At 34.0% G+C, this 72,089-nt stretch overlaps 1 protein-coding gene and 3 long non-coding RNA genes across 7 annotated transcripts in view; 1 reads left to right on the top strand and 3 right to left on the bottom strand.

Annotated features, from left to right (window-relative positions):
• LOC115988694 overlaps positions 1-6,193 on the bottom strand; it is an 8,053-nt gene extending 1,860 nt beyond the window's left edge. Inside the window, exons 1-3 of one of the 2 annotated variants that reach the window (XR_004091627.1) lie at positions 6,085-6,193; positions 5,940-5,995; positions 5,551-5,561 (exon numbers count right to left, since the gene is read on the bottom strand). This is a non-coding gene — a long non-coding RNA (uncharacterized LOC115988694). Of the gene's footprint in view, positions 1-5,550; positions 5,562-5,939; positions 5,996-6,084 lie in introns of those variants that run through there. The other variant, XR_004091628.1, reaches the window with a different exon arrangement.
• Positions 6,194-16,252: 10,059 nt separating this feature from the next.
• LOC115992545 lies at positions 16,253-20,951 on the bottom strand. 2 transcript variants are annotated; one of them, XR_004092550.1, is made up of 3 exons: positions 20,276-20,951; positions 19,080-19,188; positions 16,253-16,551 (listed from the first exon to the last, which is right to left on the bottom strand). It is a non-coding gene; the product is annotated as an uncharacterized LOC115992545 (long non-coding RNA). The 2 variants fall into 2 exon arrangements; XR_004092551.1 differs by lacking the exon at positions 16,253-16,551 and adding an exon at positions 17,818-17,895.
• Positions 20,952-48,834: 27,883 nt separating this feature from the next.
• On the top strand, positions 48,835-50,865 carry LOC115992630. Its single transcript, XR_004092579.1, has 3 exons — positions 48,835-49,125; positions 49,377-49,546; positions 50,529-50,865. It is a non-coding gene; the product is annotated as an uncharacterized LOC115992630 (long non-coding RNA).
• A 907-nt stretch (positions 50,866-51,772) lies between these two features.
• On the bottom strand, positions 51,773-56,168 carry LOC115989288 (protein FAR1-RELATED SEQUENCE 4-like). 2 transcript variants are annotated; one of them, XM_031112960.1, is made up of 6 exons: positions 55,784-56,168; positions 54,759-54,818; positions 52,598-54,660; positions 52,274-52,452; positions 52,075-52,161; positions 51,773-51,983 (listed from the first exon to the last, which is right to left on the bottom strand). In XM_031112960.1, the coding sequence occupies exons 3-6, from the start codon at positions 54,654-54,656 to the stop codon at positions 51,840-51,842; spliced, it is 2,469 nt and encodes an 822-aa protein (XP_030968820.1). In that variant the 5' UTR covers positions 54,657-54,660; positions 54,759-54,818; positions 55,784-56,168; the 3' UTR covers positions 51,773-51,839. The 2 variants fall into 2 exon arrangements, with proteins under 2 accessions (XP_030968820.1, XP_030968821.1); XM_031112961.1 differs by lacking the exon at positions 52,075-52,161.
• Positions 56,169-72,089: the final 15,921 nt, after the last annotated feature.

The raw sequence follows: 72,089 nt of genomic DNA on the forward strand, positions 1-72,089 counted from the left end.
GAGTCTTGCTTTCTCATGAATCTGCTTCGCAAAATCAGCTTTCTTTTTGCCATCTAAATTGACGTGCTCTGTCAAAGGTAAAGGAGATAAATCCAATGGAGTTAAAGGATTAAACCCATACGCAATTTCAAATGGCGAAAATTTGGTAGCAGAATGAACAGCTCTATTATACGCAAACTCAACATGTGGTAAACATTCTTCCTATGTTTTGATGTTCTTTCTAATGATTGCCCTCAATGGAATAGACAAAGTCCTATTTACTATTTCAGTTTGATCATTAGTTTGTGGATGACAAGTAGTGGAAAACAATAGCTTAGTACCTAGCTTACACCACAAAGTCTTCCAAAAATAGCTCAAGAACTTAGCATCTATCCAAAACAATTGTCCTAGGCATGCCATGTAATCTCACAATCTCTTTAAAGAACAAATCAGCAACATGTGAAGCGTCATCCGTTTTGTAACATGGAATAAAATGTGCCATTTTAGAAAATCTATCCATGACCACAAAAGTTGAATCTCTTTCACGTTTAGTCCTAGACAATCCTAACACAAAATCCATTGAAATATCAATCCAAGGCTCACTAGGAATTGGTAAAGTAGTATACAAACCGTTGGGCTACACTTTGGATTTAGCTTGCCTACATGTGACACATCTACCACAAATCCGATCGACATCCTGTTTCAAGTGAGGCTAATAGAAGTGTTCCTGCAAAATAGCTAAAGTCTTTGCAATTCCAAAATGTCCCATTAATCCCCCACCATGTGATTCCTGCACTAATAACTCCCTCATAGAACAAGTGAGGCACGCATAGCTTATTTTCTCGAAAAAGGAATCAATCAAGCTTAAAGAACTTACCAGAGGCGAGTTTCTCACAAGCTTGATATTCCTCACAAAATTCATGGTCTTCAGCATATAATTCTTTAATGTGTTCAAAACCAAGCAATTTTGCATCAAGTGTGGAGAGTAAGGCATACCTGCGAGAAAGTGCATCGGCGACTATATTCTCCTTACCTTGCTTGTACCGAATGACATATGGAAACGTCTCTATGAACTCCGCCCATCACGCATGCCTTTTGTTTAGCTTGTGTTGGCCCTTCAAGTGTTTCAAGGACTCATGATCGGTGTGAATCACGAACTCCATAGGCCATAGGTAGTGCTGCCACGTCTCTAAAGCCTGAACCAATGCATACAACTCCTTGTCATAAGTTGGGTAGTTTAAGTCTGCCCCGTTGAGTTTCTCGCTGAAGTAAGCAATTGGTCATCCTTTTTGCATAAGGACGGCTCCTATACCAATACTTGAAGCATCACATTCAATTTCAAACGTTTTAGAAAAGTTGGGCAAAGACAACAAAGGTGCATTAGTCAGCTTCTCTTTGATTAATTGAAATGTCTTCTCTTGTTCTTCTTCCCACCGAAATCCAACGTTCTTCTTGATAACTTCGGTAAGCGGTGCGGCTAAGCTATTGAAGTCCTTCACGAACCACCGGTAGAAACTAGCAAGTCCATGAAAACTACGAACATTACCTACACTTGTGGGGCTCGGCCAATCTTGGATTGCATGTACCTTCTCTTCATCAACCTGTATACCTTGTGCACTAACAACAAATCCCAAAAATACAAGCTTATCGGTGAAAAAAATGCACTTCTTTAAATTAGCAAACAACCTTTCTTTCCTTAGCACATCTAAAATGGATTTCAAACGTACTACATGATCGTTTATGTTTTTTCTATAAATGAGTATATCATCAAAATAGACAACAACAAATCTGCCTATAAATGCAAGCAAAACATGATTCATATGTCTCATAAAGGTGCTCAGAGTATTAGTCAAACCAAAAGGCATAACTAACCATTCATACAAACCATATTTTGTTTTAAAGGCGGTTTTCCATTCATCTCCTTCTTTTATCCTAATTATGATAACCACTTTTTAAATCAATCTTAGAAAATATACAAGAACCATGCAGCTCATCTAACATATCATCTAAGCATGGGATAGGATGACGATACTTTACCGTTATGTTGTTTAAGGCTCGACAATCTACGTACATTCTCTACGTCCCATCCTTCTTAGGTACAAGTAAGACCGGAACTGCACATGGGCTCATGCTCTCCCTCACGTGCTCTTTCTCCAACAATTCACTTACCTACCGTTGAAGCTCATTTGTCTCCTCGAGATTGCTCCTATAAGCTAGTCGGTTTGGAATGGTTGCATCAAGAACAAAAGCAATTTGATGTTCAATCCCTCGGCTTGGAGGTAACCCATGTGGTGTTTCCTTAGGGAAGACATCCTTGTACTCCTGCAAAAGAGAAAAAATAGAACTAGGCAAAGCAAGGTCAAGTTCGTTAGTGTTTAAAAGTGCCTCTTTGTACAAAAGTACAATCATTGGCTTATTTAAAAACATTGCTCGCTTGATCTCACTCACTTTTGCATAGAAATTCTTTTGTTTTCTCTCTGATTTTCTCTCAAGGGCCGAACTTTGATTTTCTTTTTCTCCCTCATTTTTCTCATCCTCTCTCTAATTTTCACTCTTTTTCTTTTGCTCACTCTCTTTCTTTTGATCACTCTCCTTTTGTAATCTTATTTGATCCTCGTATACTTGTTGCGGTGTCAATGGTACAAGAGTGATTGATCGTTGATTAAGTACAAAAGAGTACTTGTTCGTAAAGCCATCATGCTTCACTTGCCTATCGAACTACCATGGAAGCCCTAGCAATAAGTGTCCCGCTTGCATCGGTACTACATCACACAACACTTCATCTTCGTATTTACCGATTCGAAATACAACTAACACTTGCTTGTTCACCCTAATCTCACCATTATCATTTAGCCATTGCAACTTGTACGGTCTAGGGTGCTTTACCATGGGCAATCCCAATTTCTCCACCATAATTGTGCTTGCAACATTAGTACAACTACCACCATCAATAATCACACTACATACCTTGTCTTTAACGTAGCGTCTAGTGTGAAAGATGTTCTTCCGTTGTATTTCATCAACTCCTTTTGCTTGCAAGCTCAATGCTCTCCTCACCACCAATGTCAATGTGCCAGGGGCTAAATACTCCTCCTTGGAAACATCCTCTAATGGTGGCATGTCGTCGATGTCGGAATCTTCATCATTGGTCACAATTTCACCATTGGCTTGCAACACCATGACTTGCTTACTTGGACATTGACTTGCTATGTGGCCCCTGCCTTGACATCTAAAACATTTAATATCACGATTCCTAGAGGTAGAGGCTTCGGTTTTATCTTAAGGAACGTGATTGGTGGTCGCGGACTTGAGCTCGGGTTTGGGCATTTGTGACTTGTCCAGTAGCTTAGCATGACTCGATTTCCAAGAGGTAGAACTAGAGTTATGGCCTGCACGTGTCCCATTCCCTCTCTTGAGTTGTTGTTCCACTTTGATAGCCATATGCACCATATCTTCCAATTCCACATAATGCTGCATCTCTACCTTATCATGGATCTCCTGATTTAAGCCAAGCAAAAATCTAGCCATTGTAGCCTCCTGATCCTCCTCTACATTAGCGCGGATCATAACAATCTCCATCTCCTTGTAGTAGTCCTCTACGCTTCGACTCCCTTGTCTAAGACCTTGTAGCTTTTTGTACAACTCTCAATAGTAGTAACTTAGAACGAATCGCTTTCTCATCACTACTTTCATCTCCTCCCATGTGTGTATTTGGTGTTCTCTATTTCGCCTCCTGTTTATCACAAGCTGATCCCATCAAGTAATAGCATATTCAGAAAATTCAATCACGGCTAATTTTACCTTCTTTGTCTCGGAGTAATTGTGGCAATCAAACACGAACTCCATCTTCTTCTCCCACTCAAGATATGCCTCAAGATCAGACCTATCTTGAAAGGATGAAATCTTCATCTTAATACCACCTAAGTTGTTATCTTCGTGATTCCTAACTTCTCTAAATCTTCCTCCAGGTCTCCTATTGCTAACAATGGAATCCCAATCTTCTTCTTCATCAAAACCAGACCCATAACGCTCTTCATCCTCCTCCCTTGGTGGAACTCTTTCCCTTCGATGCAAATTACGATCGTTTTGTGGTTGCTTCTCACGTCTATTCTCCATTTGATCTATCCGTTCGTGAACCTGTGCCATCTCCATCTTCATCACATGCCTCATCTCACTCATCATGGCCTCCAAAAACACTTTCGGATCAGCCAATTTTGTATCATCTTCAGCAATGCTCTTACCACTATCGTGAGACATGATTGCTGCAAAACAAAGGTTAGAAGAAAAAAAAAAAAAAAAGGAACCTCACGAATCACTCCCTTACGTGTTTACACTCAAGAATGTGGATCACTCTCCACTCGTGTTTCACTCAAAATAATATAGCTTTTACCCTCTGATGTTCTCACCACTCTTGCCTTTTTCTACTCGATAATTCTTTTTCAGTTCTTTTGAAACTAAACAAACAACTCAAAATTTCCAGCAACAATTCACCAAGAACTAATCAAGGAATCTCATATTTGAACGTAAGGAATATGAAAATTTTCAGATTAGAATTAAAAGGAATATGGCAGTTTTGGAATTTTGGAAGCACAGAATAGTGATTTTTTTTTGTTCGGACTCCTTTCTGTCTTCTTCTTCAAGTCTCTCTCTCTCTTTCCTTTTCTTTATTTATTTATTTATTTTTAATGATCAGCAACTAGCTTTTGAGAATAATGAAATAAGATTTCGAAATAATTAAGAGATGTGAGACCAGACCAATAGTTTAGACATCAACAAAACAAACTAAGATTGAACAGATGGGGTAAAGGAAATTCGGCTAAGAAGAGATAAATATATTAAAGGATAGGCAAACCTGAACTAGAAACATGCTCTGATACCAAATGATGTGAACCCCGTCAAAACTAACGAGACCCAACAACGAAAGGGAACCCAAGATCGTTCTATGGATAGATTCAAATGGGAGACCTCGACCCGTTGTTTATGACAAACAAGAACCTCGGTATAAGGAAGACACCATAAACGGTGGTGGAAACTCCGTTTGATTAGTCGAGATGAACGCCATGGGAATTCCCGATAAGTTCGAGTAGTTCTTCAAAGAACCAAAGAGAATAAACCTCACAAGTTTTATCAATAATAATCTGAAAAACGTTTACAGACTTAGATGACTATTTAACGGTTCCTTAAAACTTGACAGGCAAGAAAATATATTCTAAAATAACTCCTGATTGATACCTAACCATATTAGGAATAAAGTTTGACCTAAAAAGCATTAAATGCACCTAAAAACAAGGAAATAAATCACCTAAACCTAGAATAATATTTTTTACATAGACCCAAAATATTTCATGCCAATTCTTAGCCTTGACCGGATCCTTCTAGAACTTGAATCAAGGTGACGATTTTTTTTTGCTCACGTGGATCATGCTCAATGGGCCTCCACGAGTTTGCTTGAGCCCATGACTCTTGGATGAGTCCGTTGAGTACATCCTTGAACTTCTTTGCTCGTGCTCTTGTAACCGGCCCAATTGGTACTTGAATGAGATCCTTCGAAGCGGTGCCTTGATCTCCATCACCTGTGATACCTGGAGAAGACAAAAAGTATTAGGAATTTTCCTTTCATATGCAAGCAAGGCCTAGTTCACAAACATAAGTACACAAAATAGTTATTCCATTCCAAGGTCATATTCCATGCACCAAACTTGCGACACTAATGATAAAAAAGGAAATGACACAATTTAATTATTATTGTTATGAGAACATCCAACTTATATTAATGATAGTAACTTCCAGAAACATGCTAGAAATCCATTGTCTAAATTAAATTGAAAATAAGTTTCCTTTCACCCCTAGGGTTTCAAAAAATTGAACACAATACGTAACAAAGTTCCAAAAGAAGAATTAAAATGAATGGTTGCAATAGAATTCCCATATGTACATATTTCAGATGTGAAAATTTAAACCTGAATACAGAAAGTCTTTGCCGTTGTAGCTAAAGCCTTTGTTCACAAGAATTTCACTGTCACAGAGCAAGGAAGCATGGTAAAAAAAATTAAATATGGAAAAATGCATAATAATCAGATGTCATAGTAAAGATGCAGAAAGCACCTCATAGCTTCAACTGTGTCTGCATGACCGCTTGGTTCCCCAAAGGCACTGCCATAATGAAACCTACCACATGAAACTCCAGCTTTACCCCCAAGAAGCTCTATCATCTTCCCCATTGTCATTCGACTGATGGTAACAGAATATCAAAACATTAAGTTACATCTTGGGTGCTTGCACTGCTAGCAACTATAGATTATAACACAAAACATGGATGATTATGACATGGCACGAGGCCAATCAAGCATAAGGGCTAAATTTCACGTTCTATATGATTATTGCAGTTGTGTCCACATGTGCCAAGTTTGTAGAAAATTGGAGGGAAAATTAATTAGTGGCACATGCACATGTTAGATTTTAGAAAGTTTTTAGAAGCAAAAGCCATGTGCTTTATTAAATCTAGCTTGTAATTAGTATGTTACAATTGTACTCAAGCATGTGATAAATGTGAGTTAGTTATGGACGATGTCATCAACAATAACCAACTCCCAAGCTATAAATATCCATGTACATGCATTGTAAAGATAGATAGATTGATAGTGAATTTTAGAATCTCATATTTGAGTTTAGATTGAGGTCTGAGTTCCCTCTCTTTCTTTTCTTCCTCTCTCTCTCTCTCTCTCTCTCTCTCTCTCTTTAGAATCTTTCTGTACTGAAAATTCAGTATTAATCTTCTTGCCGCACTTGCTTGTTAAGTTTTCCACTATTCCAAACTTTTAACTTATTTACCTAGGAAACCCATGAGGATTCATAATCAAATCAAGGCAAATGCCACGTTCAGAAAATGGGAAGTCTTCCTGCTGGATAATGGTACCACAAACTCCTTTCTGCCCATGTCTGCTACTAAATTTGTCACCAACTTGAAGGGGCAAGAAATACAAGAAAGAAAGTCAACCTAAAATATAAGATTCGTATAGCATATAAACTGAGGCCAGATTAGAAATCTTTACCTCTGGCCTCCGAGTATGGCGAATTAAGAATTTGATCGATAAATTTTTATGCCTATCATTATAAAGAGACACTCGATCCACTACACAAGACTCCCCTTGGGGACCCTTAAATGTTTGTTTACTGCTCTTATATCCTCTGCATTTAAAAACAAGCATAAGCAATCTTGTTGTTAAAGGAATCTATCAAGAATTTTTGCCAGAAAGTGAAACTAACATATTTGGTAATTCTGATGGTGGTACTCTCGTCCCCCTTGTAACAGCAGGGGACTATTTATTTATATTCTGATGGTGGGCTAATAATTTCCCCTGGTGAAGCAATCCCATCATCATCCAGTATCTACACATGTTAGAACATATCCGAATTAAAGAATATACAGGAAACATTTGCAATTCAAAGAAACAAATAACCAGTAAACAAAAGGAAAATGATGAAGAATGGGATCCTTGGGATTGGCAGAGTCAATTTGGCTTCCATAAAAAATAAAAACTCATAATAATATCCAAATGTACTTTCAGCATTCTCAGAGTATGGGAAAAAAATTAACAGGGATATTTTGGTAACTTTCAATTGGGTAGTTTGCTTTCATTTTTTTTATATAGGTAATAAAAGTTTTATTGAAAAAAGTACATCGTGTTCACGATAGTGAACAAAATGTACTTGAAACAGTTACAAACAAATCAAGAAGAGGAAATTACATATTGTAGGAAATTAAAAATGGAAAATCATTTTGTAAAGCCCCAAATCCTAGACCACTCAAAAAAAGTCCTAACTAGCAAAGATTTCAAAAGATCAACATTGGGTAGTTTGCTTTCATATTTGGAACTTTTTTTGGTTATGCTTCAAGCTTTAGTTTGTTCTTGTATATGTATATGTTAGGTTCTAAAGACTTAGGATTTTATGTATTTAGAATTCTAATTTGTATTGTTGGCAAACCATGATCAAAACAATGTGTTTAGAAGTGTTTTAGTCTTGCTCAAAGTTGTGTATTTATGTAAAGTTGGAATCAAGCTAATGCAGGAAAGCATTATGCATTTCGGCCTGGCTCGATCGATCGAAGCTCGGGTAGAATGTTTTTTCTGCAGAATTTCCAACTCAGCCCTAGTTATTTTAAAATGTTTTTAGGGTTTCTAATTTGTCCTAAGTATAAAAGGCAAACCCTAGCCACGTTTTAGTGTTGCTCATATTGCGGTTTGTGTAAATCTCTTGTGAGATCTAGAGGAGCTTTACACAAACTTAGGGTTTTCAAGGAGAAGATTTATCTACACCTTAATGATCAACTCAATTGCTGCCATTGAAGCTTAAAGAAAACATAAGCGGGTGTGCTTGTATCTGGTGGTGAATCCAAGAAAGAAGGAGTCCGTGGATTTGGAGCTTGCACGTAGTCGTGTCAATAAGTTCTACTGGTTGGTAGCAATAAGAAGTTGAGCGTGGGGGCTTGTAAGTCTTATTGTATGAACTTCGATTCTTTCAAGATAGTGGATTCAAGTTTACCTTAAGGATAGTTAGGTCAAATCCTCCCCAGGTTTTTACCGGTTTGGTTTCCTAGGTGATCATATCTTGTGTTATTTATTTTTCCGCTGCTTTGCATGATATGATCTTTGTTATTGTGATAACCTAGATTTGTTAAATTGGACTAAATAACAATTTGGCTAATTACCTAAGTTAAATCAATTGTTTTAAGGGGTCTAAAAACTATCTAATGGTATCAGAGCGGGTTGCTCTTTTGTTGTTGATCTTTTGATCACTGAGCTGATCCTTGACCCCTGTTGTTATGGATTCTTGGAAATTCTTTTTGCTTATTCATCAACTTGCTTACTTTGTGTATTTGTCACTTGTTGAGTTTGTTAAATCTTTCCTTGGACGTCTTGGTCTTATCATATGTGATAATAATTTTTTATGTTATACTGCCTTAACAGCCTTAAAGGCACGTGATTCTTGTCTTTGGTATTTGGATAGTGGTTGTTCCAGGCATATGACAAGAAACAAAGGATTATTCAAGACCCTCTTTGAAGGAAAGATTGGGACAGTCACTTTTGGAGATGGAAGCAAATCTGTAATCAGAGGCATTGGAACCGTGGACATTCCAAGGTTACCAGTCTTTGAAGATGTTTGGTATGTTGATAGACTGAAGGCAAATTTACTTAGCATTAGTCAGATTTGCGACAATGGACTGAATGTTCTCTTCACTAAGTATGAATGTGAGATACTTAATGGAGGAGGTGACTGTATGTGTGTTGGTGTAAGGACAGCGGACAACTGTTATGGATTGACACCTAGCATAAATAACAAGTGTTTTAGTGCAAAGATTGATCAAGTTGATTTGTGGCATCAACAGTTGGGGCATGCAAGTCATAAGTAGTTAGAAAAGATTTCCAAATGTTATGCTATTGTTGGTTGACCTAAGTTTGAGAAGATAGATAAGTGCATATGTGGACCATGTCAGATAGGTAAACAGATAAAGTCTAAACATCCGTCTGTGGCTAGTGTTCAAACTTCAAGACCTATGTAGTTACTGCACATTGATCTTATGGGTCCTGCTCGAGTTCAGAGTTTTGGAGGAAAGAAGTATATTCTAGTGGTTGTGGATGACTTTACCAGATATACTTGGGTTGTGCTCTTAAAAGATAAAGCTGAGGCTCCTATGAAGATGATACATCTGTTAAGAAATTGCAGGTTGAAAAAGATACTGTGATAGCCAAGATCAGAAGTGACCATGGAAGAGAATTTGAGAATACCAAGCTGGCTACCTTCTGCAATGAACAAGGCACACATCAAGAGTTCTCTTCACCCAAGACACCACAACAAAATGGAATAGTTAAACGGAAAAATAAGGTCGTTCAGGAGATGGCACATGTCATGCAACACAATAAAAAATTGCCAAAATCTTTCTGGGGAGAAGCAGTTAACACTGCTTGTCATACACTCAACCGGGTGTATTTCAGACCTGATTCCAAGAAGACTCCTTATGAACTCTGGAGAGGAAATAAGCCGGTCGTTAAGTATTTCAGGATATTTGGTAGTGATTATTACATTCTACGTGATAGAGAGAACCTAGATAAATTTGATGCAAAGAGTGACAAGGGATATTTTCTAGAGTACTCCTCTACTAGTAGAACATATAGAGTGTATAATCTGAGAACCAAAACTGTCATGGAATTATCAAATGTTGTGATCAATGATGAAGTATGTTCAGAAGCACATTCAGAAAGTACTACTCTGGTTCAAGATAAGTCTATGGAGGTTAATGACTCACTTCTTGTTGATTATGTTGGGAAACATAGTGATAAGGAGCTAATGGTGTTGAATGATGCAATTTCTGTGCCATCAAGTCCTGAACCATCCACTCCGGTTCATGAGACTCAACAGGCTCAATATGAGTTTAGTCTTTCATTAGAACAGAAAGGTACATCCACATCTCTAGTTAAAGGTCCTTTCTCTAGAGTAAGGCTTAATCATCCCTCAAATATATTGGGAAGTCTGAATGATAACATGAGATTAAGGTCAAAAGCCTTAAGTGTAATTACACACTCATGCTATCTGTCCCAATTTGAACCAAAAAAGGTAGATGAGGCACTTCAAGATGTTGATTGGGTAAACTCTATGCATGAAGAACTTCATCAATTTTTTCGGAATGATGTGTGGGAATTAGTTCCTAGACCAAAGGGTGTAAATGTAATTGGAACTAAATGGATCTTTAAGAACAAGTCAGATGAACATGGCACTGTTATCAGAAATAAATCAAGACTTGTTGCTCAAGGCTACACACAAGTGGAAGGGATTGACTTTGATGAGACCTTTGCTTCGGTAGCAAGATTGGAATCCATTAGGATACTGTTGGCTAAAGCTAGTCATTTGAACTTCAAGCTATATCAAATGGATGTCAAAAGTGCTTTCTTGAATGGAATGCTGCAAGAAGAAGTATATGTTGAACAACCAAAAGGCTTTGTTGATCCTCACAGACTGGATGATGTGTATAAATTGAAGAGAGCTCTGTATGGTTTGAAACAAGCTCCACGGGTTTGGTATAATAGATTAATTGCATATCTCATTGAGCATGGCTTCAAAAGGGGATCTGTAGACACTACTCTCTTCATAAGAAAGAATAAGAACAGTTTTATTGTAGCTCAAATTTATGTTGATGATATTGTTTTTGGTGCTACTAATGACTCTCTTACTCATTCTTTTGCAGATGAAATGAAGGCTATGTTTGAAATGAGTATGGTTGGTGAACTAACTTATTTCTTAGGATTGCAGGTGAAGTAAACGGATTCAGGGATCTACATTAACCAAGCAAAATATGCAAAGAATCTAGTTAAGAGATTTGGACTGGACAATGCTGCACATGCCAGAACACCAATGGCCGCCAATGCAAAATTAACAAATGATCCATCAGGTGAGTCGGTTGATGTTACATTATACAGAAGTATGATTGGATGTCTTTTATATTTGACTGCTAGTTGGCCTGATATTGCATTTAGTGTTGGTGTTTATTATAGATTTCAATCTAATCCTAAAGTTTCACACTTAAATGCTGTCAAAAGAATAATTAAATATGCTGCTAGAACTAGTGATTATGGATTATTTTATAGTAAAGAGCCTAATCTGTCTCTTACTGGTTTCTCTGATTCTGATTGGGCTAGTAATGCTGATGATAGAAAAAGCACCACTGGTAGGTATTTTTATATTGGGGCTAATTTTGTTGCTTGGATGAGTAAAAAGCAAAATTTTGTGTCCTTGTCTACTGCCGAGGTAGAATATATTGTTGCTGGAAGTTGTTGCTCACGGATTGCCAAAGGGGGAGTTTGTTAGGTTCTAAAGACTTAGGATTTTATGTATTTAGAACTCTAATTTGTATTGTTGGCAAACCATGATCAAAACAATGTGTTTAGAAGTGTTTTAGTCTTGCTCAAAGTTGTGCATTTATGTAAAGTTGGAATCGAGCTAATGCAGGAAAGCATTATGCATTTCGGCCTAGCTCGATCAATCGAAGCTCGGGCAGAATGTTTTTTCTGCAGAATTTCCAACTCAACCCTAGTTGTTTTAAAACGTTTTTAAGGTTTCTAATTTTTCCTAAGTATAAAAGGCAAACCCTAGTCACGTTTTAGTGTTGCTCATATTGCGGTTTGTATAAATCTCTTGTGAGATCTAGAGGAGCTTTCCTTTACACAAACTTAAGGTTTTCAAGGAGAAGATTTATCTACACCTTGATGATCAACTCAGTTGCTGCCATTGAAGTTTAAAGAAAACACAAGCGGGTGTGCTTGTATCTGGTGGTGAATCCAAGAAAGAAGGAGTCCGTGGATTCGGAGCTTGCACGTGGTCGTGTCAGTAAGTTCTACTAGTTGGTAGCAATAAGAAGTCGAGCGTGGGTGCTTGTAAGTCTTCTTATATGAACTTCGATTCTTTCAAGATAGTGTATTCAAGTTTACCTTGAGGATAGCTAGGTCAAATCATCCCCAGGTTTTTACCGGTTTGGTTTCCTGGGTGATCATATCTTGTATTATTTATTTTTCCGCTGCTTTGCATGATATGATCTTTGTTATTGTGATAACCTAGATTTGTTAAATTGGACTAAGTAACAACTTGGCTAATTACCTAGGTTAAATCAATTGTTTTAAGGGGTTTAAAAACTATCAGTATAGTTTGAGTCTCCCTTTGTTATTAGAATCGTTTCCTTTTCAAATAAAGTTTGTGTTTGGTTGAAGCAATTGATATTTGCAAACAAAATTTCAATTAAAACCCAAACGAATGCTAATTTACTTTTTGAACATTATGTCCAGAGACCAAGAAATCCCATTCATTAAAACCCATAAAAATATACATTGGTCCTAACTGATAGGTGAAACCCAACCATGGCCATTATAACCATTCAAATCACATATGTCCATAACAATGCAATCCACACTTGCCCAATATTATTAATTTATTATTATTAGTTTTTTTTATAAGTAAGTTTTGGCCCCGGGGGAAGGGGAATCAATAATAATAATAATAATAGTATCCATTTGCTCATCACTAGAAGTTTTTAGTGCTCATCAATCTTCATGGCATACAAGCTTCATGGTCAACATGTCAATTGTGTTTGCTCATCCCTAGCATCCATTTCCACATCATGCTGAATGATGGATTGTGACCTCATGAAGCTCCCAGTGGAGACACCTTTGTTGATGTTTGAGCAAGGCCAATTGCTGATGGAAGTTTGGCAGCAGTACTAATTAAGGATCAATTACTAGAGGATTTAGGTTCCAGATGTGCTGGCAACCTCAAGATTATGATGCACTGCATGTTCTTGTCACATGTACATCTTGCTGCTGCCACATGAAATCAGATCCTCTATTCAAGGAGGATCAAGCAGAATGGATCTTATGGTTGCAGAACGGACGGCTAATGGAGTTTGTGATGCTTTGGATTGAAATGGGAGTTGAGTTAAAAATTGGTGAAAATGAGAGCTATTTGGGAAAGCTAAGTTGCTTAAAGAAAAGAAAGAATAAACTATCTCCTCAAGAGACCCACTCTTGGAATACTACCTCATAGGTAAGGGGATTTTTGGATTCAATTCCAACTGCTGCATGTCAAGAATTTTGGACTTGAATGCTAATATGAGAACAACTAAATTATCGAAATCTTTAGTGGTTTTGCTTTATATTTAATGATGAGACTCCATTAAAATTCTTCTAGGTGAGAATCCTTGAGGCACTTGGTGAGAGTTGTATTTTTCCTAGACACTATGCTCTGATACCAATTATTGCCATTGCAAGGTGTTGGTTTTTAGACCCCTTAAAACAATTGATTAAACCTAGGTAATTAGCCAAGTTGTTACTTAGTCTAATTAAACAAGTCTAGGTTATCACAATATAAAAGATCAAATCATACAAAGCAGCGGAAAATAAATAACACAACGATATGATAACCCAGGAAAACCAAACCGATAAAAAACCTGGGAATGATTTAACCTAGCTATCCTCAAGGTAAAAAGCAAATTCACTAGAAAGAATCGAAATTCATACAATAAGACTTACAAGCCCCCACGCTCGACTTCTTATTGCTACCCACCAGTAGAACTTACTGACACGACCACATGCAAACTCCGAATCCACGGATTCCTTCTTTCTTGGATTCTCCACCAGCTACAAGCACACCCGCTTGTGTTTTCTTTAAGCTTCAATGGCAGCAACTGAATTGATCATCAAGGTGTAGGTAAATCTTCTCCTTGAAAACCCTAAGTTTGTGTAAAGGAAAGCTCCTCTAGATCTCACAAGAGATTTAGACAAACCGCAAATATGAGCAACATTAAAACGTGGCTAGGGTTTGCCTTTTATACTTAGGACAAATAAGAAACCCTAAAAACGTTTTAAAACACTTAGGGCTGAGTTGGACGAATCTGCAGAAAAACATTCTGCTCGAGCTTCGATCGATCGAGCCTATCTTTCGATCGATCGAGCCAGGCCGAAAGGCACAATCCTTTCTTGCTTTAACTCGATTCCAACTTTACATAGACGCACAACTTTGAGCTAGACTTAAACACTTCTAAACACATTGTTTTGATCATGGTTTGGCAACAATACAAATTAGAGTTCTAAATACATAAAATCCTAAGACTTTAGAACCTAATAAACTCCCCATTTGGCAATCCGTGACAAAACACAACTAGAAGCTCAAAGTTTACAAAATAAAAAGCCATTTACAAAATAATGCTCATAAAACAAATTCAATTCTAACTACTATCCATCAGTTGTAAGTGTAGACAGCAGCTTAATTGAATCAACCTGTATATTTCCTGAAATGCTAAACAAAATGCATAACCGCATGTGTGGAAACAATACAAGTAAACAAAATATGAAACAGAATATAAAAAACAAAAGTAAATTCTAACTCTCCCCCTAAGTTAGATACATCAAAAAGATTTTATATTCTCCCCCTTTGAAAAACAATTTTATCTCCTCCTAAACAAAACAAACAGGTCATCTATGTCTCCCCCTTTTTGTCACGTATTGACAAAGACTACCTAATCAGAAGGCAGACAGAAAACATACGCAACAGAGTAAGAGAAAATAGAGACAACTCCCCCTATGAAGAGCAACAACTCCCCCTAAGAACCACAAAGGTTAAAAACAAGCTTCTCCCCCTATAAAAACTAGCATTTAACCCGCGCAATGCGCGGGAACATTTTACATAGTTAAAATTCAATCAACTTCACATAAAAATATAATAAAATACATTAAAATTCATTTGGGTAATGTTGCACATCCATTTATTTGTCCTCTTGTAATCAATTGATTATGCTTTTTTTGGATTACCATCATTTTGAAAATTTACAACAAGTTAATTTTTATAATGATTTGATGCATAATAAACTATTTTAAATTGTATGTGCAAATATTTATGATAGATATGAAGGAGTTTTTTTTTTTTTTAAAAAAAGAACATTATGAAATTTTCATTAAAGAAAAATTAGCTGTAATCGATTGAAAGTATAGATTGAAGGTGTGGAGGAACATTGTCCATCTACACCAAGAAACCTCTAACATGTCTAGCATGTTTAGCTAGGTTGTGACCGATAGAATTACCAAGCCTACGAATATGAGAGAAAGAAATATAGTAGCTAGAATCTATGATGGCTTTAGCCGAGACAAGAATATTACCAAAAGGGGAGAAAGAAACATCCTCGTAATGAGGCTGTTGATCACACAGATTATAGATCAATGTAACAACTTTAAAATCATAACATCAAAAATTGAATAAATATTCACTACATTAGAAATATTGTTAAAAAAAACCATTTACAATTTATTGAGGCTATGGTGGAGAAGTTGGAGCAATGTCTTTCATTCCTCATTTTAATTGTTTTTCAACAGCATTTTTCATTAACCTATTTTCAAAATACAACACATAACCATCAACTCATTAAAACAAACAAAACCTTACATGTAGAAAGAAAATCTATTGAGAAATAGTTGAATCACATTTATTTTTTGTTTTTGTTTTTGTTTTTTTTCATTTTTTGTATAATTATCAATTATTATAATATTATTAATATATTGATTAAGATTAAAAAAAATAGTGTTTAAACTTTAAAAATAATAAAATATTGATTATGTAGTGATCTAATGGAATGAGATTGGATATATTCACTACTCTATAAAATTAGATTGCTTGGTTTTCTAGAAATAACATATGGTAGATTTATGAGATATTGGGAGAATTCAAACAAAATCACCTCAATGTACAACATAATAATTCCAAACATTCCAAAAGAAAACTCCAGCATTCAATCTTTACAAAAGTACATCACATTCACATCATTCACTAAAGAGAATGAGAGACATAAGGACTTCATGAAATAAGAATGAATGTTAAAGAAAAATATATATGCCGAAAGTACCCTAAACAAAAGGCGAGATTCTGGATTCCATCTTATTTTTGTTGTTGAGTTTGAGCTGTTTGTCTAAAAAAGCTTTCCTCCTTGTATGCTTGCTCATTCAGCCACATGCATAACACCCATTTGAAATCCTTCTTCTTCTAAGAGAGAGATTTATAGTTACATATCTTTTAAGTAAATCAAACCCAAAAATAACTCTGCTATAAGCATGTTACTGCTATAAAATGTTGAGATACCAATGTTATTGCTATATTCACCTAGTGTGAGTAGCAACTCTTACTCCATCTACAGCTTTGGTGTTATTATTCCTAATTGACCAATCATCTGTTAAATCTAACACTTGTCTAACGTAAATCATGCATGTCAATTTTTGAATAAATTACCAATATGTTGCTATCCTTAAGTAATAAATCATCAGTCCCTGGCTAGGATAAATAGAGGTACTCAACTTAAATAACTAAGAATCATTATAATTAGGCATTGAAGATTGGTATAAAAGTCAAGCATCCATACAAACGGCACTATCTAAAAGCATAAAAAATTCATAGAATTTAAGCAATAATAGATCTTGATGATACTTAAATCAACTAAAATGTATATTAGAAATTGATTAACTTCTAAGCAATAATGATCATTATGGTCATTTTTAGATAACTCATAATGATTATTACCTAATCTACCTAACCAATTGTATTATACATATATGCATTAGAAACAACTTTTCAATTATCAATGAAATTTTCCCAAAAAATCCATCCAAGATGACCATTAACACCATTTCAATAGATTTATTCTTCATAACTTAAATAAGTATTACTTTTTGAGAGGATGCAAGGAGAACTATTCTGATGTTTTTGACAATGATGACATCTCTTTGAGAGTGTGTGCGTGCATACATTTTTTGTAATGCTTATATAATGATAAACTGTAGGTTCTAAATGAGACACTCAATGAGACTCCAAGTTGGTGTGAAGAATCAAATTGCAATTGTGCCTCTGGTAGTTATTCTCTAATCATGAATGGATGCCTTTTGTGATTTAAGTTGTGAATTACATAATAGGATTGTGAGTTTGCTAATCTTGCAGATAACCTATCACAAAACTTAATGACATTGACTTGCTAAACAAAATTACTAAAAACCATACTACTGTAATTTTCTTTTGGAATTCAAGTAATAACTTTGGAATATTTTTTATGATACGTTACAACATAGAAGGCATCGAATGAGGTAAATAACATAATGAAATAGATAAGTAGTACCTAAAAGAAGCACTAAAGGTGAACATATTACTTTATAGCACAACCAAAAGTCTGAAATAAACATAGAATATCATGCCCACCATCAAATTGTAGTACTGTCAAACTATAGTAAGACCAAGTATCAACATTTTCTAAAGACATATAACCTGATATTGTGGCTTCTTCAGTGTGTGAGCTCTCAATTTATAAGCTTTTGCCACCCATCATTCTCTTCCAAAATAGACCTTAAAAGCATGAGAGGATTAAGAAAAATGTCTGAAGTAACTTGGTATATTACACTATAATTTAGGTAAATCATAAACTTTCATCATTCGCAAATTGAAAAGAAATCATCTCAATTGAGCTCCTTGAATTACTGAATTTTCTCATATGATTGCATATCAGATTCTCTACTTGTCACCTCAACTTGCTAAAATTTTATGGTATTTAAATATCATAAGTAATCCAAAATTCATAGATTAGCAAAGTAAGCTAACAAAATGTAATCTAAAAAAAAAAAAAAAAAAGAGCCTTCAGAACTGATTGCAATTCCTTAAACAATTGTTTCATTTTTTTTTTTCTTACTACCAAACAGATTCTCAATTAATTTTCAAGAATGGAATGCAATATATGTGTGAATGTAATCATCATCATCATCATTGATATAAAGTGATACAGCCATCCATTTACACCAATGAGCTCAATGCCTCAATCTCAATTGACATTTTCTTCCCTTATAAGTTATAGCCTTATAGGTGGAGGGATGCGTAACTTACCATTAAAACTAAACAGTGGTCCATTTTTTTTCTCTAAAATGAGGTGCTAAATCTCTTAAGCTTATCCTCATAATGTGAGTCATCCACAATTTTTTTCTTTTCATTAAAAAAAAAAAAAAAAAAAAAAAAAAAAAAAAAAAAAAATTTCCCTTAACTTTATGACCAAATACACAAAACTTAGGCTAAGAGTATCAAACATAAAATTCATACCCAATGCATAAGTCACTTTTGCTGGGTTTAGCAGATGTGATTGCAGCAACATATCACTTGGGCGAAAGGCACTTGCCATATCACCCCTCTTTAAGGTGTTGACCTATATATATATATATATATATATATATATATATAATAGCTCAGATAATTAAAATTGATAGTCCTTAAATTTTTTATAAGGATTTTGGGACTCCAAAAGACTATCACCCTCAGAACCCATGATTATTTCCTAAAATTCTTTCCAGCCATATTCAAATTGAAACCATTACACCAATCTGAGGCATATGCTCCAAACCATATAATAACATTACTTCAATCTTTAACATTTTCTATATTTGTAATCAATTTCAATAAAAATTAAATCGATGGAAAAAAAAAATCATAATCTCTGACATTGTGAAATTAAAGCCAAAAAAAAAAAAAACAAAAGAAAAAAAAACCTTGCAGAACCATGTGGGATTCGACCTTGGCTTGCATCTCATGCAGTGCAGCCACTTCTTCCTCCATTTCCTTCAACCGTTTCTTCATGTCATCCACATCCACTCCCTCCTGCTTTAACCATTTTTATTTTCACAATTAGCCAAAAGTAAACTGAAAGTGTACAATTTTGTAACCAAAGGCCTATTATTAACACTCAATACTTTCCCATCAGATCCGAAGCAAAAATTACAGCAGCCAATTCCAAATCATGAGTTGGGTAATTTTTGTTCAAAATTCTTTAATTGTCTAGAGGCATAAGCAACCTAGCCAGTCATGTTTTTACATCCCACAAAAAATTACATTGAGAAAAGAAGGCCAACAAATACAGCTCACCTTGATTAAATCAATAACATAACATCACATTCCTTACTTATCTTCTTCCTTATCAATTTGCATGTATTATGACTTCTAGAATAAAAAATATAAATAAATAAATAAAAAATCACTTAGGAATTTTATCAAACATCTAGTGTATGTGTAAGAGAAACAACAACACTTGGTTTCATGGAGGCTGGTGTTGCATATATTACAACCATTACTACCAACACAAACCTAAACAACCACATGAACAAAATTTTGATGGTTAACAACAATAATAGACCAATCTAAAATATTGTCTCAGTACCAATACGCCAATACCAATATTAGTGAAATAAGATAGATAAACCATTTTTATTCTCTGGAATCATTTTTATGAAAACGTACGCCAGTTTGGTTTGGAATGGGTGTCCCAAAATACTATCTTTTTGTTTGATTGGGTAATTTTGATCAGATTGCATTAGTTAAAAAAAACAAAAAGCTTGATGTTAAGGGGTATGAATAAATCGAATAAAAGAAAAGGAAAACGCATTACTGCTCCATTGGCATTGTTGATGTTTTCTGTGTTAACCATGTCAAGCTCCTCATACTCCTCCATCTCTACCTCCCTCTCTCTCTCAAAAATATTAAAAAAAAAAAAAAAATAGAGATACCTTAAAAGGGGCGACAACACAGAGAATACTCGCAAGGTTATTCTTTAATCTTATACAAATCAGAACCTAATGTAGCCCAAATACCTAAATATAAATCAATCCAACCAAATTACCCAAAACTATGTCATATTTCATTCACATATCTAAGAAATAAGGGAAAAAAAAAAAAAAAAAAAAAACTTTACCGGTGGTAGTTCCGATGACCTGATGGTAACGGTGCACCTTACGGATTACATCTTTGTGTCCTTGCGGTTCCGATGGGCTGAGTATGGCGAGGAAACGGTTGGAGGCGGGAAAACTGATGGTGCTCGCAAGCCTTGGTGCGGCTTACGAACTTTGCCTCTCCCTCTCCACATTTGAATCTCAAGGCTTTTCATATTTTAAGTTTTTAACCGGTTGGTTTTTCGGTCTCTGTGCTCTTCCTCTTTCTCCGTACAGCAAGTCTTTTTTTTTTTTTTTTTGAGAAGAGCAAGCAAGTTTGCCGTTCCGGTGGTCTAAGTCTGGCGGTAGAAAAGTGACAGGGCAGAGAACGAACAAAGCAGTGAAAAAGGGAAGGGAAATTGGTAAGAGAAGTTAGAATGAACATCTAAAACAATGGAGGGAGGGGTTCTGTATTTGTATGCGTGCGTTTGGCCAAATGACTGCACCGCTTGATGTTTTTAAGTCTTCGCACTGCTTGAATGGTGTTTATAAGTTTTTGAGGTTTTTTTTGCGCTTTCCCTTTCTAGGAGCGTCGCAGAATTTTAGATGGCCATTTTTCCAGGAACTCTGCCTCTTTCTCTGTTTCTTTCTCCATGTCGCATTTCATCGCCTACCCCTTTTTCTGCTTCTTTCTCTGTGTCCTCATCGCCTCTCTATTTCTGTTTCCGTGTACACTTAATTTTAACCGGTTATTTTTTGTTATTTATAATGAGATAGTTTTAAATGGTGGTGTAACATTCCCAAATAACATAATTTATCATTTTTTAATTTATACGTGTCAGCATTTTAAGAGGTCATTTTTCCTAACGTGGCAGCATCTTCTTAAAGGCTTCTGCTTTTATATATAGTACTAGTATGTAGCCTCGTGCTACCGCACGGGAATGGATATATTATTAATCATGAGTTTATTCATGTTTAAAAGGCTCAGTTAAGTTTAAATTCATATTATTAACCAGAAAATTTCATTAACAAAACTTAGCAGTATATATATTTTACACAGAAAGATGAACCTTGGTGACAATGTTTATCCAAAAGATCCATTCACGCTTTTGAATCTTCAATCTCTATTGGTGATTGAAATTTTCACAACTTAAAAAATTTTAAAATTAAAAAAAAAAAAAAAACCCTCAGAGTTGTACTCATTTTGTAGTTTTACGATGGTCATTTTGTAACATGATGGGCATTTTGTGAAGAAAAAACCTCTGAAGTTCCATGGCTGATAAAAGAAATTCTCTCCAATCTCTTTTTATAGAGAGAGGGGTTTGTGCATGTTTTTATACATCCTTCATAGTTGTATTATCACGAAGCAGGTCCAATGGATTTAGATTGGTACTACCGATTCCCAAAGTATGAGTGTTTAATGTGTTATTAATTTCATCTCATTGGCTTCTGCACATGACAGCAAAATTAAAAATAATTAGATTGTACACGTGTATAGTAAAATTGGACTCCAATTTCAGATTCTAATTGAACAATTGGAATGATAATATATGATAGTAATAACAATAGGAAAATTCAAATAAAATTTCGAATTAAATTGTAACAATTTGAATAAAAAATTCCAATAGAAAGACAAGGTGGAGTGATCCACTCCAAGAAGGCGACCAAACTTGCGTAAATATAGAATAATAAATCTCTCTCCGGAAAATTTACATAGTTCATAACCTTTACCTTTATTGAACATTTTAAAAACATAGTGACTCAAATCTGCCATCTAGACATCTACAGTCGGGTCCTCTCCAATTCGCGTGAGATTCCATTGATCACTAAGTTCCTTTGCAGCCTGCAAAAAGTATCATCCATCGGTCCACAGCAGTGCTTTCTTCATTGTTATAGGTGCCAAACCTGAACAAAAAGCCAAATATAAGGATAGTGAATTTTAGGCATAATGTGCATCTAATCACATATTAGCAATTTATAACAAATGTAAAGATGCAAACTTTGTAAGTGAATAGTAAACAAAACTCAATGTCAGAACTAAGAAGAAAGCACCTTAATCCGAAACTTAGTGCAAATGTAAAGATGCAAACTTTGTAAGCAATTTCTAAAAAAGATGCAAACTCTGGCTTTGCTATCTTTTTGGAAATTATGCAATGTACCTAAACCAAGTTCTTATCACCGATACTAATCTTTTTGGTTTTCACGTTTGACTACAAAATCAAGAAAAAACTTAATTAGCACAGTAACTCACTTGACCCGATACATAGAAGTGGTTTTAATGAGAATGAGCCCACATACATTTAACCACATGATGCAAAATTCAATTTCAATTTCAGATTCTAGACACATGGCACAAAATTATAGTTCTAATTTGGAATTCAATTTCACACTCTCTCTGCTTCACCTATTATTTTATATATAGATTAGATTAGATAGGAAAAACACAACAAGTTTTAGGAAAAACAGTTTTGGGGAAAAATAAAGGGGGTGAGGATAAATAAAAAAACACAAACCAAGTTTTAAAAAAAAACTAAGTTGAGGATACATGTGAAGAAAAAATATTCTCTCTTTCAATAAAATGCAAACATGGCACTATGTGACCCATAAACAGTTGCATGAGTAGAGAAAATATTTGCATATTGATTATCCATCATAACTCTTAAGAAAATAATTTTCTACAATGTACACATAAAAATAGCATATACTAGAAAATACGTAACTCAAAAATTAATCAATCAATTTTTAAATCAAGTTGAGTACCCAATGTAGCAAAGTGTATGCATGTTATGTGTGAAAACAATGAGAGGTATGACTGCAAAATTGCAAGATGGATACAAAAACAATGCAATGCATGTGAATCCTAAACATAAATGATGTATGGAAAAATCAATTTTTTGAAAAAACAGAGCAAATGCAGAAACTCCTCAAAGCACAATATTTCATGAATGAAATGCATGAGTATGAGATTAAAAGGTTTTTTAAAAAAAAAAAAAAAACTTGAATTCAACCCAAATCTTCCAAAAACAAGTTTTTCAATCAATTTGTCTTCAAAAACTCAAACATTAAGTACATTTTGTATCAAAATCAAGGAACTTTAATCTTGGATGGCCACAACAAGATCACACACAATATAATGTACCAAGTTTAGCAAAGAGTAACTTGTGTAGTGTGTGCAACTAGCAAAAGCTTGAGATACATGTGAGGTGATATGTAAATAAAAATCAATCACAATGTCTTCAAAATTCATCACATAGAATTTAAAAGAGACTATCACCTAAAGAGTTACTATCACCTAAAGAGTTACATCATATAACTCCCACATCTCCTAGATCATAAGCTTGCAATCATGTAAATTTCTTGAAATTATGCCTCATAATATACATACCAATTTTAAGTCATATGAGTTTGGCATCAAGCCTAATAGTACACACCAATTTTGAGTATTAAGCAATTTAAACCGAGGCTTCACCTTATGTTCTTTTTGTGCATGTGCTACACTTTCTCGAACCCAAAATCTTATGATATGCACTAAGGTGTTCATGATTGGCTAGTGAACAGTGGTGAGATGGTTATTTATGCCTTTCTCTAAAAGTTCAAGTCCAACATTCAAAAACATATGACTTCAAGATTAAGACAGAGTGATCAAAACCATAAACATCTTTCCCACACAACATGCACTACAAAGTTTCAACTAGTAAAGTGCAATACGTAAGCTCATCAAAGCTAAATAAGGTACATAAAATTGTTATGTAAAGATAATATGGCCAATCGTTGATTATAAATTCAAGATGTGAAATACAAAACACAAAAGTATTTTTGGTTTAAAAAAATTTATGACAAAAAACAAAAAGCACACATTATGCTAAATGAACAATGCAAATGCAATGCATAACAGTGCTTAACTAAGCTATAGAGGGTACATAAATAAGAAATATCAATTTCTTAATTAACCCATGAGTACATGTACAAACTAGTACATACTCATACAAAATCAAAAATAGCTTAGCACTTATATAACACATACTATTCAAGTTTCTCCACAATGTCAAGCATGTTCTAAATCAAGAGAGAGATATCATAACTCATGTAATCCTCAAGAAAAATAAAACTAGATACAAACTAAAATATTTTTGTCTTTTTGAAAATTTTCAATGTTTTTGGATTTTTTTTTATTAAATAAAAAAATTCTAAAAGAAACAAAACAACCAAAAACAAAAACAAGACATGTCCATAAACAATTGAAAGAATTAAATCAAGGACAAGTCAGCAACACTCACCTTAGAGAATTTTTTCTCACCCATATAGCACGAGTCTTCGGCTTTGTAAGTGAAAATCCATGAGAAGCAGAGTGTATTTGAGGGATTACACCAATCTTCTGAGAAATACTAAAATCCTGCAAATTCCTTTCACAAGCCAAGAAGCTTAAATTTTTCAAAATAATATGAAACAATTTATATGGACTTATGGCAGCAGAAATATCATCACAAATCCTAGATTGAAACATAGAATGCTTAAATTTCAGTTTATGACAATTAGGACGAATGTGACCGGAGACACCACAAAAGTGACAAACAGGAACAAATTTAGGAACATCAGTATTCCTAACAACAAGTCTAGTCTCAAATTTTGGTTTTTGCCTTAACAAAGAACAATTTGGTCTAATATGACCAACAACACCACAAAGGTGATAGGTAGGCACAAAAACAAATTTATTATGCTCTTTAACAGTAGGTTTAGACTTAGGTTTAGAAACTTCAATGTCTACATCAGAACTTTACCTTTGCCTAACATAGCAAAATAAGCCTTTTCTTTATTATTCCTCTTAAAAGGAGGGATATAAACTTTTTCAGTTTTAGGCTTAAGAGAAACAGAAACACCTCTGTTATCAACAACAGGCTTGGTACTAGTCAAATTTTCAATTTTAGCTTTAGATTCAACTAACTCTTGTTCCAAGCTTTTCATCTTCTCATCTTGAGAGGAAATTTGATTTCTCAAAAATTCATTCTTTTTATTAGATTCATCGAATCGAACAATCAATTCCTCTTTTTCAAGATTAGCCAATTTTAACTCTTCCTTAAATTTCTTAACAATTTTCATAGATTTCAATAATTCCTTACGAAGAGTTTCATAGGCATCAATAAAATCAACAGAAGCATGAGCAGAAATATGAGCAAAAACATGATAAGAAAGATACTTCAAATTATCCATGATAACAGGGGTCAAGGATCAGCTCTTAGATCAAAAGATCTAAAACAAAAGAGCAACCCGCTCTGATACCACTTGTTGGTTTTTAGACCCCTTAAAACAATTGATTAAACCTAGGTAATTAGCCAAGTTGTTACTTAGTCCAATTAAACAAGTCTAGGTTATCACAATATAAAAGATCAAATCATGCAAAGCAGCGGAAAATAAATAACACAACGATATGATAATCCAGGAAAACCAAACCGGTAAAAAACCTGGGGAGGATTTAACCTAGCTATCCTCAAGGTAAAAAGCAAATCCACTAGAAAAAATCGAAGTTCATACAATAAGACTTACAAGCCCCCATGCTCGACTTCTTATTGCTACCCACCAGTAGAACTTACTGACACGACCACGTGCAAACTCCAAATCCACGGACTCTTTCTTTCTTGGATTCTCCACCAGCTATAAGCACACCCGCTTGTGTTTTCTTTAAGCTTCAATGGCAGCAACTGAATTGATCATCAAGGTGTAGATAAATCTTCTCCTTGAAAACCCTAAGTTTGTGTAAAAGAAAGCTCTTCTAGGTCTCACAAGAGATTTACACAAACCTCAAATATGAGCAACACTAAAACGTGGCTAGGGTTTGCCTTTTATATTTAGGACAAATAAGAAACCCTAAAAATGTTTTAAAACACTTAGGGCTGAGTTGGACGAATCTACAGAAAAACATTTTACCCGAGTTTCGATCGATCGAGCCAGGCCGAAAGGCACAATCCTTTCCTGCTTTAACTCGATTCCAACTTTACATAGACGCACAACTTTGAGCTAGACTTAAACACTTCTAAACACATTATTTTGATCATGGTTTGCCAACAATACAAATTAGAGTTCTAAATACATAAAATCCTAAGACTTTAGAACCTAACACAAGGCTCGCAGAAAGGTATTAGTAAGAATAAGTAATCAAAACATCCGAACGAAAAGAAAGGTTCAGCATTGTTCAACCAACTCCTTGCCTACATCTATAGAAAACACCAATTTAAATCCATTATGAACGATATGGATTATATAACTGCACTCAATGAAAACCTCATAAACAACACTAGTTGTCTCTCACAACCAAAACTGATAACCTTCCCAAACACTTGTTGTCTCTAAATGAACGATATGGATCACTTGATGCTGCATTGTTCTGTTGCAAGGGAGATGTGGGATATGGTTTTTGCTCTTTTTGGGGTCCAAAGGTGATGCTTGGCAAGGTTGTTGACTTACCACCTTGTTGGCAGTGCATCTAAAGGGGAAGAAATGCAAGAAACTTTGAAGGATGTGGGGGAAAAATTCCACATCTGAATTGCACTTCCTAAGAACTTTGTTCAAATGGCTTAGCTGTCATGTTCATCTAGTATACTTCCTGTGTACTAGATGAATTCTAATTGTTTTTCTAATAAAACTCATTACTTATCAAGAAATTGTGCAATCATTAAAAAATGAAACCACTATAGGTTGTTGACTTACCACCAGTCCTCGATCACAATTTTTTTTTAATATAAAATTTTTCCGTTTCTTATTATATATGTGCTTGGAAGATGAGAAAATATGAAAAAGTAGTAAAAAGTATGTGTACCATAGAATTTAAAAGAATGTTACCAAACACTAAAAAATATATTTTGGATAATTTTTCAAGAATGCAACCAAAAACTTGAATATTTTCCATCGAACTAAACAGTAAACACAACCTAAATAAATTGTTTTTATTTTGCACATTGTATTCTTCTTTCACGTGTTTTTCTAGAAATTTACCAGAAATTTTAGGACGGTAGAAGTTTATGGGCTAGTTCTAGACTTTATACTGAATGTGGAATTTAAGCTTTATATAGCCCATTTAGTTTGCTTTTTGGACACTAAAGAAGGGCAATATACTTAATTGTGTCTCAAGGTTTTGGACATAACATGCTAATTGTACATTACGGTTTAAAAGGTGATTTAAAGACTAATTCGAATCGTGTCTATCTCAAGCTCAGAAAAATCATTTATTGTCTTAACTTAATGGTAAGAAGAATAATCACTATAGAGAATATGCCAGTAGTTACAAATCATATTAAAATTAAAATTAAAAGAAAAGAAAAGCCTTGGTTAACTAGTGGTGTAACCAATCAAATATCAGTTCTTGCACTATTCTTTGTCGAATCACATTTACTTGATATTTTTGGTTGCGGCTCAATGATCCATCTTGCCGTAATAATAGGCATGGAGCCCATTCAGTCTTTTTTATTTTCGGCTTTTAGGCCCTTAAAATCCATGAGTAACTGACTTGGGGTCCTATTTGTGCTGTATTTTCTGTGGGCTTTTAAAATATAAATAGCTGCCGCGTAGCATAAGTATTGGGCCTCAGCCATCACTATTGAGCCTGTATGTATGATTACACTGATGAAAAAATTGAGTCTCAACAAAGTAGGTCCTTTTATCCTTATGAAAATATTAGGATGCAGGGTTTAATATTACGAGATTGTATGAAAAATTCTTCTTTGAACTTTTTTCGTTGGGAACTTGGGATTTTATTTTTGTCTAACAATATGGCCTGTTGGGCTGCCATTTGTAATTTTTTTTTTAAGAAAAAAAAAAACAAAAATTATAATTAGAATCAGGCTGGATCAAAATTCCCGATTGGAATCTATGACTATATCATATCTTTCTTTCTCTCTCTCTCTTGAACAATCTAATGACAAAAGGGTCAAGCTTATAAAAATAATGTAGAACCTGCTGACATAGTGGATGAGGAAGAAGGAAATGAGAAGCCAAGACTTACAACAATAGCACTAACAAAAACTTACAAAAGGGCCTAACTTTTGTAAGTACTAGCAACACTTATAAATCGAAGACTTACTCACTAACTAACCAATATGGTATTTTAAACTCCTTATCTTTTTTTTTTTAATAAATAATATAGACAGAGGACACAGGAAATGGGCAATGAGGGAATGAAAAGACAAGACTTACAACATTATTACTTACAAAATGGTCTAACCTTAAACGTCTTAGTTATAAACATAAACAAAGTACCAATTAATTTTAATTGTCTTTTAAGTCTATATATAATGAAATTACCCACAAAAAAAAAAAAAAAAAAAAAAAAAAAAAAAAAACCCTAATCAGATACTTGTATCGGCCATGAGAACAACTTCCATTTTAAGTTTTTAATCAACGTTGGATGTATTTTTTTTTTTTTTTTTTACCAAAAGTTGGGTGTTAAAGATACATGAGGGCTATTCCTAATTAAAATTGCACCTTAGCTGTAAGTGAAATTGACATTTCAAAGGCCATGAAAATACAACTACCACTATAATTAAATTCAAGTCGAAGTAGAAAATGATAAAACTCCAACTACTTTCCCATTTTTTAAAACTAATAAAATAGTATTTTTCTAATGTTATAGAGATTTTTTTTTTTTTTTTTTTTTTTTGAGAAAAAATGTTATTGAGATGTTACATCTCGTTATAAAGATTTTTTATTTTTATCTTTTCGGAGTATTCGACAGCCAAAACTAAACTCATAAGAAGGGTTGATTGAATGTCACTGGACTATAAAACAACCGCCATCACTTCACGGTAAAAATTGAACTTTTCACTAGTCTAAAAGAATGTATTCTTTTTAATAAAGTCTTAAAAAAATGTAAATCCTGATATAATTCACTTAGAACCACATTTTACCTTATAAAAAGGATTACTAAATGATAAGACTGTAATAATCTACTTTAAAAGAAAGGCACCGTTACACCTACAATGATCATTTACATTTAAATTCAATTGTGATGAAGCAAATTAGCTAGATAGCCCTTCTAAAAAAAGAAGAAGAAGAAGCTAGATAGCCATGACAAATTCCTAGCTTAAGTAATCAGTGAGCATGGATTCAAAAAAGTTATCCTTGTGCCTTGCTTTAGTAGCAAAAGGGAAGAAGTGAAAAATACGATATACGTTGTTGGTATAAGAATGGCTTGACCCAATTAATTAATTATTCAAGTTAATTAATTAAGTTTAATTTGCATGCAATAATGTGGAAGCATAAACAAATCACCAATTAATTTAAGTGCAATAGAAAATAAATTTGACAGTGATTTTATATATATTGGGAAAAAACCTCACCGGGTGATTTTAAGGTCACCATTTCCAAGAGTCCACTAATCAACAATCAAGCGATTACAAGTATAAGGAATCTTCCCAACTACCCTTGGCTTATCCCAAAATATCAACTTACAGTTGAACCTTCACTCCAATACTTAATTGGACTTGATGTTGTAGTAGCCTTCTTTCCTTTGATGCACAAACCTCCAATTTGTGACTAATCCTATGCATGGATCCCAGTATGTGACTAACTCTATCAACTTGATGAGTTGTTGTTGGCTGCATAATTCTTTACTTCATCAACAATGAAGATCAAGAGGGTCCAGTCACAAAACCCTATGACGTACAAATGTAGTAGCTTTTTGCAGAGAGAATAAAACACTAGGTCACCTTTTCCGTGTGTGACAGCTTTTAAAATAGGCCTTATATATGTTTCTGATTGTGAAAATGAAACCCTACACATACACACAAGCTTGGGCTGGATTTCAGATATAAAAATTTTGAAATCATAGATCGAGCAAGGGCAGTTGCCTTCTGGACATTCTTGTTCTTTTTTGCGGCATCCACCTCTATCTCTGCAAAGTACTCGTCAGCCAAGGCAGTTAAAGAGAAACAAATGAGTGAAGAAAGAAGTATTTACATCTGTGAGATATTCTTTCATGGTGACGAGCAACTGCAGAGGGAATAGGTCCAAAACAATACTTGTGAATATTATCTACTATGACCAAAAACAAGTTAGATAATATTCTAAAAAGAAAACGCAGACAAGCAAGCTAGATTGACGACTCACCAAACTTTGGCAACACTGCCCAAGTAGAATCTATGGGCTGCATGCCACCAACTTCCACAGGACTACATACCCAGTTGGAACCATTAACAAAGAAAAATTTCCTCTTCCAATCCCTATTGAAAGATGGAACCTCGATGACTAGCTTACGCTCTTCTTTCCTACACTTAAAGTAATATATCGCCTTAACTTTAGGGACTCGAACAGGTTTGTGGCAATATAGAAACTCATTCAAGGAAAGAGTTTCTTGACCTACACTCATGATTCCCTATAGTACTTGGGCCCCCATAAAAGTACGCCTAGAGTTAGGTGCCAATTGAGATATTGCTATGCCTAACCTCTGTAACAACATCCTAGTAAGGTGATTCAATGGGAGCCTCCACCCACTTGTAAAAGAAGCCTCATAAAATCCAACACCCTCACCATCATAGGAGTAACACTTTTCTCCAACCTTGGCCAACCTAGTAGCAACATTGTGGGGGATCCAAAATTCAGTCTATATCTTAAGTAACCTCTTAGCAAAAAAGGAAGAACAATGCTTGTTCACCCCCCAATCATCAGGCAAGGTAAAGGGACAATCAGGGCCCTCAGACAAAGAAGAATCATCATCTCCACTCATTGAAGCAGAGCCTGACAACCCAACTTCTGAACTAAACTCAAAAGACTCAGCATCAGACAAGTCCTCCCTTGACTCATCTCTAGATAGGCTAGTATGAGACAACTCTAAAGATAGAATGTCGTCAAGCAAATCTATGCTCACACTTGGAGGCAACCCTATATCGTCCAATTTTCTATGTTTGGATGATGAAGGGCTTTTGGTGGACCCGAACTCACTCAATCTTACACCTACAATTACGAAATAAAACTAAGTCCACTCTACTTGTCTGATTTTATGGGCACTATCTAGAAAAGGCAATAGAGAAAGGTTAACGTGACTTACCAACAAAGTTTGAATGTACAGCAATAGTCAGACAAGTACAAAAGCTAACGACCGAAATTCGGAGTAGAAAAATTCGGAAGAATAATGAAAGCTAATGACCAAAGGTTAAAGCAAAAAAATCCGAATGAGTAACAAAAGCTGACGACCCAAACATGATAAGAGCCTCTTCTAAAGTCTTTCTTTAAGAAGGAATCTCAAGTCATCAAAGATAGACATGGCAAACTGTGGGCCAAGTTAGGTCAATCGGGTTGTAGATCAAAAGGGTTATGAGTAAAAAACAAGTCATTTTAAATGGGTTAAAAAAGGGTTTAGGTCAATCAAATTGTGGGTCGGGTCAGGTCAGGTCGAGTTAACCCATATTTTTCACATGAATTTTCTTTTTTTTATAAAGAAAACAATATGAATTTGCCATTTGGAAAGTCATGCAACAAATTACTTAATGTAAAATGCATTACTTTGAATTCATCACTTATATCAAGAATGAACTTAGTTAAACTTATTAATACTTATTCAATAATTTTAAAATTATACGAAATCCCAATATTGCTAACTAAAACTAAATAGCACAAAGATAAGTAAAACAAATACACAAGTTTTATTTCTACATAATATCAACTCTTAAGATGTGTGCCCTTAAATTTTATTGTATGATGCTATGTATGACATTATGTATGACTTAATGTTGTAATTAATAAAGTTGTTTTATTATTATCTAAAATAATGGTAACATGAATATTTGGACATTATTATATATTCCATGAGATACATAATATGTGATTTATGTGAAAAGTCACAAAAGATATAAATCACAAGTTCTTTGTAAACTTAGAATTATAATTCGTAGTCGATGATGAAATTGGGCATTTCATCTGTGAAGACTATAACATATCAACTAAGATGATTTGTCTTGATCATGGAAGTGAAGACTTCTAGTTGGTATGTTGATATGTTTTAAGAGTTAAGACATATCAAACTGGACCGTTGTGAGATTTACTATTTTCTTATCGACTGTCAAATGAATAATAAATCTTACGACTTCTATTTGCATCAACTAATCCTGAGAGGATAATGGACATAATCATGAAATGTAGGTTACTTTGATATATCAGGAGTAAGATCTAAAGTCACGATCAAAACCTCAGTATGTTGGACAGCCACATTTAGTGTTGATGGAGCATGTATTCTCAAGATGGAATTAATAATCTCTTAACGGAGATATAAAATATTCCCTTGAGATAAATTTAATGGGTTTGGTTATTCAGAGTGTTAGGCTTAACCACTTTAATAAGGAGTTACTAAAGTATATATATTTATGAAATTATATTTCATAAATATATGATGAATAACTTAAAAGATTAAACTGGGTATGAAATTGGATTTCATAAATATATAATGAATAACTTAGAGGATTAAACCGGGTACACAAGAATTAAAATGTAGTAATCTTCAAAGTGACTTTATATTACTATGAATATTTTATAAAGGGGTTGCATGTATAGTAAAGTCTTGGGATATAATTTATTAATAGGTCCTAGAGTGCAATTATATTTATATAGTGGTATTAAATATAATTAATGGTAACTTTGGACTTATCAAGAGTTAACAGAAAAGCCCAAGACCCATTGGAGCTAGTGTCTTATTGGTCCTTTTTGGTCTCACTCCAAACCACAGACTAAAGCCCATTTGGAAAGGCCTAATAGGCCAACCCAATTAGATAATCAGTTAGTTATAAAGAGAGAAACATACAAAATTTTATTTTAAGAGAGACATCATTGTGAAATGGTGTGTATGTGTGAGTGAAGCCACTCAATTATTCTCCCTTGGAAACTGATTGAAAAACCATACTTCTTGGGCGTAAAGTGGAATTGGAGTGAAGATTAAAAGTGTTCCCAAGTTCTTCTAGTCTTTTGCTTTGAATTTCACCACACCAAGATACGCTATCTTGTTCTTAAATTCCGAAATTTACAGAGTGCATGTTATCAATCATGAATGAAATAGATCCATGTTTGTTGCTTTCGCTGTGTGTTTTGTATGAGATACAAAACCAAATTTTCCAACATTAACATCCCAAAATATAAAACAAAATTACAAATGACTGATTGGATAAGTCATTTGACAAATAATAAAAATATATAAGAAATTTAAAATCTTGAAAATTAATTTTATAATATATTATCAACTGTGGTTGGCACTTTATTTCAATTTGAGAATATACATTAAAGTTTGATTGTTTACTTATTTATATATTATCTCTTTTATGAATATCATATCATTGTAAGCAACACACACTTTAGGAAATATCATATTTATTTTGAAAAGCCGTTTATTTTGGACATAAATTGTTAAAAAATAGGTCCAAGCATTCATAATTTATGCTAATATGATGCTAATATGATACTTTGGCTTCACTATTTTCACACTTATGAATGTTTCTCACACATGTCTACAATTTTAAATCTATGTTTTTAACTCTACTATAACCAGATTATCTTAGCATGTACTTTGCTATTTGAACCTAAAAATCTTTACTCATTACAAAATGCTCAATCATTCATCTTTCAATTCATTTACATATGATTATGTAAATGTCTCAATTGTTTCCTTAAAGCTTATAATAAACAATTAAACCAATATTGCCTTAATTTTATTATTTTTTTACCAAAAAATATTAAAAATGGTTTGGGTCATAGGTCGAGTCATGAGTTGGGTTGGGTTGACCTTCTAAAATCACAGGTCAAGTCACGATTCAACTTGTTTTTGCTTCGAGTCAAAAAAATTGGGTTCAGGTTGGGTCGGGTCGAGTAAGAAAATTCTAACCTATTTTGCCATGTCTAATCAAAGATGATAAGAGCAAATTATTGCTTTCAAGGCCAAAAGGTTTGATTCCAAAAAAATTTGGAGTTATTTTGTTATAATTTATTATGTGACAATTAAAAATATTATATTCATGTGTAGTTTTAGTTAGATAATTTTTTAAATAAGTTGTGTAGCTTATTTAAATAATACATATAAATAGTTTTATAAATCATCAAGTAATGAGTTGCAAAAGATAATTCCTGTTAGGATTTAAGACCCCAGTTATCTCATATTTAATCAACTTTTAATCAAATAGTTAATTAGATTAATTATGCAAAAGATCTAAATCAAATAAACATCACAAAGATATAAATCACATGAACACCAAGAATGATGACCCACGAAAACTTTTGAAACTATAGTTTCAAAGTAAAAACTTAGAGATGATTTAACTTAAACAATCCTCAAGGCAATATTTCACGAATAGAATCAAAGTTTATACAATAGACTTAACTCTAAATCTATTGCTATCTCATATAGTACTTACTAGTATGACCACACATAACTCCGAATCCACGGACTTTTCTACTGTGAAATTGTTGCACACAAACTCCCATATTTGTGACTCTAAGATCTCCACTCAAAGATTTGGATCAACAACACAAACTTTCCAGTTTGTGACTTGAGATCTCCACTCAAAGATTTAGATCAACAACTATGATTAACTAAATGCAGCAACTTTGCTTTATGATTGGATCTATTGTTTGCATAAGGTTTTCAGTTGTAACTCCAAAAGGGTGTGGAAATTTTCTAGATTTGTGTACATAATACTGCCCTCTTGAATATGGAAAAACATGCTCTAGGGTTTATATTTATATATACTTAAGATCCATTAAAATCCTAGATCAAATGGTTGAGAAGAAAACCAGATCTAGAATCTGCAGGACTCTCGATCAGTCAAGATGTGCATCTCGATTAGTCGAGATAAGTGTAATTTATTTGCACTTCAATTTTTCTGATTTCTTAAGTCTTCAACTATGCTGAACTTCATTTTTCTTGTTTAACTGAATATTTCTAGACTAAACAAACTAAGTTCTAACATTTACAATTTGTTCATGGTTGCCAACCTAAAAATATAGATTTTACAATTCCATAGCAGTTTGGAGTCAAACATTTTTCTTTCATCATCATACTCTACGATGGAGAGGAGAGAGGCTAACGGATAATCCAAATTGCATTTTTAAAATGTTATGTTTTTTGAAGGAAAAAAAGCTTATAAGATAATTCAATAATTACAACAAAGTTTACCTCTTAACTAGTTTGAAAGAATATCCCCCAACCAACTACTTTCAATTTATAACATTATCCATGTATATTATTTAAAAAACTCACATGACTTTTTAAAAAATTTATGCGATTAAAAGTCTAAAACTATACATGAATTTTCTTTTCAACCATCACATAGGAGTTGGAGAAAGATTCCTCCAAACTAGTTTGGAGATAAACATTTTCCATAAAAAATAATAATAATAATAATAAAGCATAAAATTAAGTGGATTAAAACCTTTTCTGTTTTACTTTGAAATAATAAAAAAAAATTACATTTGCTTATGTATTTTTTTAAAAGTAAAAGATTGAAAACATTTGATTATGTATACATGCGGCAAATCGCATAGTCCTAAACAAACTTTTGATTAGGTATGCATGCAGCAAATGCACAGTGCTTTATGCTTATATAGAAGGCTAGTGGCTAGCTATGCCAGATTCGAAATTTTGTGCAAAGGAGCATGGAGATTTGAGATTTAAGGCTTTTAAAACAGAGCAATCCAAGATGAACAATTTTCAATTGTTCTGAATGTTGTAGTCAGTAGTCCATACTTTTTTTTATTTTTTATTTTTTTATTTTTTTATTTTTATGAGAGTATTTTTGAGAATATGTTGAGAGTATTTTCTTTTTTCTTTTTGAGTATTTTTGAGAGTATTTTTTTTAAATTTTATTTATGAGAGTACGTTGTCCATACCTACTACACTTTCAATGTGAGACCTAAGAGCATCCACAGCAGTGGAGCTATATTTTTAGCTATTTAGCATCACAAAAAGTTACTTTATCTATTTTACCTACTTACATGTTGCAACAGTGGATCTATTTTAGCTTTTAACATAATAAAATAATATATCATCTACAATAAAATAATACAAATACAGCCACCACAAAACAAACCCACAGTAACCCGAAAATCCAACAACCCAAAACCGAAACCCACCATGCCAATACGCCGAAACCCACCAGGCCGGTATGCCAAAACCCACCATGCCGGTACGCCGAAACCCACTCCTATCCACGAGCAAGCACTCCGATCCACAGAAAGCCACTTCGATCCACGAGGCCGGAGCACAACCACAACCTAGCAGCGGAGTAGAGGTGAAGGAAGAAGAGCACCAACTGTTTCGGCACTGAGACCACCCACGAACCGTTTCGGCACTGAACCCAACCACGAACCCAACCATTGTTGAGCTTAGTCTCACCGTTTCGACATCGAGATCCTCACTGAAATCATCAACATTGTCCATCTCTGATCTCTCCATGGAGGAGGAGAGGGGAAAAAAAAAGAAATAAAGAAAGGGAGAAGAGCTAAAGTGTGTTCGGGCTGTGCTACAGATGAGGGTAATTTATATTATTTAATTGAAAAGGTAAATAAAATATTATTATTTTGGTATAGCTTTGAGCTACAGTGCACAACTATGTTTCGATGTGCACTGTAGCTCAAAAGCTAAAATTTTTAGATATGCCTCCATTGTTGCAACCCCATTTTTAACTTTGTGGTGCTAAAAATAGTTTTTTAGCTTTTTAGCATCACTGCTGCAAGTGCCCTAACAAACATCCATGCAATAAACATTTATATAATCTAATTTGATATCCAATCAATTTGGGGATCATATGAGATATTGTATAATGTAAAGACATTTGATGACTTAAGTAACAAAATTAATGAATGTCTAAAATATTTGTCCAAATCCCTTCCCAAAAAAATAAAAGTATAGTCCAAAATTAAAAGTAAAAAAAAAAAAAATAATAAAGACTACCTTTTTATTTATTTACATCTTTTTCATCTTGTTTTTGTACTAACTATGCTACCTACCGATTTAAATAAAATAAAATATAAAAAAACACTACGCTACCGTGTTAGTAATTCTTTTCCGTTTTCTAGGAACCGTTTTAGGAATTCTTAGTTGATTACAATTTCTCTAGAGGCAAATAACTTTTATGGTGGACCGCTTTAGATTAGATTGGCCTTTGCTGCCTTTACCAAAAGTGATGGGATGGGACTACCGAACCGGAATGCGAGGCAAGGAAAACAAATTATAACGAAATAAGAGTAAACAAAAAAACTAGGACATTTTTATCACTGGAATCTACTAGTGCAACTGTGCAAATAATTATAACTAATATATATATATATATATATTACTTCAACTGTTGAGTTAATTTAAGATTAGTTTATGCCCACCAAAAACTTCTAGATGCATGATTTTTTTTTTTTTTTTTTTTTTTCTAATGAAAATGTTTAGGATTCGAATTTCTCTCTCCTCCCATATAGAATATTAAAATGTATCTAAAAAAATAGCATGTCTCCATTAATGCATTTAGAGTAACGTACATACATAATTTTATAGGAGTAGTAGCATGTGAACATTTATCCTTTTTGTTATCCTAAATTGCATGTATTATTTTTCTCATAATTTTTAAATTTTCTATTCTATACTGAAATTAGAGTTATGTTGTTCACCAAAAAAAAAAAAAAGAAATTAGAGTTATGTTTAGTATTTTCTAATCGTAAACTTAATTAACTCGTTATAGGAGGTTGATTGAGCCAGACTTAAGACTGTTGGTAGTTCAGCAACGTGATAGTTAGAAACCAAAAATTAAAATCAAACTTACATCCAACTAAATAATTGTCACGGGAAAAGAAGAGAATATTCATAATATCACAATATTTATTTTATCATAATATACATACTTGAGGATACTCAAAATCGTTAGTAGATTTGTCCAAACCCCCATTCTTCAGTGAAAGGTAAAGAGTAGTGAACCTTACAATGATCCTCTAAAGATTAAGTCAGAAACTCAATGATTTCTATGAACTTTAAAGAAGGAGTTTGTGAATAGTATTTTTTGCATACCTTGAGGTGGGGGTGTCTTGGTGTTTATATAGGGGTCTGTGGATGACTACCTTAGCTGAATTGTAGGGATATGGGGTTATCACTCAGCTAACTTGTAGGAGATGAGAGTTATCCCTTAGTTGACTTGTAAGAGATGGGAGTTATCACTTTCTCGGCGGTTGTTTGAATATAGGAGAGTCTTAGGTGATGCGAGCATTGTAATGTAGGCTTAGTGTGCACATCTTTTCTCGTCTATCCTTGTGGGTGACGGTCACATATGAAGTCAGGCTCACGAATGCATACTTGTCAGCTCTTGTGCTTGATGTGCATCTTGCTGGAGTAGTTGTGATAACTTGCATTAGTTACAACTAGTCTTCCATTTTTGATAGGTAGGTAATTTTGGGAAGAGTAATCCATTCAGGAAGAGTAACCCGTTTGTGAAGACTAGTTCATTTGGAAAGACTTGCTATGAAGTTAGTTAAAAAGTTCCTTATCAGCTACCCCTCACTCCGTGGTCGTCCTCCTTTTTTTTTGGGTGAGCCATAGAATTATTCGTTTTTGTTCTTCACTCTTTTTTCTTATTTCTTTTAAATGGTGACACGTGGTGGCCCATAATTAACCAATAGTCACGTCGTTTGGTATTCCCAAAATTTTTGCCTATAAATAGGCGAATTTCCCCTCCAATCCTCACTCATTTTCCAAATTTTCTCTTAAGCCATCTTTAGTGCTCTCTTGGTCATTTGCTTTTTTTTCTCTCATCCGCTTCATACTGGTTGAGGCTTTAGATTGTCGCTATGGCAATAGTGGGATAAAGCAAAAGTGGTAGGCAATAACCAGTAGGCAATGGCCAAGCCCACGTGATCACCTCTATTTTTGCTTTCTATGGTTCTATCTCTTCTCTCATCTGAAACACTTTTGCATAATCACATTTCTTTTTCTCCACTCTTCAATTAGAGAGTCTTCATTTTCCCTTTTACTTTTCCATTATTACCTTTCATTGCCCATCAAATCAATCATGTTGCTTTAGTTTTGGCCAATCACTCAATAGAGAGGAATGCAAAGTTCCTATCATTCAACTCAAGAAAGGTGACCAGCTAGACTACGTGAATCATTCCAAGCAACCTTCGCAGTTGATGCATTTAAAAATGACAGTGAAAATCAAATCTTATAACAATTCTCGAATTTTCTTACAAAATTTTTTTCTTGTGTTTAACGACAGTAATAAAAATATTTGAATATCTGATTATTTTTTTAGGTGTACACAGTTTTCTTGTCAATACACATTAGGTATTAAAAAGAAAAATCCCTTAAAAATAGTCTATGTTTTTATTTAGAGATTTCGAACCAAGGGAGTCAATACTGTATCGGAGGCTGTACTGGTTTGGCCAGCGGTACAATATATTTCGAATACCATTTAATACCGGTGTACCGTTTCGGGTTTACTGCTATTTTTTATATTTATAAATAAATATATATATATATATATATATATATATATATGTATGTATGTATGTATGTATGTATGTGTGTGTGTATATATATTATAATAAATATAAAAATTTACCATAAAACATTTCCTCAATTTAGAACTAAGTATTCATGGTTTTAGACTTTAGTATCAACTAAAAAAAAAAAAAAAAAAACACAATATAAAAAATAGAAAGCTTAAAAGTTACCATTGCATACTAATAAAACAAATAATACTAATAAGTAATGCAAATAAATTATCATTCTGTCCTAACAAAAATTCAAAAATTACAAAACTTAAAAAATAAAAAAAAAATAAAAACTTTTTTCTGTACCAGCCAGTACGCCCAGTACTGGTCGGTATTGCCCGAAATTGGCTCGGTATGGCCTATACATGGCCGGTATTTAAACCGGTACGAAACGTCGATGTTTTGATACCGGTATACATTCCGGTATGAGCTTGACTACCTTGTTTCGAACACAAAATTTCATGACCAACTTGTATGATGCATTAATGAAAAATCATATGCTAAAAAGGTTTATATATAATCTTATATTGATCACTAATAAATGAAGAATAATTATCTATCTTTACACACTAAATTAAAAAATTGTTGTAGATTATCCCCGGGGTGCCCGCTCTTAAAGACAATAATAATCTAACAACATGGATGTTAGAAGTTACTTCAAATTCTATTGAATCTAAATTTTCTGTAGGTTTAACAAGATTACATGAAAGCAAAAGGGTCCTTATAATTGTCACCTACCATTTTGGGTTATTTATTTATTTATTTTTTACTAGGAGAATTTTGTAAAACTTATTGTTGCCATATTTGCTAGTCCCTGACCATCTTGAAAATCAGTTGAGGAACAACCTGGATGTGAATGTGCTTAATCATCTTTTTTAATGTTGCAATGTCATCCATGATGGGAACACTCTCAAAGCTAGTAAGGCGATGTGTCTGAATTAGCTTCATTCCTTGATTTGATTTTAGAAATAGGATTATTTTCTTGAAACCTTGCTTCCTTGCCTCATATAATGCTTCTCTGATTGTGGATAATTGGTTGTTCTCATCATTGCAAGAGTGCCATGAATAACAACCTTTACGAACAGGCTAGCCTAAATGATTTTTGATCACAAAGGCACCTTCATTCCAATTAGCTTTGCGCGAACGCTTTTGTGTCAACTATTATTATGGCTTGCTAATTCTAATTTTGACATGAAATCTGGTTTTCAGCACTTAATGCAGTTGTTGAATCATTTTGGAGACATTCACCTAAATCTGTGGTCCATTCTGTCAAGAGTTTCTTGATGCATCCTAATTGCATAGCAGTTTTATATTCATGTATATATCTGCTGTCTAAATGTGTATGCAAATTAATTAATTTAATATGAAAATCTTAGAGCTTGGAATATACATAATACATGACTATTGCTATTCTGACTGTAGGCAAAACAAAGACTTGGTTAAGCAATTGAGTTCACCGTCTCCTACTAATTAATAGTTCAAGGGAATTGCATTTTCCACAAAATGGTTGGGAGCAGTTCAAAGCGTGCTTGTGAAAATAACATTTGTGTCCGATTGGCGTAGTCCTTCATACAATGAGCTTTATTTTGCTGTCCGTCTGATCTTCGCTGTTTGGAATATGGTTCTAGAAGAAAGGAGAGAAAATCTTAGTTGGAACAATTGCATTTATATTTGCATTTAAAAGAATATTTGAAACCCTTGGTTGATTTTAAGTGGAATTTAATCATTGTTACAAATTAACAGGTTATGCAATTTCAATTATAGTTAATTGGATATACTGGTTAATTATCACATATTATAAACTTCACTAAACAAAAAGCACAAAGTAGTAAAGTAAAGAACACAAATAATTTAAAGGAAAAGTATTGTATATTAGCCAAGAGTTTATACTTCAACTAGAAACTTGGTGTTTTCAACCGTGACATTTAAGATTTAAATTTATCAACCCTCAACTATCGATGTATCTTAAAGGATTTTATATTAAATTATTGATCAATGGTGTTAAAACATTGACCAAGATAACCTACTGTGTGCTTTTTGTCATTCAAATTTCAAGCAAGCACTATTGTATATTGGTTCCTCCATCAACTTTCAATAATTTTTTTTCTTATGCATCTAACAAAGCAATGATATGTCAGTTTTTTAATGATGTGGCAATTATTTTTATTATAAAGAAATTACATTCCAGCAAACCTCACCACCCTCTGCGTCCCAATCTCTCTCCTCTAATTTCCACCGCCTTGAATTTGCTATTGTCTTTGGAGCCAGTAGCGGCTCCACCTTTATGTAAGGGTGGTCACAGGATCACCTTGACTTGCAAAAAAATGTATATATATATAGTTGTAAAAATGTTAAATACCCTGACTTGAGAATCACAAGAATTTGGATTCAACAAAAATAAGAGTAATGCTAAATCCGTAACATTTTTCACAACAAATCATACGCGATAAGTTGTTATCGATTATAATTTAAGCTCAATACTAATATCATTTTTTTTTTATCTACTTATAATAACTTGTTGCATAAGATTTGTTGTAAAAATATTGTGCATATAGTATTATTCTAAAAATAATTTTGGCTCGATAATCCTTAACCCCTTAAAAAAAGGAAAAAAAAAAAAAAAACTCAAATAAAGAAAATAGAGATTAGCCCAAATAACAACAAAAATAACCCCCCCCCCCCAAAAAAAAAAAAAAAAAGATTAGACCAACCAAGTGAACAAAGTATTCAAACAAAACCTATTCAAAATTCTATCCAAAAAAAAAAAAAAAAAAAGCCTATTCAAAATCAAAAAATAAAAATCATAACCATTCAAATTTGTAATTCGTTCAACCTATTACATAAAAATAATCATTAATTTCATTTTTTCTTAAAAAATGTACCAAAAGAAATATTATGGCTGTGAGTTCTCCTTGGCAATGTCAATAGTTATGCTCTCTTGGACTTTACAATTGCAACAATTTTGCTCTCCTTAGCGACTTGGCTCGCAATTATAGCAAATATAATCTCTCTCTCTCTCTCTCTCTCTCTCTCTCTCAATTTTTATTTTTTCTATTATCATTTTAGACTCTCTCTTACTTTATTACTCTTGTCTCAACATTCTCAGTTCCCAGTTTGTCACTTATCAGTCATTTTTTTTTTATTCTTTTTCTCTTTGTTAGTAGAAAGAAATTGTAGTACTACATGTATTAGCATTTTTTTTTTTTTGGGTGACATTGACAAATTCAAGTTATTTCTTTTTTAGATTTTGTATAATTTAAGTTTCTTAGTAATTATTCTAAGAAAAATTCCTAGTGTCGTTATTGTCGGAAGCCACCATTAGCTTTGGTGGTGCTTCATCTCCCTCCTGCTCATTCCAAATCTTTTTTTTTTTTTTTGCACCGAAGTAATTAGATAAATGAAATCGGGAAAGTTTCTGAATTCAATTTTTTTTTTTTTTAATTTTATTTTATTTCTTTTTTCCGGGTGGAAGTTGAAAGCATTAGACAAAAAACTAAACATCAAAGAGTTTTAAATTTTTAATATGCAGCCGAAGCATCTGCGTTAAGTTAGCTTAGAAAACTACCGAGAGAGTTCGACTACAATATACAAGGAACATTAGTCATATGACCTTTCTTTGCAAAGATTTTAAAACAAAAATGTTTCCTTCTCGACGTGAGCGATCAAGCTGAAAGATTTCCAATTGTACCATGACTGTAGCGCCCTACAATCATTAACCATAGCTCTTGATACGTGAGAGTCCAAAATGAGGTTAGAATCTCTCTTCAGGAAGGATTACTGATTGGGCATCTACTTCTAAGAAAAGCTTGTGGACATGTATTGGATATAACTGATTGTCATATATCTTGAGATGATCACTTAGGGCCCGTTTGGATTGAGATCAGAAAAGGGAGTAGAGGAGTCAGGAGAGTAGAGTTGGCTGAAAATAAGTTAATTTTCAGCCAATTCATTAACGTTCTGGCCTCCTACTTGTGTGTTGCCTAAAACTCAGCTGTCCGTGTCAAGCTTAGAAAAATCCTCCCTTTGGTGTAAATCCAATTGTGAAGGTAGACACCTTTTAATTGAGAACAACTGACCATTTTCATGAGAAATTAAGAACTTGAGCCATTATGATTTCATGTACAAAACTACAAACTAAGATTACCTCAAAGTTTGTACTATATAAATTCTCATGAGTCTATCTAATTATAATACTGAAATTATGCTAATTTGCACACTGAATGTTCATTTGAAAGATTTGAACTTACAAAATGGTTACTAGTATGCTCAATTGTAACTTGACGTAGGTGATGATATCAATTAAAATTTAACATTGCTATGGGCATAAATTGAAATTCTCAATAATTTTTTGCAGATGTAGATTAAAATTTTTTGTTCAAATGTAACCATGCCGATCGAGATACAAATTCTTAACTTTTGTTACAACAATTCACTTTTCCTGTTGTATTTACGCACTATTTGGAGAGTGAAAAAATTTGAACCGCCTTTGACCAACGACATTCATATTGGGGTCTATTTCACAGAAATGAAGCCTCACCAGGTAAAAAAATCTCATATCAACTGGTAATTCCCACGTCAAATTGGAAAGCCTGTTCTTGGTGCGGTTAAAACCCATTGTCCTTGCATACCGATAGACATCAGTGTAATTCAGTATTTTTGTGTAGTCGAGTACCATAGATTGGTCGTGTGGCATTTGGCTTTCACCCTTGAAATAATTATCATCTCTGGGCCATTCTCTATGTTAAATATTAGCATGGAAATGTGTTATATCATGTTGTGTATGCTAGAGTAGATGCGGAAGAGGAAGTATAGAGGAGGAACACTGAGAACACGAGGGTTACGTGGTTCAGCCTTACGGCCTACATCCACGGAGGAATCCCTTAAGGGCTACATCTTTATTGTATGAGAGTGTAGTACAATAACCTCCTGTGTTACAATGAACCCTAACATGAGTATATATAGTAGACTAAACCCTAGACTAATAGACTTCTAGTACAAGTAGGAGACTTGGCTTGCACACAAAGTAGAATTAGACTTGGGCCTATACATTGGGCTAATATGTCTAATATATATCTCTAACACCCTCCCTCAAACTCAAGGCGGAAGCTCGATGAAGGCTTGAGGTTGGATAAGCATGAGAAGATCACTTGGAGATGCCTTGAAGAATGCCTTTGAAGAAACCACAATGAATAATGTGCCAAATGTCCAATTTCGGAGTTTCAAATGAAGAAACAGAGGCCAAAATCGGAATCTACGCAAAAAACTGAGTAAGATAGGCCCTTTTTGGAAAATTTGACTTTTGGTCAACCGCTAACAAAAAGTCAAAGTCAACTGGTCCAGAGTCAAAGTCAACAGTCAAAGTGCTCACGGGTCAAATCCGGGTGGTCCAGGTCGGGTCGGGTCGGTCCGGGTCAACGGTCAGCTAGGTGACGTGGTGCTGACGAGACGACACTGCTGACTTGGCTGATGACGTGTCGCTGACGTGGACTAGGGCTGATGTGGAGGTGCTTGCATGGCTGCTGACGTGGAGTGATGACGTCATCTGGTGACGTCAGATGACATCAGCAGTAGTTTTCCGGCGCCTGGCAGGAGCGTGTGATGTTCACCGGCGCGTGAAGGAGAAGCCAGAAATCCTGGAAGCGCGTGAGAGCGCGTGTAATCTTGGATGCGGGCCAGAATCACAGGTTTCGTAGATCGGCGGACGAGGAGGTCGGCAGGGCGGCGCGTGTGCGTAGAAGGCAATCTAGAAATCAGGAATCTATGGCGGCACGTGAGAGATTTTCCAGAGGCTACGGAGGCGCATGTCAAAGCTTCGGGTGACCGGATTTCTGGGTTTTGATTGCGGGAGATCTTGGAGCACGTCTGTGGTGTTGGTTTCATCAGGCGAAGCTTGGATTTGCATATATCTGATAGGGAGAGGCACGGATTGCTTGGGCTCGAGGATTTGGACACAGCAGTGAGCCATGGCGGCTGCAAGATGCTGTGAAATCTGAATCCAACATACAAGCATGTTGAATATACTAATGGTGGTGTGCACGTGAGAATCTTCTTTTGCTTGTTAGAGATGTTTGTTTGACGCCAAGAACAGAGTTTGGCTCTGATACCATGTTAAATATTAGCATAGAGATGTGTTATATCATGTTGTGTATGCTAGAGTAGATGCGGAAGAGGAAGCATAGAGGAGGAACACTGAGAACACGAGGGTTACGTGGTTCAGCCTTACGGCCTACATCCACGGAGGAATCTCTTAAGGGCTACATCTTTATTGTATGAGACTGTAGTATAATAACCTCCTGTGTTACAATGAACCCTAACATGAGTATATATAGTAGACTAAACCCTAGACTAATAGACTTCTAGTACAAGTAGGAGACTTGGCTTGCACACAAAGTAGAATTAGGCTTGAGCCTATACATTGGGCTAATATGTCTAATATATATCTCTAACACTCTAAACAAGCCAGTGTCGTCCGTTTGTCCTATCAAGTACCCACCAACGTTTAATCGATAAACCATCTCAAGTGCCATGTCATCGTTTACGTAGAAAGGATTTCCCCTGAGATTAGGAATGCCTTCCATACTTTTACCTTCTGGCTTGTAGTACAGGTCGTCAGGCATGGACACAATCTCAATTCCATTAATGAAAGCATGGAAAGTGGTTGAAAAAGGGATGAAGGTTAAGTTCAATTTTTTATCCTTCCCGACATTGATGCAGAACTCTTTGAAGAAAGTTTTTTCCTGCAAAGAATCATCAGGAACGAAAGCAGTGAAGTTTCTAAGTAAGGTGAACGAACCTGCTATGACAGTGAAAAAGGCCTTAGACCCTTCAAAACCTGGGTAAATGACTGAGTTAAAGTGCACCCGAACGAATTTCGGACCAACGGTGACTGGAAATAGGTACGTGAATTGAGAATAAGATATACGTGTAGTGGAGTAAGGGGCTCCTGTGACGACGCGTCCTACTGGGGCTTTAGAGATTTTAGATTTGAGATTATTAAGTTCTTCGGGAAAGTACTTGGACAGAAAGTCTCCAGCCCAGTCACGCCCATTCAAGTCCATCGATTTGCCAGAAGTGGCACTGCCACAGTCGAGGGTAATATCATCAACAGGGACATAACGAGGAGGTATGGAAGAAGCTACTAGTGTGATTTGATAAAGAAGGAAGAATAAGCAGAAGATGGAAACAATAGGGGTAAGCATCGAGGGATTCCTCATGGGAGCAAGAGGCAAATTGAGGAAAACAAAATTAATTGAGAGGAAAAGCTGCTTAATAATTGAGAGCTTACCTTCTAGCAAGAAAAAGGCAATAGAAGCGCTTGTTCAAGGCCGTGATATTGCAAATCAGCTACGTTCTTTGCTTAATAAGTCAGCTGGAGACAACAACAACAAGAAGAAGACAGCCCCGGCTGACGATCTTGTTCTAAAAATCTTGAAGTCCTTTACTAATATGTGGTGGAGTGTGTGGGGGTTTGTGTGGAGGAAAGTAAAAGAAAATGAAAATAAGAAGGTGAGGAAGAAGTGAACGACTGGATGAGAAAAAGGTGAAAGAAAAAAGTTTAAAAGAGTTTTTGGATTGGGTAGAGCAACGTGGAAGAAAATATAGAGAGTAGAAACATAAGGTATTTCACAATTTTTTTTTTCATAATTGTGATGTTAATAAAATTTTATTTTACAAAGATTAATTTTAAATTAGTATTGTGAAAATATTATGACATTTTATTATATTTTTAAATTTTATAAATTAGTACTATTTGTCTTTAGAAGAAAAAAAAATAGTACTATTGATAGAATATTTTTATGACAATTTCATAATAAAATTTACATAATAAGTTGTTATTAGTTCTCATCTAGACCTACTAGTGACATTTTTTTTTCCTAACATTAACAACTTGTCATATAGACTTTGTTGTGAAATTTTTTTGAAAATATTGTCTATAACTTTCATTAAGAGATGTAATTAAAATAAAGAATTCTTTTTATGTATACATTGTCATTTTTTATAATTTATCTCTCAAACTGTCACTTTTATAACTGCTAGTCAAACACTCAATTTTTTCAAAAAATATATTTTAATAACTTTTACCAAACACTTAATTTTTACAAAAACTCAGTTTCATACTGCACTTTTTAAAAACTTCACTTTTTCAAAAAGTTCAGTTTCAAAAAGTTAAACAAAACTCACCCTTTATAAAAGTATATAACACCATTATTGAGTTATGGGTTGTTCTACGGTACCCCTATTTTTTTAGTGGGTACGGTACCTACTAAGATCATGACCATCAATTCTAATGCTTTTAATCCAAACCATATATTTAAGTTTAGTGGAAAACCAATCACAGGTAGAGCAAGTTACCGTATAAAAACAAAAAACAAAAAAAACAAAAACAAAGAATCAAATCATCTTCACTCTCGTGTTTTATGAGTTTTGGGGGTGCGACCAAGCGCTTGTAAGACATATAGCTCCTTCTGAGTATATTTGTTTCTTTCTCTTTTGCGGATGTGTTTTCTGTGTTATTGATTTGCTTGTGTTCTTAGTTTTTTTTTTTTTTTTTTTTTTTTGAGAAATAGCCTTGATTGATTCAAAATAGTTTTGTAATCTGTCTTGTGATAATAATTTGGCTATTGCTAGATGCTTTGATATGTTAAAGAACTAAAATAATTTCAACCATATAGGTTGGAGAGTTCTTATTTTGGACATCAGAGGTATCTGAAGTATTCGGATGTATCTCACTCCTGGCTTTGATTATTTGTTATATGGTTTATTGGTGATGAACTACTCTCTCTTAAGTCTTAACTTTATCTGATTCGATGGTTGAAGAATGGGATTGGGATATATCTAATGCAACAGAAGCACTTTTTCTTGTCTCATTTGATCCGCTTTTCATCTTTGTAGTATGTTTTATTTTCACTTGTTGCTAAATGAAGCTTCCCCATATGTGTGACCCATGTGCAAGACATCCTGTAAAATGGTGAATGGCAATAGGAATATAACCATATAAGCTATTAATATATTGTCTCTTTTTTCTCTTTTTTTTGAGAAATGCTACGTCTACAACAATTCTACAACATTTTTACAACATTGCTTACCTGTCACTGCCAAGTCACAAAACACAACTTAAATAATCTGACTTGGAAAACTTAAATAATCTGACTAGGAAAAGAAAACAAAAAATAAAAAGATTAAGAAAACAAAACTAATGATTAGATGAAATTCAGAACATAAGCAGATTTAGGGGTTTTGTAGAAAGAAGAATATTACTCTCACACACCGGAGGCGGAGACGGAGGCAAACGGCAGAGGGCGGAGGCGGAGGCAGAGGGCAGAGGGCAGAGGCGGAGGCAGAGACGCTCACTTTCTTCTCCCCGCCGTCGCACATCTCTGCCCTCTTGACGTCGTTTAGCAGTGAAAATGTAAGCCTTATATTTTTTCCCTCTTTTTATTTCTAGGTTTTTTAATTTGATTATTTTTTCTTTCGCATTCATGCTTTTTGGGATTTGAATTTGTGTGTTAAATTTTACCAATAAAAAAAAAGAATGAATTGTGTTAAAAATTTCAATTGCGAATTCTTGAAAATTTGGTGCTCCTTACTCTGTTGTGTTTGATTTGGTACCCTTTATTTAGGGATTTTTTTGCTGATGATTTAGAAAATTTGAACTTTCAGGTGCATTACTGTAATGGGTTTCGATTAATTTCAACAATTATTGTCCTATGCACCGACTAGATACTGCAGGTGCGTGCAAACTGTTACGCTCTGAATTCCGGGCGGTTTCTTTTGCTTGTGGTTGTGGACTGGATCTCCAATTGTCAAAATTTTGGTTTCACAGTGTCATGGTAGGTTTCAAGGTTCTCAAGTATATTTGAAAAACTTAAAACATTAGTTTGTATTGGAAACATGACCCACTTTATGGAATTCTTTGCTTTTTCATGTACAATCTTAAGTATTCCATGGGGATTTGATGTTGATGCGTCTTTTTAATGTTATCGATTGTGTTTTCTTTTAACCATTGATTGTTGGTAGCTGGTGCACAGCTTGTGCAGTGCCTAGTGTTTCACCTATTAAATCGGTTACACTTACATTTTACTGCTAAATTCTCTTTGGGTTTAGCCTATCTAGTTCTAGAACCATGGTTAGTGTGATTTTTGTGTCTGACATTGCACCTAAATCATGAGCCGTTAATATTTGTTATTGAATAATTGTATGCTTATGTAGGATTTGTGTATTACTTTTGCCCCATCTGTTAAGTGCTATACCAAACTTGGAATGTTTTCAACCAATCCCTAGATATTTTTTGGGACTTACAAAAATATTTTAGATGTCGAAGCATGATGTGTTGAAGTTCATCGAATCATCTTGAAGTTTTCTATATAAATCTATTTGTTGCTCATCATTAGTTGAAGTTAGTTTGTCTACTTATCCTTGCATCTACAGGGTGCTTATGCAGCATCAGTCAGGTTCAAGATGTTTCTATGCCCTGTTTCAGCTAATAATGTTTTCCTAAACATGACTCATTTTCTAGAAAACAATTTCTTGGTTTTATATTTTTATACTATATGATGCAAAGAAACAGTTTTTCTCTGGATTTACTTTGAGAGTGAAGTTATTTCTTTGAATCCTAAAAAGGTTCAAATGATTGTAATAATTTAAGCTTAATAAATGTAGCAGTAGACTCAAAATATTTTAGGTCTACTTAGATATGTTGGAAACTAGTTGCACATGGTACAGTTAGATATGTTGGAAACTTGTTGGAAAATATTGGTTAGAGTGTGAAGAAATTCTATTATGGTGCTGTCTAAAATGTACTTCCTTTTGTAGATCTCTTAAAGCATGGAAGCTCAAATTTTGGCTTTGGAAGGCAATGTTGCTACTATTAGCACCAATTCAAGTGGGGTTTTGTTCAAGATGTACTTCCTCTAGTGGATATCATAAAGCATAGATGTTGGAAATTGGAATGCAATGCAGACAAAACTGCTATTTGCAATCATTTGATGTATTTGTTTATTTTGGGTGTTGATGTATATTTTGGTCACCTATTGTGTTGTATACTTACCGTTTCTTTGTAACAAGAGTCTATATTAGTCATAGAATTAGTCTATTAGATTTTTTTTGTTAATTAGTTGTTATAATATTAAGTGGATATTGTAAAACCAGTTGTGGTTAATAAAGTTCTTGAAGATTGTTTTTGTTTTTTTCTTTTTTCCTTTGTTGTGATATGATATATATAATTTCTATGATAACTAACTACCACAACTATTGTCAAAGATGGGCAATAATAGCCATGATGCTTTTGTTTGGTTTCAAAATATGCCGCCTATGGTGGATCATCTTTGTACCTCAATAAAGAGAGATTATCTTGTAACAGACTTATTGCTTCTTAATATTAGCCAACTTATGTTAGCAAAGGAGAAAAAAATTATGTACAAACAGATGATGATAAAAAATGATTTGCATTTAAAAAGAACTTTTACATTAATGTTTTAGAGTTAGAGAAGGTTCCTACCTTATTACAAAAGGTTGCCCAATGGGCTACATTATGAGACAAAAATATTAACCGTCAAGTTTCCATGTTTAAACTAATCTTATGACCCTATATATCATAAACAAACTAATTGCCCCTGCCATCTTCGTGTAATTTTGGATTTTCAACTTTTGTCACATCATTGGTACCAAACTTCCCAATAGAATTGCTTGGATGCTCATTTGACAAATCATAACATGCCTTCTGGAGTGGAGAATCATCCTAAAAAACAAAATGAAAACATTTAGTTTAATAAAATTACATATATGAGAAGCAATTGAATAAAGAAAAAAAAATGCCTAATCTATTTAAATTCAACTGCATATTAAAAAGAATATTATTCTCAGTAATACCATGCTTTACAACATGATAAATTACAATTCAAATTGAGTCTCATGAGTTCTTTAAATGTAAAGAGAACACTACAATATTTAGAAATTAGGTGTAGGTAGACAAACAGTTAACCCTAAAAGAAAAAAAGAAAAAAGAAAAAAAATCAGAAACACATAAGAATAGCAAAGTAAATAAATACATGCCTGAGATGTGTTTTCATGGTAACTAAATGGTTGCATTCCAACCACTTGTCTTATCATACTTGACTGAAATGGCTAGTTTCCTCCTTGTAGCATATTTGGCAGCCCATAATATGGACTCATCCCGATGATATTAGGAGGGCAATTAATGTTTGGCCACATGATGGATTCTTTATAACTCTCTTTACCAATCTGTTGTGATTGTTGCAGTTCCAACTCCTGCATTATGTACAATATAAAATTCAATATACTTAAACGATTAAACCAAATAAATCTTAATTTCCTTGTGATACAAAATAAAGATTCCAACATTTAAGTTAAAACTCTTTTGTACTCCAAGCACCCTCAATCCCATAGTAGGGGTTGTACAAGACACATTCTCAACCTTAGTAGCCATCTACAAAATGTAAACAATAATAGCTAGTAAATACCATAAACAATTATTAATTTAAAATCAACAAGAAATATACTAAAACCTTCTTTTTCTTGAATTCATTTCTCTCACTTACTTTGGTTTTCTTTTTCTTTTTCCTTTCCTCCTTTTTTCTAACAACTTTCTCAACTATTGACTGCTTCCTTTTAGATGGTGGTCGTCCCTTTTGTCTAACCACTACTGGATCAAGTATGTTTTTAGTCTCTTTAGAAATTGCAAGATCATCTCCACATGAGGTTGAATCTGTAGGAATACCTATAGACATTTTATTTTGATTAAGTAAATAAATTTATTAATAGAAAAATGCAATCCTAAAACATAAGTAGGCACAAAAATGACGCAAAATAAAATGATAAGACAAAAAAAAAGAAAAAAAAAGAAATCAACAAACAATAAATACCTGTAGAAATGGGTTCATTACTTCCACAAACAAGTTTTTCTTGTTTGAACTCTCCTTTTAATTCAAGAATTCGTGCCACCACCTTCTCACACTTATCTTCAGAATCTATTGCCAAGTCTGCAACCTCATTGAAGGCTTTGTACATTTTATCAAAGCGTTGTGTTTCAGGTTTGACAAGCCGATTGTCATAGTTGATGCGAACTTTGGTGTGGCTCCTCTTAATATTTTTGCACCATCTTTTCAAGATGTACTTGTTTGGTACCTGATCAATCTTCATGTGAAAGAGCACCGTAATTTGATGCCTACACAATATTCCCCTAAATTCAAAAAACCGACAATTACAATTTACTTCATTGGTATCCTTGTTAAAATAAACAAGGAAGGTTGCATGCTGGGAATTTTCTCCAAATGCTCCATCTTCACGTATTTCGTATTCTGAAATGACACCATCTTCCTTACATGAAGAAAAATTACAACAAACCTTCCCTAGTAACTCTTTTCGAAACTCTTTGTATTTTGATGTTGTGTAAACACTTTGAAATTGTTTCTCCATAGCATAATGAGTAAAACATGGTATGGATGACTGAAATGAATTGAAATCTTCAGTATTTTCATTTACCACATTTTTTGCCAAAGCCTTATCATATTGTTCTACAAATTCTTTCAAGGTTGTTTGATGATGTACATACCCATCAAAGAATGCATTTATGCTTTCACTCCGCTGTGTGGTTGACATTCCTGCCCAGAATGTATCCTTCACAAAAGCAGGCACCCAATAATACCTTTCATTATACAACTCAAGTAACCATTCATGGCTTTCAAGATGATATTTTTCAATGAACCTACCCCACCTTTCTTCAAATTCCTCTTTTGTTAAGGAATCATAAACAACATTTTTCAAACAAAATTTGATTGATTTATATTCTCTATATCCTTTAAATTTTTCAGGCAACTTTTTCAAGATATGCCACAAGCACCATCGGTGTCGTGCTTTTGGAAAAACAATCTGTATTGCTTTTTTCATGGCCTTGTCTTGATCTGTAATTATTGCACTAGGAGGAACTCCAGACATACATGTAAGCCAAGACTCAAATAGCCATCTAAATGTATCTGTATCTTCACCTGAAATCAATCCACATCCTAGCAATATCGATTGTCCATGATGGTTTACCCCAACAAAAGGAGCAAATGGCATGTTGTATTTGTTAACCAAGTACGTTGTGTCAAATGTAACCACATCACCAAACTCTTTAAATGCTTCCCTACTTCTTGCGTCTGCCCAAAATACATTCTTTAATCGACCATCTTCAGTAAAATCCATCGTGTAAAAGAAATTTGAATTGTCAGCTTGCATTTTTAAAAAGTACTTATTCATTGCTACAGCATCTCCTTCCCCGAGCTCCAAACGCTTGACTTTATCCATGTGGTTTCTACAATCTTTCTCTAGAAATGGCAAGTTTTCATGCCCCCCTGCCTCAACCACCAATGAATTGAAACTCTTGTTCATTTTAATACCAGCTTTGGCATTCAACTCAAGTTGTCTTTTCACATGTGGTTTTAATACTCTGTTGCATTTATAAAATCGGGTTTTGCTTGGACTTAATCCATGGTTATGGTCAAGTTCCATGGATTTCAATATCCACCCATCTAAGCATCGAATCATATTAAAATGAGCTTTGCAACCTGTTTTCGATTGTGGCTGCGCTTTAAGTGAGTTGCTAGCTTTAATCTGTTGCTTTCCAGCACGATTACAAGCTATAGTCAAAGACTCCACCTCCCCATTATGTCCCTTTCTAGATGTTCTTTTAACCACTGCAAAACCCTTTTTATTACCATACCTTGTAAAATATTCCATGATATTGTCAATGGAACCAAACAACATTCCTACACAAGGATCCTCCACTTTATCTTCTACCTTTCTTGTTTCCTCTTTTTCATTCTCAACACTATCTTCATTCAACTCATTATTTTTCAGATCCACCGTATCCTTCATTTTATTATCACTATTGTGCTCATTCAACTCTACAAACCTAGAAGCACTAGTTATTTCTTCTTCCATGTGTCTGCAATATACATTATATAATGCACAGTATTTTAAAACAAAGTACGAAAATGGAATTAAAATTAAAAAAAAAAAAAAAAAAAAACTACTAGTCTCTACCTGTAATAAGCGTAAAGCACAGTACTAACTCACAGCAGGATCTTCAAGTTTAGCAATTACCTGAAACACTCAAGATGAAATAAGTCAATAGATTCTCATAACCAAATACAACGCAAAAAATGGGGGGCATATAACGCAAGAAATGTAGAAGTTTCCCATGCTGTATGATGGTTAAATTAGTGAATGTAGAGAAGTCCAGCTTTCTTTCAATGAGAATGAAATGTTACAGAGCAAGAAACAACAAAATTACAATCACAACTGAAGACTTAATATTGGTGGTCTTGTGGTGCACATTGAATAAGACTCAAATAAGAATCACAACGAACACTATATAAGTTGTCTGCAAGCAAGCTTCTGACCATCCACTCAATCAAAAATTATTCAATTGCCCTTATGTGTATACTTATTACCAGCTAAATCTCTTATCCATCCTCAGCACACTTGCCAAAAAAAAAAAAAAAAGACAATCACAATGCAACTTGACTCTAATTATCAAGTTATTGGACAATTGAAACCAATCTATTTACCATACTCAGTTGGCATTCAAAAAAAGTATTTGTTGAACAACGAGTCCAATACATCTTGTTCAATATAAAGACATAAATAGTTAATTATTAGACAATTACTTGTGCAGTGACTTCTTGTGAGCTAATAGTTTTCATTCTCACGTTGTTGGCTTCTCTAAGACCTTTATATCCCATTTTCAGAGTATTTTAATGATATTCCTATAAAATATAAAAAATCATATTTGGCATAACATAATATTGTTAATTTTGCTCTATATAATATTTTGCAGACAACAAAATGAATGATGAAATCTTTAATATTTTCACCATTTTGCATCCTAAGAAACAAAAATACCCAAGCAGCAGTAAAATGGGTTCTAAAAAAAAAAAAAAAATCATTCCCTGCCATAGTGTTCGTCTAGTTTGAAAACAAATGGTGATTTACTAGGATTCATATTCTTAACACTTCACCCATCAAAAACCCACAAAACAAATACAAAACAGAAAGAGGAAAATTACTTCTCTGTCGTAATCCCATTTTTCGACGATGTGCGACGGCGGGGAGAAGAAAGTGAGCGTCTCTGCCTCCGCCTCTGCCCTCTGCCCTCTGCCTCCGCCTCCGCCCTCTGCCCTCTGCCCTCTGCCTCCGCCTCTGCCCTCTGCCGTTTGCCTCCGTCTCCGCCTCCACCTCCGCCTCCGGTGTGTGAGAGTAATATTCTTCTTTCTACAAAACCCCTAAATCTGCTTATGTTCTGAATTTCATCTAATCGTTAGTTTTGTTTTCTTAATCTTTTTATTTTTATTTTTGTTTTCTTTTCCTAGTCAGATTATTTAAGTTTTCCAAGTCAGATTATTTAAGTTGTGTTTTGTGACTTGGCAGTGACAGGTAAGCAATGTTGTAAAAATGTTGTAGAATTGTTGTAGACGTAGCATTTCTCCTTTTTTTAGGCATGTTATTAAGATGAAAATTGCAATACTGCATAAATGATCAAAATCCAAAAAGAATGCTAAGAAAATGCCTGCATTTAAATATTTTGTTATAAATTTAAAGAATATTAATTTATTTTTAATTCTCATATTCCTTTTGTTTTTATCACTTTAGTCATAATGTCTATATGCTATATTTGATAAATTCGACTTTGACGTGCAGAAAAATACCAGAAGTAGTCTTCATATTCTCCTTAAAGGTCACATAAACATAATTATTACTGTTGTTATTATCTTCTTCTAGTTGTTGTAGAAAAATATGGGTTTAATATTATTCATCTAATAGTATTATAGAAGAATATTAAATTTTATTGATGTTTTGGCCTGATGATAAAGAACCATCATATATACAGAAATGACACCATACTCTAAAATTATATTGTATTAGCATTTAACCTGCACAATGCGCAGTAACATTTTACATATTGGAAGACAATAACTTAACATTACAATTCAATAAATAAAATACACTAAAATTTGTTCAATTCAAGTTGTACAACCACTCATTTGTCCTACTTGTAGGTATTGCTATCTATAAAATACATTGAAATTCTAGTAGTAGGATAATATAATTTAACTGAATGGAGAACATTCAAAAGAGGTTTGTGCTATCTCTATTTTTTGATGGAGTATTCATTCTTTAGTTCTCTTACAAAATTATCTATTGTGTCTGAAAGCTCGAATTTGTGTGAAAACACAAGAGCTTATTTAGACCCCCAATTAAAATATTACAGTTTGGTTGCTTTTACTCTAACTTATCAAAGTGCAGAACAAAAGTAAATGAAGCTCAATAAACCGATAAAACTACTCTAGTGCATAAGCATGAACAATAAGCAATAAAAGTAAAGCACAAGAGTAAGGAAAGAGAGAATGCAAACGCAATATAACACGCTAATGTGTTATCGAAGACGAAATCGAAGAATTCGGTGAAAAACCTCTCAGCCACCCTTCAAGCGGTAAATCGATCTACTAGACAATAAGTTGGAATACACGAATAGCAAGAAACCTTCCAAGCTTTATCTATCCAATGTACCTAAGCCCTCCAAGCTCCTTCTGCAACAAGACTTCTCGAAACCGTGTCTTGTCTAACTTTACGAATCCCACAATATGCCCAATTGCATCCACCAAGCCTCACTGACTTCTTTGGGAAAATCCCCAAAGCTTCCTAAGCTCCACAACACTCTCTACACTATAAAAAGGTGTGGGTTGTATTTAGGTACAAATCTCCTCTCATGGTATGACAATGGGAGAGGGAAAGAGAAGAGGCTAGAATGATTTCTCACTAAGGATGAGTAGCTCTCTCTCTCTAAAAGATGGGAGTGTGTGTTGTAGAAAACCTATCTAGGGTTTTTCTTTCTGAATGGCCTCCTTTACATTTATGGGTAATAAGGGTATATATAGTATAGGTGACGGGTAAGAAAATCACACTTAAAAATCCTCCAGGTAGAAAGTCTTACGGGTATCTCGCGGGAAGGCCTTACCCGTGAAATACTCGCGAAATTGACAACCTGGCACGACTCTTCAGCTTCCAGTCATGTGCTTCTCACATGCCCTTTTTGCGAGAACCCTTCTCGCAAACTTCTCCTGAGCTAGTCTTGAAATACACTGATCTTCATTTCATGCTCGATTCTTCACTAACTTAATACTAAACCTAATACAATAAAATCCCACAAAATACAAGGAACAAAATTAAAGCAATTACAACATTTTTTTGTCATGGAATAAAATCAACACAAAACATAGTTGTAAATCACAATTTTACAATCTCTTTCTTTGGCTATTCCGTGACAAAACACCCTATAATAGACTCTAGACTTAAATGTGAGTTTGGGAACAATGGCAAAACTCACTCACACCTAAATCTAAAAGTTGTGAAGCACTTGGAACATATATACCTGTAACCTGAAACACTTGCACAAAACACATTAGACCCTCAAGGTAAATCAAGTGATAAAAGGACAAGTATAATGTAACAAGTAAAATGCGATCAAGTAAATATGATGAGAAACAAGTGAGCAACTTGATCATACACCAAAATAGTCATATAGATACGACTACAATGATCACATAACAAAACAAATGATCATCCGAACATATAATCAATAAAGCACAATAACATAAAGATAAATGCATGTCCAACACATAAACACAATGTGATGAGAGCAACAAAGGATAGATATTAAACATAACTCAAAGCACCATAAAGCAACGAGAAAACAAGCATAATGTAAAGCAAACAAAACAAGGTTTTCTCATAAAAGATGTCTTCTCCCCCTTGGTATATGCATCTCCCTATGGTTTTCTTCCTCTACGAATTTGCACGAGGTAGAATTTCTCCCCCTAAGAATGTGCACATAAGTCATATAGAAATGACGAAACATACCGGTATACTCTTCCCCTTTTTGTCATGAATAGACAAATGAATCAAGAGGAAGGAGGGAAAGAAAAGAAGATATGAACAAGGGTAAAAGATGATGCATGAGGTGTGCAAGATGTATGAGAAAATGAAGTTTAAACAAAAGACAAAAACAAAAAATGCTACAAAGCATAAAGTAAACATGATATGCTAAGGATGATGGAACATGATATAGATCTAGGCATGACATAAACACAAGAACATGTTATATGTGCTAAAAGGTCTAAAAAGACTTAACTAGCATGAATGAATGTCAAAACATGTCAAGTGTAAGAGTGTGTGTAGCAAAGGTGCAACTAATGTGCATCTAGTGTGAATGTGAGATCCATGACCAATGCATAAGCAAGTACTCACGGGGCAAAGTGTGTAAAGCATGTAATTAATAATCAAAATATGATAAACATGCATAATCATGGTAATCCCCAAAAAATTGGTACTTATCGGAGTCCAAAACAATGAGAAAATGTCATTTGGGCATTTTATCAAATACTTGGAGTGCACACACTATACATGTATGTTAAACAATGCATGAACATATGAAAATCTTGTCTAAATACATGTTATTTATGCCACAAGGGGCCAACATCTAAAACAAATCATCATTTAAAACAAAACCCAATCAAAAAGATTAACAAAAAATAAATTTTCCAACTCCCATTCGAGAAAATCCCAACTATAGACATAAAACCCCAAAAAATATAATCTAAGGATCAAAATCAATGAAAAGAGTTAAAGATTACCTTAGAGATGTTAATGAAATGAAAAAACAATTGAATTTAGTTGAGTTTTGATGTAGAAACATTGAAATAGGGGCTTGGGAGAAGTTTAAAACAAATGACCCACGAAATGCCCTTTAAAAATTGATCTGGAAATTTTCGTGGGAAGTAGGGACTAGCGAAATTAATTTTCTCTGGAACCTAACTAGCGAAATTAATTTTCGCTAGTACCTAACTAGTGAAATTTTGTTGATAATTTCGTGGGTAAGCCTTACTCGCGAAACAGTCCCGAAACTCTCTATCCAAAGCTGAAAAACTTGAGAATGGACCTCTTAACTCGCAACTAAACTTACACATGAAATAAGTCACGAAAACACCCAGAAAACATGTTTTTCAAACAAAAACAACTTGAAAAACTTTGAAAATCATGGGTGATACAAATCAATTCCAAAAGTAAACAAAAAGAACAAAAATCTTTTTGATTTGATCCACATATGGTTGAGTACACACACATCACTTTTGAACATGTACAATCATACAAATGAAATAAGCATTCATTGAACAAAAGTCTTGTGTGTTGTGTGTGAGTATCAAATGTGGAATAGTCCTTAGTTTAAAGTGAAGTTTCGATGATCAATTCAATCAAGTTATACACAATTGGTACTAAGTCAAGTGGTCTATCTCAATTATAGAAATGAACATATATGACCTCCCACAAGAAAATGATTACACATCTTTAAAGCTTTTCATTTGGCTTCTTTACAAATCATAACATTTGATCATTTTTTGAACAATACATCTCATTTTGAGATCGGTGCTTGAAATTTTTGATATTTCAATATTGAGAATAAGCTTTTGGCTTTTTAAGCACCATACATTCCAATAAAAGTCGCTTTCCCTTTTTTCCTAGTCAAATACTAGTTTGTGTGACAACTTTTGCAACTTATTATCTCTTTTCATTTTAAGATTTACATTTGTTGAGCTCTTTGAGCAAAAACATAAAAAAGTGTGGGCACAAGTCTATGCATGTATCAAAACCAACAAAACTATTGACCAATCATTTATGACAAGCTTAAAGATAGATTTACAATAGTCACACATAGATTTTAAGATTTTTCTCACAAAGATATATATACATACATACTAAGCTAAGCTCGTAAATGCATTATATGACTCATGTGCACATTTTTAGGGGGAGAAATTCTACCTCGTGCACATTCATAGGGGGAGAAAGTCATAGGAAAGATGCATATATTAAGGGGAAGAAGACATCTTTTATGAGAAAACCTTGTTTTGTTTGCTTTACATTATGCTTGTTTTCTCGTTGCTTTATAGTGCTTTGAGTTATGTTTAGTATCTATGCTTTATTGCTCTCATCGTATCATGTTTATGTGTTGGACATGCATTTATCCTTATGTTATTGTGCTTTATTGATTGCGTGTTTGGATGATCATTTTCTTTGCTATGTAATCATTGTAGTCATATCTATATGACTGTTTTGGTGTATAATCAAGTTGGTCACATGTTTCTCATCATGTTTACTTGATCGCATTTTACTTGTTACATTATACTTGTCCTTTTATCATTTGATTTATCTTGTAGGTCTAATGTGTTTTGTGCAAATGTTTCAAGTTACAGGTATATATGTTCCAAGTGCTTCACAACTTCTAGATTTAGGTGTGAGTGAGTTTTGCCATTATTTCCAAATTCACATTTAAGTTTAGAGTTTGTTTTAAGGGTTTTGTCACGGAATAGCTAAATGGGGAGATTGTTAAGTTGTAATTTACAACTATTTTGTGTTGGCTTTAATTCTGTGCCAAATTTGATTGTAATTTTATTCAATCTTATGTACCCTGTATTTTATGTGAGATTTCTTTTAAAGGTTGTGAGAGAGAGAGAGAGTGTGTGAAGACTCAAGGCAAAGTGAAGAGTAAGAAGTTTTCACTGGTAGCTCTCGAGAAGCTTTCCCGTGAAGTGAAGCATGTGCCCAGCACATGATTGGAATGCGAAGAGTCAGGACAGGATGGTGACAGCTGGTTTTCGCGAGTGTTTCGCGGGTAAGACCTCCCTGCAAGATACCCGTGAAACATTCTATTTTGCCAATTTGTCATATCTGATACACACTATCTCTACCTACACTATATATACCCACATTACCCATAGATGTTGAGGAGTGCTTCTGATACACACTATCTCTACACAATCCATTGTGGTTTTTCCTCAACTCCTACCTCTTCATTTCCATATCCTTGAGAGGTTGATAATCCAAAAACTTGCCACACCAATTCTAAGTGTCAAGTGAGGTTTTGGTGTTACTGGGAAGTATTGGAAAAAGCCAAGCTTTGGTGGATACAATCGGGCATATTGTGAGATCTAGAGACTAAGACAAGACACGGTTCCGAGAATCCTTATTGGAGTCGGAGCTTGGAGGGCTTAGGTGCATTGGGTAGATTAGACTTGGAGGGTCTTTTACTATTCATGTATCCCAATTGATTGTCTAGTGGATCGATTTACCACTTGGAGGGCGACAGAGAGGTTTTACGCCGAATACTTCAGTTTCCTCTTCGATAACACATCGGCATGTTATCTTGTGTTTGCATTCTTCTTCTTTACTCTTTTACTTTCATTTTACTGTTGTGTTTTGTTGAATATGGCTTAGAGTAGTTTTATTTTGTGTTCACTCGCATTTACTCTATTTCGCACTTAGTTTAAGTAAGAGTAAAATCAACCGAGCCGTAATCTTTAATTTGGGGGTCTAAACAGCTCTTGTGTTTTTAACACAAATCCAAGCTTTCAGTGTCCTACAATGATTGACTCTCTAATTAAATGGTGCCTCAAGAAATGGTTAACATTAAATCAAGTTCAAATTTAGATTGCATTCCTTGTAGTATATTTTGACTTTGAAGCTATTTAGAAGAAATTTTTATAATAATTTCCTTATTCTAATGACAAATTATTATATATAAATCAGAAGTATAGAATCTAAAATCTTATTCAATAATAGAAAGTAATGTGCAAAATCAAGCAATTAGTAAAAATTTAAACAAAGGCTCAAACATTATAACCCATCCACTTTGTAAAGATTTAAACAAATACTACCATAGACATTTAAGAAAAAAAAATCATTAAACTCCATTGGTTTACTTATTCCGCTTCTATTCCTTCAGATCAATGACACTATCACCATCAAGCAAAAGAAGGCTCCCAATAAAAGTTAGAGGCGTAAACACAACAGGCAAATTCTGACTCTCAAGCCTCTTGCTTCTTTTCTTTTCTGTCATACCAAAAAAGATTCTTACAATAAACCAACAGAACTTTCTTGCCGTGCCTGGAAAACTTTAGAGGCTTCAAATACACATTCAAATACTCAAAATTCGAATTCAAATTCGAAGCAATTGTATTTGCACGTAGATCAATTTTATAAACTTGTATCCACGGACTCTCTTCTCCATATTCCTTCATCAACCAAATTTCATTATACGTCTTCCAAGCATTCACAACATAACATAGGCATCCTCCTAACACTCCCAAACACGTCTTCCGATTCATATTCAATTTATTGAAGCGGTGTCTAATAAACACGAAAATTCTCCTTTGCAAAATCCAAAGCAAGAATGTTGTGCAATGGAGCGTCAGAATCTTTGCTTCGTGTGATTAAAGTACAACGCTTCTTTACTGGCTCACTTGACAATTTCTTGTACTTCCTTATCAATGGATTCCAAAGTGCGATCTCTTCGTCACAATAACGAAGGCAGACCAAGCCATTGCAGTAATCCACGATTGTGGTCAACCTTTTTCGATGACAACCTTGCAGTGTCGGGTAAATTTCCATGGCCTCAGGCAAGCAATTTTCATTATAATTGCGGAAAAATAAGGACCAAACGCAAGGTTTTTGTTCGATGATTATGATGCAATCTCTGTCGTTGTTGATGGAGCGCTTGAAGTGGTTATTGATGACTCCAGGCTTTGAATAGTTTGGCCCATGGCTTTGAAATGCAGAAAAAACATACGACACTCTTGACCACTAATCTGCTTACTATATCAGCGATGAAATCGGTCAGCATATCTGCTCATTAGAGGATAGTATGGATTTTATTTGCAGCGAAGAAGTGATAGAGTTAGAGACGCACTACTCTGTTATAAATATGTGCTCTGGAATGATTTTTTGAACGGAGTTTTTTTCTTATCATATTGAACGGAGGTTTAGTGATAGGAGAAAGGGCAAACGATTTATTTATTTATTTTTTTAAAGCCTTTCGGATATATAGTTTTGTTATTAAACAACATGATTAAAGTGGGATCCGAATCCTCTCCATTTCCCTTTGAAATGGAGAGCGTCCAATTCACAGACAGCATCATTTTGAAAACTATCAAGGGTCAAAACGTGTCACGTCAATTAAAATGTAAAACTCTAGTATCCGGATTCAAACCATAGTTAACTCAACGGTTTCTCTCTCACCAAGCCCATTTGAATATTTCAAACTCTCTCTCTCTCTTCTCCAAGGTTTGACTTTCTCCCTGGCCCGTCGTCACGATGCCACCACTACCACCTATGCCAAGGCTACGATTTGATCAAATTTTTATGCTCCAAGCTTTTACCCAAACACTATAAGCAGAAGATTTTCTCTAACTTCATCCACCAAAAAAATATCAACTAATCTATCTATGTTTTTATGCCTTTTGTTGCTTTGTTTTGCTTTGTGATAGTGCTTTCTTAGGGTTTTTGATTTTCTTTTGAATTGGGATTAGTTTATATGCTTAAAATTTTTATTGGGTCTCTCTTTATATATATATATATATATATATAAATATTATCTCTATGTGTGTGTTATATGCTGTGGTTATTAGAACAACAACTTTTGCAGAAAGTTGGTTCCGGAGTACTGAGGCTTGACATACTTTAACAGCCTTCATGTTATCATGCATCTCATAGACTATAACCAAATCTCCATCACAAATGTGACGAGTACAAGTTTTCTTTTTTGTTGGATCAATTGGCAACATCCTCAAAATCTTGGAATTTGTAAAATCGATTACAATAACAGCTGCCTGTGATGATGAAATTTCCACAAAGGGTAAGAGGAAGACAAATTGACATTTATAAGAATCTTGAGAAATTGAGTCTTGTCAACTTTAAAAATGCTGAGTAATATTTTATATAGTGCTCATCAAAATTTGTAGGACTCCTAATAAAAACACACAAAAGCTATCATGTTTCACACAGCCTTAGTCAATTTTGCTCTACAGCATGGTTTGTAAACATAAAGGTACAATTACCAGTTCCTCAAAAAAAAAAAAAAAAAAAAAGTTCAATTACCTAGAAACTTATATCCGAATCTACAATAGATTTATGCAACTAGGCAAGTAAACAGGGATACCCAAAATCACATTTATAATGAGCTTCGAATGAACTTCAGTATATAAACAAGTTAAAATGAATTTTAAAAATCTATACTAACCAAAATAAATCCTCACTTTCTAGCAATTAATCCCCAATTTAAGGAAGTAAGCTCCTATATACATACTTAGATGAATTTGTATATTTTGTAACTTGATTTGAGGGCCAGGCTTGGTTCTGGTACTTAAGTTTGTTTAGATTGTTCACTTGTGTTTTGCTGGTTTGAATTTCTTGGCTCCCAGCCATAGGGCCAGCTTAGTTTTGGGTTTTCATAAACTATGTTCTTAGTTCAATGAAATACTGAATTATTAAATAAATAAGTAAATTCTAATTGCTTTTTGCCCAAACCAAAAGAAATTACATCAGAGTATATATTCACACAGTATATGGAAATATTCAAAGGACTAATAAAAATAGAGGGATTTGGCAATTTTCATCTAATCAAAACTATCTTAGCATGTGGCAGCAGCAATTACATTAATATAGAATATAGAACACCTAGCAAGCATAGATATCTACCAACTTTTCACGAAAACTGAACACTATCTACAGCAAAGAGGAAAACTGATCCACTCCTAATAGCATAACAATTATGCAGAAAACAACAACTTCTGTAGAAACACAAACAATACATCCAAAACCTTTAAAACAAAACAAGACAATCTGCTATAGAATGTGCAATACTGAACCTATTCTGCAGAAACAGTAATTATGCTTGGTAAGAAAATTACAAAACTAGAACACTTGGTCACAACTTGTACCTCTGTTTTGGCAAGATATAAACAAAGATATGCACTTTGGTAACAAAAGGAAATTATAAAACAAGTTTTGGACCATCAAAACTCCAGTCCTAAACTAGGAAAATTACAAAACAGCACTTAAGCTCAACATGTGTCATAGATTATAAAGAATGATCCTAAATTAGAAAAATAGCTTGACTTTATGAACCATTTTATTCCATCCACTTGTAACACTTTCTTGGGTCAAGTGACCTCCACTTGTAACACTTCCTTGAGTCAAGAGACCTCATGCACCATCAATTTTGTCGTTGGAGCCTACAACACTTGCTATACTCTCGAAATGTGATGCTAATGCAACACTTGCTGATGAGCCTCCCTGATGTGATGCAAAACTTGTAGAAGCCGACTACAAAAAAAACAATTACACATTACACATATCACAAGCTTAACATTAAAATGATCAAATCATGCATTTAAACTATTATTAATATCAAAGTAAAATATATAATTGTAAATATCTTTACCATTAAAAGTTGTGTAAAACTAGTAATATTTCTTGAAGAGATATCCTCAGTTTTCTTTTGTGCCATGATGTCATGTGCATATATTTCCTGTAAAAATTGTACTTGTTTAGCAACAATAATAGTATACTATATTAATGTGTAAAAATAAAATAGAATGGTGAAAATAAGGATAATTTAGAACATTACCTCCTGCACTTTTCTTTTCTTTGTTTGCTTCTTTGATATGCCTTCCTTTGGTTTTGACATCTTTTCTATCCATGATTTTGTCCTATGCTTTTTATTACGACAAATCTCCCTTTTCTTTATCCCTTTTGGTACAATCGTAATCGAATCACATTGATTTTCTTTGTCTGCAAAATCATTGGAAGGCCTAATGATGTCTTCTTCTACATTAGCTTTGCAATTCCTAAGGTCACAAAGTTTTTTTTTTTTTTTTTTTCAAATCTACAATTGCTAAGCTTAGAATATTATGGACTTCTTTAGTTTCACATGCCTTATTCACCAATTGAATATATTTTGGATATAAATCTCGATACCAATCTACATATTCCAGTCGAGTATCCAGCTTAATGTTATGTGTTGTGCAATTTTTTCCACTTCCATCTTTTGCATCTCTTCTCCACCTCTTCATGATATATCTATTAGGAATCAACTTGATATCTAATACATCAAGAACTTTCAAACCATGCCTACATAAAATACCAAATGACTTAAACTTTCTACAACTACAAGATAGAGTCTCATCTAATGGATTCCACATGACTTCATATATTCCATATTGATTGAAAACTCCAACCACATAACTATGTGTTTGACTCACATTGCGTTCTAGGATAGGAAGTGCCATTACCTCTTCAACTTATGTTTGAAATAAATTAAACAACATAGGCGTGTACACTGTTGCTACTTGGTTAAGCATAGGAGAGCTTTTGAGCTTTAATCTTGGAAATTTATGTGTAGAGTTGTATTCTGCTTCTAACTTCTTATCCCGTTTTTGATTGACAACTCTTTCAAAATGAGTGAAAAACTCTACTATATTGAGATCAGTACACAAGCAATCCTTCAAGTCAGCATTGAAACTCTCACTAAGCTGGGTTGTCTTCATTCCTGCAGTGAAAGTTCTCTTAATATATGCTTGGGCCCATTTTTCTTCCAATTTAAATAGATCAATTAGTCATTTATTTTCACGAACATCATGCTTATCCAGCATTTCATTCCAAACTGTAAGAAACTCATCTTCACCATCATACTCATAGATACATGCTAAGAAATGATCATTAAATTAAGACTCATTTTTGAGTAAATGACCCAAGTGTCTCTTAGCATTTTGCCACATATGCCAACTACACAATGCATGATATGTCTTAGGCATGACTACTTTTATTGCAGTTGACATTGCTGCATCTTGATCTGTGAAAATAGTGATTGGCTTCTTTTCAAACATTGCTTCTAAGAAGGTCTCAAATAACCATACAAAAGATTCAATCATTTCATCATATAAAAGTGCACCTCCAAATACAATAGTTTCTCTATGGTGATTGAGACCCAAAAATACTCCAAGTGGCCTTGCATCTCTATTTGTACTATACGTTGTATCAAACGTTCAAACGTTATTACATCACCAAAGTGGCTATAGTCAATGATCATTCTTGCTTTGGCCCAAAAGATATTAGTAATCAACTCTTCACAGTCCAATTGAGTAGCAAAATAATATGAAGGATTTTCCTTAAGTTGACGATTGAAATATCTTCCCAAGCTAGTAGCTTCCCCATGCTCCATTTCTCTCTGTCGCTTAGTGCATAAATAGTTTTTATGATCTTGCTTGGTAAGACCAAGATTATCATATCCACCAACTTGCTTACTAAGAAGCTCATAAGATTGCTTTAAACTTAATCCCGATTCATGTGCCAAATCAATTTCAATAGCATGAGTTGCAACCACTTTCCGTTGTGATGGCATCATGTGTATAGTTGATGGGAGGTGGAGATAGTGGTTATGCTCAGCAATAAATTCATTTACCACATATTTTTTACTATCTCGATTAAGTACAATAACCAAACGTGCTTCACAACCACCTCCTGTTTCTGCTTGTGGATTTTTTATATTCTGAACTCTCTTGTCTTTGCCTCAAACCCCCTCCTTCACGCACACAAATCTCCTTGAAGTAACCACTCCAATCATTTTACATTTATTTACATACTCTTTTCTAATACTAAAACCAGTCTTTCTGCCATATTCATTATAAAAATCATATGCAATCTCATCTACTTCAAACTCCATCCCTTTAAATGGGGTAGATTCCATGGGCACACTAGAAGGAACATGTATTCCCATCATTATCCCTAGAAAAAATTGACCATAAATTTATTATAACTTTCACCTATGAGCAGTAGCCAGAGTAAAAATTGACCAAAACAGAAATGATGTAAAAAAATGAGACAAAGTAAAAATGAAAGAGTCATTGGAAGCAAGGGAAATTTTGGTTGCTGAATGAGCAGTAGAGTTATGGCATCTACTAATCCAGCTAAATTTGCAAGAAACAAAAGACAGCCAAGTCCTGAATGTCAGCAATCAAATGGGAAATAGACCAGACAGAATAGGGACCATTGGTGTGGAAAGACCAGACAATCAAATATGCCATATACTAATAAAGATTCAATCTTTATCTCAAAAAAAAAAAAATATCTCAAAAAAATAAAAAAGATACTCCAAGAATCATCCAGCCATTATAAAGATTCAATTTTTATCTCAAAAAATTAAAAATAAAATTTTAGATAGACTCTAACTTGCATCCAACCATCAAAACAACAATATAAACTCACCAAGACAACAATATAAATGTAGAAAAATGAGATGGACTCCAAGAATCATCCAGCCATTATAAAGATTCAATCTTTATTTCAAAAAATTAAAAATTAAAATTCAGATAGACTCTAACTTGCATCCAACCATCAAAACAACAATATAAACTCACCAAGACAACAATATAAATGCAAAAAAATGAGATAGACTCCAAGAATCATCCAACCATTATAAAGATTCAATCTTTATCTCAAAAAAATTAAAAATTAAAGTTCAGATAGACTCTGACTTGCATCCAGCCATCAAAACAACAATATAAACTCACCAAGACAACAATATAAATGCAGAAAAATGAGATGGACTCCAAGAATTATCCAGCCATTATAAAGATTCAATCTTTATCTCAAAAAATTAAAAATTAAAATTCAGATAGACTCTAACTTGCATCCAACCACCAAAACAACAATATAGACTCACCAAGACAACAATATAAAGGCAGAAAAATGATCAAACATCAAATAAGATAAGCATAAACAAGTTTTACAGATATACCTCTATTTTGGCAAGATAGAAACAGAGATATGCTTTGAACTTGTTCTCTGAACCTTTGAACGTGTTCTTTGAAGCTTTGAATCTGCACGTTTGGTTTTCACTTTTCCTTCCTAAAAGTTTTCTCTTTGTTTTGCAGTAGAATTTGTCTGGTTGAGTTAAACAACCCTCTAGTTTAAGTGTTTAACCACAATTAAGTGTGTTTACATTTTAATTGATGTGGCACGTTTTTTACCCTTGATAGTTTTCAAAAAGATCCTGTCCGTGAACTAGACACTCTCCATTTAAAATGGAAATGGAGAGGATCTGGATCCATTAAAGAGATGGGTTAAGGGGTGTGATTATGTCGTACGGTATGACTTTTCACAATTAAAATGTACACTTGTTAGAATTTTAAGGTAGTATTTTTTCTTACAGGGCAGCACCTCTTTAGTTGCAGGAAAAAACGTCTACTTTTATATATAGGATCCATTTGGATAGAACTTATTTTGCTGAAACTGAAAACTAAAAACACTGTCAAAATAATTTTTAAATGTATGAATAGTGCCATGAGACTCATTTTTAATGAAAAAGTGGTTGAAAATTGAAGTTTGTGGGTCCATGAACAGTATACCGGTGCATTGTTCACAGAAGACTTGGTCAACAATTGCGGCTAAAAAAAAAGAAAAAAAAAGCGCTTGAAAAACATAGACGCCAATTAAGTCGGATCCAAACGGGCATATAGTATTAGATTTATATACATATATATAAATATATATATATATATATATATATATAATACATATTTTAATTGAAATAATCATGTGCAATATAAAAGTCCTCATTAATATTTTCAGAAAACATAAAGGTCTATTTTAAACATAGACATCTTCGTTGGGAACTTCAAAAGGTATTAGGCGAGTTACAAGATTCTTAAGCTGTGTTTAATTTATTAGTAATTCATCTTTGGAAAATATTTTCCACCATTGATAATATTTGGCAACTCAGGAAATTATGGCCAAACTGAAAATACATTCAGTTGACCGCAAAATACCACCCCCTTAACCCGTAAATCATTTTACATTTTAAAATTACCTTCAAACCATTTCCACTCCTCACAAAAATCCTCTCCTCAGTCACACTCTCATCACTCATGCCAAGCCCAAGCTAAAGGAAGGAGAAAGGTACTGTTGGTAAAGCCCAGAACCAGCCCCTAACCCATAGCCCCACCATCATGCCTACAAGCCCCTCCGCTGGTGAAGGTAGTTTCGGTACTTCTCTCTTCCTCCTCTCTCTTTCACTCTCCTGACCCATCCCTCTTTCTCCCCCGTCCCATCTTCCTCCTTTCTTTTCCCTCAAGACCTTCATCCTCTAATTGAGATCTAGGTTCTTTTTTTTTTTTTTTTTTTTTTTTTTTTTTTTTTTTTTTTTTCCATGATTTGGTTGAGGTAAAAACAATGATTTGTCTTGGGTTGCAATTGATTTTTTTTTAGTATATCAGAAATTGAAAATTAAAACTGATCCATTAATTTGATCAATAAATACATAAATAAATTTCTGTGAGTATATAAAAATATCTATGAATATTTGTTACATCTTATTTTATTGCTTGGGTTGGAATTTATATATTTGTCCACTTCCAAATTTGTGGATTTGGTATTTTTTGTTCAAATGAGATATATTTGTTCTATTTGGTTGTATGATTATTGTGCAGTTGTGATGTTGAACTATTCAATATTGTTTTTTTGTTGTGTTGGCATTGTTGAACTTTTCTACACTATCTTGTGTTGCAAGCACGTTTCTTGTATATCACCTTGTTGCTTACACATTTGATTAAATGGCATGTCAAATAATTTGCTATACTAATATGTATTTCATTAGGCCAATTTTGGTTTTTAAATTGTTTATCCTATCGACCACCTAAAGGGCTTACATATGTGGTATTTGTTGGTCGTGTGCCTAGTGTGTACGACACATGGGAAGAAGCCCATGTCCAAGTCCATCAATTTTCTAGAGTAGATCACAGGGCATTAAAGAATAAAAGGGATGTGGAAGTTGCTTTTATGAAAATTTGGTAGATTGATGGCAGGAATGTGCAAGAAGGTTCTTCATCTAGTATATATCCTACTCATTCTAACTCAAATTCCAGTACGCCTTCAATTGAAGAGATCCCCTACTGCACAGAAGATGTTAAATATGAATTGTTGAAATATCAATTAGATATCGCAATTGAGCAGTGGAACCATGCAATGAAGATTGCAAAGTTGAATGCCAAAATGCTAAACGCAGTGGTATCTCAAGTCCTACGTACAACAATGAACTCAATGAAATGACACATCTAAATTTGGTTGAATGACCATGAAGGCTGTGGTAGTAGATTTTATTTTGTGTTGTGTTGTGATTTTTGTATGTTAATACATGTGTAATTGTTATGAATGCAAAACTTGGATGTGTATATGTTAATATTTTGAGCATTGGAATTTATGGATGTGCATATAAGATGTGTATATAGTAGTTTGAGAAATCCAGTTGTCTTATAGGTATATATTTTGACATTTTTTCTTGAAAATGTTTTACATTGGGGAGACAAATATAGGAAAACAATGTGTTTAGGTCCAAAGGCACCACAATGGTCTTAGATGACCAAAGGCACCACAATGGTGACAAACAATGTGTTTAGGTCCACTAGGCTTTTTGGGAAGGGATCTAGCAAC

Source organism: Quercus lobata, chromosome 5 (assembly GCF_001633185.2).
Source record: "Quercus lobata isolate SW786 chromosome 5, ValleyOak3.0 Primary Assembly, whole genome shotgun sequence".
Lineage (NCBI taxonomy): Eukaryota > Viridiplantae > Streptophyta > Magnoliopsida > Fagales > Fagaceae > Quercus > Quercus lobata.

Coding starts and splice junctions, on each gene's coding strand:
- LOC115989288 (XM_031112960.1), bottom strand. CDS start 54,656: ATGGAAGAAGAAATAACTAGTGCTTCTAGGTTTGTAGAGTTGAATGAG. Junction 52,453..52,597: donor TAATGAACCCATTTCTACAG/GTATTTATTGTT, acceptor AAATGTCTATAG/GTATTCCTACAGATTCAACC. Junction 52,162..52,273: donor AAAAGAAAAAGAAAACCAAA/GTAAGTGAGAGA, acceptor TACATTTTGTAG/ATGGCTACTAAGGTTGAGAA.